This window comes from Solanum lycopersicum, chromosome 1 (assembly GCF_036512215.1).
Source record: "Solanum lycopersicum chromosome 1, SLM_r2.1".
NCBI classification, from domain to species: domain Eukaryota; kingdom Viridiplantae; phylum Streptophyta; class Magnoliopsida; order Solanales; family Solanaceae; genus Solanum; species Solanum lycopersicum.
The window spans coordinates 19520939-19593027 of NC_090800.1; the positions used below are offsets into that span (position 1 = coordinate 19520939).

Below are 72089 nucleotides of genomic sequence, written 5' to 3' on the forward strand. Positions count from 1 at the left end.
ACTCTGATCCCCTAATTCTACGCGTCGGTACATGACACCCGATCCACTAATCTCATTCTTTTATATTCATCAAGCCTTCTTTTATACCAAGGCATCATCATTAACAAAGTGGATTTAAGGTTTAAGATTCACAGCCTCATCTTTCCAATCCATTACAATTACATAATCACCTCATGTAAGCACACAATTAAGCATACAGAAGACTTTACAATAATACACAATACATATAATTTGCTATTAAGAGTTTACTATGAAATAGCATAAACCATAACCTACCTCCACCGAAGGATCGTGATCAAGCAAGCTATTCCTCAAAGCCTCTGCTTTCCTCTTCGCTTCTCTCTGTTTCTCGCTCACTATCCCTCTCTTTCTGTCTCTTTCTTTCTTCTTTTACCCTAATTATCATATAATTCCGAATGATAAAAGTAACCCATTATTTATTTTAAGGTTGTCTCCTTTAACCCCCAAATAATTAAGATATTAAACTTTCCCACTAATTCCATACAGTTTGACATAAATAGTCCAAATCGCCCCTTTTAAACTTTAGCAGAAATCCGACCCAGTCAGGTTTACGCAGCTCGTGACGGCCCGTCGTGCCTGCGACGGTCCTTCCTGCTATTTCCGTCACAAAGTTCAGAGAGTCGAATTCCTTAAAGAGTCTGTGACGGTCCGTCGTGCAAACGACGGTCCGTCCTGCCATTTCGTCGTGAAGTTCAGAGAGTCGATCTCAGTATCCAAATTTTCAGGGTCTAAATGTTTTGGAACGAGACCCCCTCGATGGTTCGTCGTACCCATGACGGTCCGTCGTGGGATCCGTTGACCTAGACAACTATTACCAAAATTAAATTCTACTACTCAACCGACTAAACAGGTCATTACATGGAATTTATGGACCTATTAAATAATGTTTTCCGAGATTACCTAGACTCATTTGAGATTGTATTCATTGACGAAATTTGAATGAAAATGAGCATGAGAGTCACTTGAGGTTGGCCTTGCATGTCCTCAAAGAATACCAACTTTATACCAAATTTAGCAAGTGTAAATTTTGGTTGAGGTCAGTTGCTTTTCTTGCCCATGTTATCTCTGGAGAGTGTGTAGAGGTCTATCTAAAGAAGATAGATGTGGTTAGAAATTTGCCTAGACCTTTGATTTCTACCGATATAAGAAGTTTCTTGGGGGTTGTTAGGTACTATAGAATGTTTGTTGACAGATCTGCATCTAATGTTTCTCCTTTGACAACTTCGACTCAAAAGAAGGTGAAGTTTAAGTGGTCGACAACTTGTGAAAAAGGTTTTGAAAAGTTCAAAGGTAAGCTTACCTCATCTTCGTGTTGACTTTACTTGAGGGTTGTGAAGGATTTGTGGTGCATTGTGATGCTTCCCGAGTAGGCTTGTGATGTATCCTCATGCAACATGAAAATGTGATGTCTTATGCCTGTAGGCAACTCAAAGTTCATAATAAATATTATCCAACTCATGCCCTTGAGTTAGTGATCGCAGTCTTTGTCTTAAAAATATGAATACATTACTTGTATGGTGTTAATGTTGATGTGTTTACTGACCATAAAAGTATTCAATATGTGTTTACACAAAAGGATTTGATGTCTGACAGACAAGATGGTTGAAACTTTAGAAAGATTACGAAATGAGTGTACTTTACCACCCCGACAAGGCCAATATGGTTGCGGATGCCTTGTGTCGTATGAGTATGGGTACTATGTCTCATATGGAAGAAGATAATAAAGAACTAGTGAAATATGTTCATAGGTTGGCTGATTAGGGTGTGCAGTTAGAATAATCTTCAAATTATCGTTTCATAGTCCATCATAACTCCTAGTAATCATTGGTCGTTGAGGTGAAATCTAAGCAACTCTTGATCTTCTATTTATGGAGTTGGGAATAAGTAATTGGTAAACTAAATGAGCCATTCTCCCAAAAGGGTTATGGTAGGAACCAAAGCAGATTATCTGTATAGAATGTTGAAACTTTAAGTAAGAGTTCTAGAAGAAGCCCATGGTTATCGTTATTCTATACCTCCGGGTGCTACAAAAATGTATCATGACCTTAGGGATGTCTATTTGTGGGATGGTTGAAAAAGGGACATTGCGGAGTTATTTTCTAACTCTCCTAATTTCCAACAAGTGAAAGTAGAGCATATAAAACTGAGTGGTTTTACCCAAATCACGGATGTTCCGACTTGAAAGTGGCAAGACATCAATATGGACTTTATTGTTGGGTTCCCTCAAACCCGTAGGCTAAATGATTCAATATGGGTTATTGTGGATAGGTTGAACAAATCTGCCCACTTTATCCCCGTTAAGTCTATATATACAGACGAAGAGTATGAAAGGATCTATATTAATGAGATCATGAGTCTTCATGGGATTCCTTTGCCCATCATTTCAGATAGAGGTGCCCAATTCACTTCTCGTTTTTAGAAAGCTTTTTAAAAGGATTTAGTTAGACATGTGAAACTTAGCACCGCTTTTCATCCTCTGACTGGTGGTCAAGCAAAACGTACCATAGAGACCCTAGAAGATATGTTAGGAGCATGTGTTATTTATCTTAAGGGAATTTGGGATGATCACCTACCATTGATTGAGTTCTCTTACAACAACAATTACCATTCGAACATCTTCATGGCACCTTTTGAGTATATGTATGGTACAAGATGTAGATCTCCGCTTTGATTGTTTGAGGTTGGTGAATCTTCATTCCTTGGTCCCGAGAATATCTACGAGGCTATAGAGAAATTTTGATCATAAGAGTTAGGTTAAAGACAGCCTATAGTCGGCAAAAGTCTTATGCCGATAATAGAAGAAGATATCTTGAGTTCAAAATTGGTGATCATGTCTCTTTGAAGACTTCACCCATGAATGGGGTGATGAGATTCGGTAAAAAGGGGAAGTTAAGCCACGGTATGTTTGTCCTTATGAGGTTTTGCAATGGGTCAGAAAATTTTCCTATGAATTGAAACTAACTAGTGAAGTAGCTTTCGTTCATCCTGTGTTTCATGTTTCTATGCTCATGAAATGCATAGGAGACCCAGTGTTTATTCTCTCTATTGAAGGTTTAGGGGTGGATGAGAACCTGTCTTATGAAGAGGTTTCGGTTGGGATCCTAGATCGCCAAGTCAAGAAGTTGAGGAACAAAGAGGTTGCCTCCGTAAAAGTCCTATGGAGGAAGCATCTTGTTAAGGGTGCAACATGGGAGGCCGAGCCTCACATGAAGTCCCGCTAACCTCATCTTTTTACTCCTTGAGATTAGAAATTCCTCTTAATAAGGAAAATAATGAATAATATCAAATTGACTTGTTTTCTAAATAGGTGCATGTTTTGGTAATAGTTGTACCAAATTAAGTTTCAAAAAATGTGCACTTATATAAACTATGCATGCATGTTGTCTTCTTGATATTTTTTTTGTTGTTTCCTTGAGAAGAATGAATAGTATGGTAACTCTTTGATGTATTTTTGGGCTCATGTGGATGTTGAGAAGGTAGTTCCTCATCATATGTTATGAAATGTTGAGCTCTTATATGTTGTGCACCATGAATTTAGTTGTTATGTGTAATGTTGTAGTATGTATTGAAAGGAGTTGTGAAGTACTCCTATGAGTTGTGAATTATTATGGTTATATGTTGTTTTTGTTGGGATGCTAGTATTGAGTCTATCCTTACCTTCCAAAACATTTTAGTGTCATTTGGGACGAATGTTCCTATGGGGGGGGGGATAATGTAACACTCCAGAAGTTCCATGACTTAGAATAGAGCTTCATCTATTAAATAATGGTAAAATGACGTTTCCTGACTTACATTAATGTAACGAACTTAACTAGAAAAGGTTAGATACAAAACAACAAAGAAAGACCTTGACGTCCTGAAACTAGCTAAATCGAACTAGTAGACGTCCCTATGTTTGGTGAAAGTTTGGGAGTGTCAAATGAAGTCAAAAACTTGTAGCAAGATTTGAATAGGTAAAATATAGTACAAAGGGTCCAAACGTCCAATAACTACTCGCCAAAGACCACTCGAAGGGTCCTTGAGGAGAACCCAAACATTGGCGAGCAAGTTGCCAGAGCTGCTTCGACAACCAATATATGGAAGCCCTTGCGCATTGCGCAACCAATACTAGCTAGGCAATTTTTTTCCTCGCGATGCAAGTCCTCCACTAGAATCACTGCCTTGACGCAAATTTTCAAAAAAAAGAATTGAAATTGGCCCCGCGATACGCAGTCACTTCCCAGATTTGTCCTCGACGTTTTTAAGACAATTTAACTATACAAAATGACCCAATTAAGTGAGGGGTATTTTGGGTAATTTTTGGAATGAGTTTATATTGGTTCTAGCTCAGTTTTAAAGCATTCACACGCACTCCTAATGAGAATTACCAAATCTCTCTCATCTATCTCAAAACTCTTTTTCTATTCAACCAACATTGAAGAACAAGAAAGCTTGAGGAAGAAGACAAAGTCTCTAAGATTTTCACTAAAAATTTGTGGATTAATTCATCAATAAATTATGGTTATTAACTCTTAGTATTCCTTTTCCCAAGATTTCCTTTAAACGACGATTTCTAACAATTCAAATTCCTATGGTTTTTACTCTACAAGTGGGTAGTATAGCTAATTAAGAATGTATTATTGACTAATTGATATGGTATTGTTAGTTTCTGTATGAATCATGTTCTCTCCCTAAATAATGGAATTTGATTATGTTATATCATTCACTTAATGTCATGTAAATTGGGATTGGAACTATTGCTTGAACGACTCATAAATGAACTTTTTACCTTAACCCTAACTATGAATTGGTTTTGTGTGTGAATAGAGTGGTTAGGGTAGGTTATGTTTTTGAGTATTTCACTATATTATTGTATTATTGTTATGAATTGAGTTTAATCTCTTGATGAAGATTCTTGGAAGCAATATGTAAGTCTTCTAAAGTCGTGATTACTATATTATGTTGATGTTGGCCTATAATTTATGTTGTTATGCAATTGAAGGATGCATTATGTTTCTATGAATATATGATTGCCTATGAATATGTTGAATGTGAGATCATGGTAATGGTTTGATAATGCAAGGTTGATTATGCTTCTCTTGTATTCCATACATAATATAACTATGATATGTTAATCTCACTAATAAAGGTTTGTGATGAATAAAAATTCTCATTTTCAACCTGATGAGCTATGACCATGTTTATACAAGGATTTAATCTCCTATAGTCCATAATAAGATTGATTAATAATGATAACGTAAAGACAATTCAAAAATTAACTTTAGCTTAGCACTGAGTGCACTAGATATGAGAGGTGTCCCTTCTCAGGTTGGAAGGTAGGTTCACGATGACTCTACTCATATAGAGGCAGCCATGTAATATGGATCTATGGGTCTCTAATACATCTCCTAGTTCTTGAACTATGTTTCCTCCATAGGAAAACTAGCTAGTGGATCCACCTATAATGTTATTTTAATGTTTAGGTTCTACCTTGACAAGTAGACCACCTTCTTTCAGTGTGGGATTCATGACACCAGATTCCATGTTTATCTCACATGGTCTAATGTCAGTTAAGTCAATTGTTCACTCAAGTACAATAACAAACGTAAGTAAATGGACATCGACTAGAGTGACTTGAAGAGTCTACTTAGTATTGGTAGGGGTATGAGACTCTACCTTGACATAACACAAGTCGACTCTAGGATAAGTCCTAGGAGATTGTTCATATGTAATATACTATCATGAATGTATAATGGTATGTTGCTCTTATATAATGTTTGTTGTTTTGATGAACGTGTTAATGTTCTATATTACTATATGTGATGATGAATACTTATGTATGAGTTGAATGAATCAAAGCATTGCTTATGGTCTCCTATCTTATTTACTTGATTATGTGTGGTTATGGGGCTTCACATGATCATTGCACTTGTAAGCTTGGGATGGGATTATTGGTAAGTGGTGTATGTTATGTTGATATGAACTCATGAAATGTTAATATGACTTTATGATTATATGTCTTTTGTTATGATCATGTTTTTTGTTGTTGTGATCCTTATGTTGTATATGCTCTTTTGTATGTGCATTAAAGGTTTTTAAATGACTTAGGTTGATTTCTAAAGAAATGGTCCTTTCATGCATGTCCCTAAATGCTTGTGCATATACCCATACTTAGTACACGTGACTTAATAACCCATATACTTTATATAACTACAAGTGTAAGGTCCAGCCATTCAAGATTAGGAAAGTCGATTGAAGAAGCTTGGAACCCTTTCTCCATGAATTGGTAGGTCCTCTTGTTCGGGGATGTTATATTTTCATTATTCTAGCCATGAAGATTGTAGTAGTTTAAGAAATATTCTTTTATTACTTTTGTTATTGAATTCTAATTTAGTAACGCATCGATGACATATTGATATTGTATTGGCTAAGTCCAAGATTCGTACTATTTTATATGTTTATTATGTGAGACAATTTTTAGACTATCGTATGAATGTTGCTCATATTTCTAAAGGATAAGTCTGAGTATACTTCACTTATTATATGCAAAAAAAATTAATTTTCCGCTATTTTTTATTAATGATATTTTATAGCGAATGCTAAGGGTTTGTCTCAGTCTTCTTTGAGGACGATGACACCGGCTACGACTGGTGGGTGATCCTTAGTCGTTACACTAAAGATTAAATTTTCACTCTCCGAATTCACTTTTCGATCAATAGAGTGTAATAAAATGGGTCCATGTTGATGGGGAAAGGTTTCTTTTTAAATTTCGTGGTTGACACATCTCTAATTTGGTTAGTTCGGATCATGGGTTGATCTAGGGCTTGTAGGATACTTGTTGGCAATTATAGATTGTTTATTGATTTCCGTATGTATTAATTGTTTGTAGACCAAGAACAAGAAGAAGGAATACATAAGGGGAAAATCAAGTTTCTTAGGGTTTCAAGCTTTTTTTGAGGAAGGTGATGGTTAGTTGTGAATTCATAATTTTGTGATGTATGCTTGTTTATTCTTCATTGTGACACTTAGAAGTGTATGAATGTTGCAGTATTTATTAAACTTGTTGTACATGACATGAGTGAATGATTTAGCAATGAAATCATGATGTAAATGTATGATCTATGATATACTGTTATTGCGATTATGGTGCGTGAACGGGGATTCGATTGCTACATTTTGACAAGCTAACTAGGATCGGTTGCCACATTCTGATATAACATTGAATCGGGTTTCTACGTTCTGGAACAACATGGGATCAGATTGTCACGTTTCAACAAGCTAAATGTTTGGGTTTAGGTTCCATTAGAGGGCGAATGATGTGGTGATAAATGTGAAGTGTATTTTTTAATTTTCATGTTGATAATGTTGTTATATATATGCATGTGATTGTAATATTATTTGATTTGCTTATGTTACACTAGTGAGATAGCCACGTGATCCTACCTATACACTGTGGTTGTGTACTGATTCTGCACTTGCTCATAATTTTGTTGAGTATAGGAAAACTTCAAGCGGCTACTGACAGACCTTGCTTAATAGACTAAAGATTATCGTATTGACTCTAAGATTTAGCTACATCTTCCGGGTATCCATGAAGTTCTTTTTTCGTCTAAGTCTACCACATTTGGACTTAGACCTTCGTTTTAGTCAGACGATTCGTCTATTAGTAAATCTTGTTTAGACTTGGATCAATTGTTAGATTTTATGGTACATTGACTTTCGGATTCTAGGTTTATCTTCCACAATTTTTAATTAGTTCTTTAGAATTCTTGTTAAGGTTTAGGAGAACCTCTTACTCAACTTATTTAACTTGCTTGTTTACTTAAATTCCTTATTTTTAGATTATTTGAATAATTAGATGGTTGTAGTGGTTCTCCCACCTAAAAGTTAGTGTGCGTGCCAATCAGGATTGTCTGGGTCGTGACAAAGTTGGTATTAGAGCCTAGGTTCATTGATCTTGATGTACCGAAATGAGTCTAATAGATTCCAGCGGAATGATATGGGGACACCTTTAATTCTTCTTGTGATATGATGATCAACGACACTGACATTAGTCTGAGTGTCTACGAATCAAAGCAAGTATAGTTACCCAACCAAGGGTTGGGGCATGTCCAAAGGGATAGGTAGGGAAAATAGTAGCTAAACTAGAATTTTTATACTAGTTAGTAGTATTTTAAAAAATTATCTACTCAAAACAAAGTATATTTAATTTGTGACACCGAAGTGTAAAATATAAATAATGTTTTTCACTAGTAAAAACAGTAAAAACAAAGGGGAATCAAGTAAGGGGAAATGTTCTTAGGGTGTGACTGCAATATATGCTGAAGTAAACCGTTGGGTACATGCTTTTGATAGGAAATTAGACAGATAATGATGACTAGGATAAGCTTTAGGTGGAAGTAAATTCCCTCTCAGACAACTTACCCCATATCAAATGGGTTCCTCTGGCACACCCACTCGTCGAATGAAGACCAACCTATGCCTGATGTCTCGGTTAATTGAATAGCTCGAGTAGTTAATCTACGGTTTCCTAATGAACCAATTATTCAGTCGAGGAGAAGTTTAGTCAGTGCCAAGGGTTATTTTATTTCATACCTTAAGGACAGAAAGTTAGTTTCCAAGGGTGCATCTGTCACTTAGTCCGAGATAATGACTCTAGTGTTGAGACATCAGCTATTTAGTCAACTTCACTTGTGAATGAGTTTCCAGAGGTTTTTCTAGATGATCTGCCAGAGTCCTTCTGAGAGAGAAAGAGACTTTGGTATAGATATTCTTTTTGATGCTCGACCTATCTGTATTCCACTATATAGAATGTCCCTGACTGAGTTGAAAGAGTTAAAAGAACAGTTGAAGGATCTTCTTGATAAAGGTTTCATTTAACCCAGTGTCTCACCTTGGGATACTACCATATTATTTGTGAGAAAGAAAGATGATTCTCTTTATTTTTGTATTAATTATCGCCATTTGAATAAGTTTATTATAAAGAATAAGTATCCTCTTCCGAGAATTAATAATATTTTCGATCAACATTTAGGGTGTCACTTGCTTCTCTAAGATAGACCTTAAATCTGGCTATCATTAGTTGAGGGTAGGGGAGAGTTATATTCCAAAGTCACCATTCAAGACCCGCTATGGTCATTATGAGTTTCTGGTTATGTCTTTTTACTTGGCTAATGTTCCTGCAGCGTTCATAAACCTCATTAACAAAGTGTTTAAGTCTTCTCTCTATATTTCTGTTACCATATTTACTAATGACATTCTTATTTATTCGAGGAATAAGGAGGATCATGCTAATCATGTTAGAGCAGTTCACACTATAACAAAAACAAATTTCAGTGACAATAAATATAGAAATCAATAAAAAGGGATAAATTATTTACTAAAATTAGTGCCATTAGAAAAATTGTTATTAAAGACTTTAGAGACATATAGAAAGAGTGTTAATTGTCGCAAAAAATACATATTTTATAAAAATTAATAATTAATTTCCGATAATGTTCATTTTATGTTTAGTGCCGAACTCTCAAAGATAGAGAGTCGTATGCCAAATTTTCCAAGTGTAAATTTTTCTTGGGTATGTGTTTCTTTCTTAGGCCACATTGTTTCTGGAAAAGGAACACTAGTTGACACTTGGAAGATTAAAGTAGTGCAGACTTGGCTCAGACCCACATCTTCAACGGATATTAGGAGTTTCTTGTGATTGATTGGTTATTATTGAAGGTTTGTTGTGGGATTCACATCTATTTTATCCCCGTTGACAAAGTTGACTTAGAAGACAACAAAATTTCTCTAATCAAAAGCTTGTGATAAAAACTTCCAGGAATTTGTATAATTCTATACAATTTTGATGTGTGTAATCATATTAATTTTTTATTTTGAGTTTATACAAAAATAACTAAATTATATAAGTGTACCCGTGAATCATACAAACCTATAAATTATACAAATCCGCAATATTTACAAATGAAGCAACTTAAATTGTAGGTGCAACCCGCAATTATGAGAACAATACATATAAAACGTAATTAAGTTTAATATAATGGTTATTTGCAAGAGTTCCTCATAAAAAAATTTAAACTTAATAAGAATTTGGTGGATTAGTGCTATGATTCCAAATTTAATCCATTTCAATCCAAGTAAGTTGGCTCGTTTATTTATTAACACAATTCGATTTTTTTAACATGCCCATATTCAATTTAACTCATTCATTTGGCTAGGCTTGTTCAAAATCAAACAAAAAATATTAGTTTAGCGATAATGGGTTATTTGTTCAATGGTTTCAGTTACAATTTTGATTTTTTATTATCATGAATTTCTTTTATACGGGTTGATATTTTTTTTCTTAATGAGTTAGAGATAACCCCGATGTGAATTAAAAATTATATTCTCATACGTGTTTGAATGAATCTTTTGAACTCTCAAGATTCTAAAATGTGAATATTTTCTTTTGAACAAGATGCAATATGTGAACTCCTACACATGATTCATTTAGTTTATCATCTTGTTTCTAAGTGACTTTCAATGAACTTCTTTAGATTAAATCATAACAGTTAGACTGATGAATCAATCATTGAGAATCCGATATCGTAATAGTTCTACAACGATTTAGCATGTGTAACTACCAACAAATATAAGCGATACATTTTGAAATCGAACCAAGACAATCAATACACCTCCCTACATTTGATATGCCTGATTGTCATCATTAAAAGATATTAGCAATAAACAATTTTTACCAATAAATAATTTTAAAAAATTGATCATAATTTTTATTTGAATTATCAAAAAAAATAAATTCAATCTACAAACTAGTGAAGTATTAGTAAATGAATTCATATCATAACCAATTTATTTTATTCCCTAATAAAGGGAGTCTATCATTATATTTTAGATTCATTTAACATCTTGGCAGAAGATGAAATAAAATGATGATCTTTTTTCATTTATATGGAACGAGTATTGCGTGATGAATATATTCTTTACACAAAAAAGCTTAATTAATTATTCATAATAGAGTGATTAACTTGAATATATGAGAAAAAGATAAGTAAAATCTAATGTATATAGTCGGATCCAGCTATTAATTAAATTTCATTAATATTTATAATCACGTGAATAAGCTATTATTAAAATCTCATTAACGCTAGTCATGTGACCTCTTATATTATAAGACTACAACTCAGACTCACCTAATTCATATAACTTAAGAATTAAGACTTGTTTTTTTTTAAAAATAAAAATAAAATTTTGAGTAATAACACTTATATACAATCCTTTTATTTGGAAAAAAAATAGTCTATTTGTATAGATGAGAATATATATTGATTAACTTTATAACTTAATATTAATAATTAATATTAATAGATTATTTTAGTACAGGTAAGTGTGAATTGAGGCTAGTTGAATGAGAACAAAATCTATAACAAAAAGTAATTTAGCTACCATTTTTTTTATGCTAGTAACGACATTTTGGCTAATGATTATAGTTTATTTTTTCTTCATTACAAATGGATTATCCTTTTTTATCTCTACTTTTTAGTTTTTCTATTTTTTTTCTTTTTGTCACCATTCTATATATTCTTTTCATATTTAATATTTATCATATCCAATCCCTTATTTCTATGTTTTACACTTTGCCCCCATACAAGAAAATACTCTATATATAGCGTAACTTAGGATACAATATCAAACCAACTGAAAAAGAAAAAAAATGAATGGAGGCGGTGAGAATAATCATGTTTTTCCATGGGAAACTAATGATGGATGGCCGTACCAAAACTTGAATGGCAATCAAATTGGGAGTGGAGTGACATTTGAGGGTGACAAGTTACAAGATCCAAATAGATTTGATACTTATGAACCATTGACAGCTGTTAATGAGGTGATTGAAGCAAGTACTAATGCTGGAAAGAAGTGAAGCCCACCCAACCAAAAAAAGAACGGTAAGGAAATTGTTGAACCAAATTTTTGTGTTGATGGAGCCGGAGATACAGGAGGATTAAATCATGATTTACACATCTGGACGGCGAGACAAAGGACAAAGAAAATTGGAATTTTGTTCGACACTCTTCGTGCTTTGATTCCTAAAATCCCTGCTAAGGTAAAACATAAATTCTCTCAATTACATACCTTATTTTTTTTATCATTTGATGTGTTATCGATCAAAATAAAAATAATTCAATAAAATTTATTATTAGCTGAAACAATTTCTTGACATTTTGCTTTACTGTCTTCCACAACCTTAATTTATAACCATAATCAAGTCATTGAGAATTATTGTAAATATGAACAAGAATTTTTAAAAAAAAATTAAAAATTGAAAAATGATTTTAAAAATTAATTCATTGGTTGGTTCATTATTCTCGTGATTAAACATATCTTGTCGAAGTTAAATTTAAATATCAACAAAAATGAAAGACATATCTTTTAATGTTTTGAAACAAATTAAAAAATGTACACCAATAGAGTCCAGAGTCTACTAGAAATATCCTAGAGAGACTATATCTAGTAGACCCTGGACTCCATTGTAATAAATTTATTTTGTGATATACATATTTTCCTTATTACTAATTTTTAAATATGTACATGTTAATTCTGAAATAGAATAATAAGACGTATTTTGTTTTATAAAAAAAAAAAGGATAAAACAATATAGAACTTCTGATTTTTGTGCATATATAGTTATAAAAAAGAATCTCCACGAATTTCTTTATTTCTTTCTCTTCTAGCAAAAGGATATGAAGCTTTGAGCATCATTTTAATTTCATTATAAATTTGTCAAAAATTGAATTTTCTTAGTTCATATAATTATAAGATATTTGTAACTCATTGAACTAATTAACAAGTATTAATATTTATATTATTTTAATTTCTATAAATTAAACATATACAAAATTATTACACGAGCAGTAGTGTATTTTACTTGTTGTAACCGATAAAACATGCTTATTTTTCAATTTAATTACAACTAACAACACTTTTTATGAATAAGTTGCTTATTATAATTAGTTTCATAAGAAAGATAGATTGGTCAGATACGTATTGGTAGACATTGTTTGAATATTATAGATTCTAAATAATAGCATTTTTTATAACTTTTACTTAGTCAATAAATCTTTTCCACACACTAATAAATGACTTTTACTTCTCCTTAATCAGTGAAAGTTCTGACTTTGCTTCTAAAGTAGAAATTAAATTAATTTTATATATTTTTTAATATATGCAGGCTGGTAAGTCTACAATTGTTGAGAAAGCAGTGAACCACATCCAAAAATTGCAGAATACTTTTGAGAAGCTTGAACATGAAAAACTAAAAAGGCTTCAAGAGCATAATGTAAGGTGTATGAGTTCACAAAAATTTACTAATGCTGGTAACAATTGGGAGAAATATCAGGGTGATCAAGGATCAACACATAATTCTTCCTCTATTGCATCAACAACTCATGGTACCAATCCCCTTATGGTGAATAATAACATTCCAACAGGTTTTGTGACATGGAGTTCACCAAACGTGATAGTTAATGTTTGTGGTGAAAATGCACATATTAGTGTGTGTTGTCCAAAGAAGTCAGGGCTATTCACCTTCATTGGTTATGTTTTGGGGAAACATCAGATTGAGATTCTGTCTGCTCAAGTTTCATGTGATCAATTCAGAAGCATGTTCATGATCCAAGCTCATGTAAGTCCTTTCATTTTCATCAAAATAATATGTTGCTGATTTTGAAGATTTTGAACTAGGATTTTTAGTTAGCATACTCTCTGATTTACTTTACGTCTGTTTGTTTGAGTGATCAGGAACTTGAAGATATGACATGTGTTAAAAAATGATTTAAAATTAAGTTTGTTTGAGAAATAGTTATTTTTTCTTTCATAGTTCTAGCATCTAATTAAGCATTATATTCACATGAAATAAAGGTTAAAAAGTATATCTATCTTCTTTGTTTAAAAAATTCCTTCCCACACCTATTTTCACCTTGAGGTCGAAACTTTCTTTTTTCTACTGCATATAGTATAATCATAGATTATGCTTAGAAATTACTAAAAAATTTTACCTGAGTGGAGTGTCTAACAGAAATAGTCTTTCTACTTTTACAAGATTATATGGATAATCATGTGTATATATTACACTCTTTAGACTACACTTGTAATATTTTACTGAATATATTATTGTTATTGGTATTGCTTCATTTTAAAAATATATTTGATGTCTATCCAGGCTACAGGTGGAACTGGCATAGCTCAAGTCTCTGAAGCATCCAGAGTTGAAGAAATGTACAAGCAAGTTGCGATTGAGATAATGTCGTTTGCAACCCCCAATTGACGTGTATCAATTTCATCAGCCAAATCCAACAAGGGTCATTATATTTAGTTTCACAGTTCATCCGACATAGGATGAACAATTGTTGTCGTGAAGGCCATGATATTTACTTTTGTAGTCCATCTAGTGGAGGATGAATGCTTGCGGTCATATAGGATGTTTTGTTTATATTTGTGTTTCTTTGTTTGTTGCCATATATGCATATTTACTTTTATAGTTCATTAGATTAAGGATGAACGATGTGACCATAAAATCTATTTTATTTGATTTTTTCATTTCATCCAGTTGAGGATGAACATATGTCATCGAGTCAGAGGAATGAAAACTTTGGAATTCGGTCCCATTAAGTTTCTTCCAATTATATTTATAAATAGAAAAAATCTTGCTATTGGCATATGTTTATGTATTTTCCTTAAGGTTGTGTTTGGTATGGATTAATGTTTATCAACACCAAGAACAAACTTCAATTTCAAACTCTCACCTTATTATATATATATATATATATATATATATATATATATATATATATATATATATATATATATATATATATACCCATATTTACTTCGTGGAAGTACTTTTGATTTTCTTCTTAGAATTTAAATATGTCGAGATATAAAACATGAATAATATTTGTAATTATGTTCTTTAATTAAAATTTAAGAAATATCAATAAAATTTATTTGACTTTAGAGAGATCATAATATTTTGAGCCGTTCCTGATGGTCAAATAACACTCTTTAATATATTTCCAAGTTATGTATAAATATTGTTGAGCCAATTTTTTTCTTACCAACTAAATAGCAAAAATAAACAAGAAACTTGAATTAGTCATTTTTACTCCCAACCTTTTCTAAATATGGGTAAAGAACCCCCACCCTACCCAACAAAGAAAAGCTTATGTTTGTCTCTTTTAATTTTAAAAAACGAACCACTCTAAGAATGTTATTTATAATTTGTTATGTAAAGAGAAATTGTCCTTTTACTTTATCGATCTTTAATTGAATTATTGTCATGCCCTGAGCGAACACTTGGTCTAACGTACTTAACTCAACAAAAGACTTAACTCAATAAGAAGTAAGAATCATTATGACAAAATACTTAAAATAAAATGTCTTGGCAAAAATGACACTCTATTCTCAAAAATAGAACATCTGATATGAAAAATGAAGAGAAACTCATTACTTATTATCTGACTGACTATCTGTCTATGAAGCCTCTATAATACTAAGATAAATATTGGAGGGAAAACCATCATCATTCTACAAATAAAAAAAGTACAAAGCAATAGTAGAGTCCCCCGAAATGCAAGGAGGCTTACCACTAACTATGGGTGCAACTAGGTCAACGAGGTACTGGATGATGATCCTGGTAACCTACGTCTGCACCTTGAGGATGAAGGTCAATTGGCATCAGTACATTCATTGTACGTATACGAGTTGAAATTTTAAATAACATAGGCTTGAAAGATTATTAAAGAAACTAAAGAACCATGACTGACTCATTTCAATGTAAAACAATCTAAGCACAAGTGCAATTTAAAGAAAAGTTGTTAGGAAAGATGCTGAAAATTATAAATGTATACAAGGATACAAATAACTCTATGATGTATGTAAAATACAATTAAACTGATGTATATATGTAAATACATTTAACTTTTGTTGGAGTTTCTCTAACCAATAAATATCACTTAATATCTAAAGTAATTATACAACGTTTTGCCTTACGCTTCTAGGGTCGTCCTACACCTTGCATTTGATGTAGAACCTGAACTTCCTAATGGATCTACCTCTCTATGCAAAAAACACTGAAGGAATCATCTAAAAAGTATGACCCTTTTTCTACCCATGGTTGCTATATGGTTTACGGGGGCTAGGAGTTATCTGAACTCTCCTCCATATAGGAGCTCAATAATACTCCCTAAAATATCATTATATTAGATCTTATATTTTTAAAACATACTTGCTTCTGTGATTTGAGATTAGTGCTCAAAACTTAGCTCAAAAGTCAATCTTGGACATTTAAGTTTCCTCTCTTGCTTTACTTAGAGAAATTACTCTTATCTGAAAACTTGCCCAAAAGCTCTTTGGAAATCTCACTTTCCGTTCTTACTTAAATGTGAAAATATTTATAAACTTTCAGGGAATACTTAGTTCGCTTATAAATTTTGAGAATTGAACTCAACTATTTAGTCTTTGCTTAACTTGAAAACTTAAGTCTTAACAAACTTTTAGGGATCCCGTACATTTCTTTGAACGAAAAAAAACTTCAACTTTTACCCTTTGCGCTGACTTGAAACTTGAGCCTTACAAAGAAGTTAAAACATTGTATAAAGACTCTTGAAAACATTAAGAAACTTTACTTTGACTTGCTTCTTAACTTCTAGACTTAACTCTTAACTCCTTTGACTTTAATCATAACTTTCCTTAATTGGATCATGGATTCAAGGCTATGGTTTACGTTCATTAGTGATTTTTAGTTGTTGAGACATAATTTGTAATGATTAGAATCATTGGAAGGTGTAAATGTACCTTAGAAGGTCTTAAAATGATTAACTAGAAAAGCTGGGTGAAAAATGCAGATCCAGGCGCACTTGTGGCGCCGCGCCAGACTCACTTGACTGAGGATTGGTTCCCGCGCACTAGTGGCACACCGTGCCAGGACCTTGTGACTGAAGCCCTTTTTTGGCGCATTGCAGGCGTGACGCGACTTGCATTTTCCATGTGCAACTGATGAATTTTTCAACTAATTTTCTAGTTCCAAATCGTCTATACCTCCATGGTTTCATCCCCAAACCCCTAGGATCATCAATACATTCAATACTCATCATATCTAAACCCAAAATAATGTCGAAGTCCACAAATTAATATCAACGGGTAGTGAATCAATTTAACTAGAAAGGGATCCGACGAGATTTTTAAGACTTCTCTTGTAATCATGAAAGCAATTCTAAAACTCAAGAACTGAAATAAGATTGGTGTGAAGATGAATTAAACCAACACAAAAAGGTCATATACCTTAATAAGGATCACCATCGATAAATTAAACTCGAAATTCTTTACTGTTCTTGCAAAAATCTTGATCTTTCTCCCTTCTTCTTCTTCTCTTAAATCTTCTGCCAAACCCTAAGATTGGGTAAACTTTTCTACTCTGAACTAAACTTATTTTTACCCCTATTAAACCCTTAAAATGAATTAGGAAAAAATTTGGTTAAAAGACTAGTTTTCCCTTCCTTAAATCCAAATTGTACTTTCCTTACCTAAATAACCCAACTTTCATAAGGAATATCTCCCTAATAAGATAAAGAAATCAATCAAACTTGAAGTCATTGGAATAATCTATCCAATGGCTTCCTAACTATATACAAAACAAACTCTAACTCATCCCAAGCAAGAACTTATGGTTGTTTGAAAATTACCAAAAATTTATTTCTTAACGCTGATATATTTCCAGATATTCCCCTTTCTTCCAAAAGTAAAAGATTCTAGTTTCTTAGCTTATTCTAGGCTACTAAGAGTTATACGATGTTAAATTATCCCCCCCCCCCTTGGGAACATTAGTCCTCAAATGAGATTTCTTTCCCTACGCTAAGAGTATTAACATCAAGGTCAACACTCCAACCCAAAAGCAAGTACAACATGCTTACTCGTAGTTTATAAAGTACTTAAGAAGATGATTATTACCTGGATTTGCATTCTCTCTAGATTCAAAGAGATGTGGATGTATCTTCTTCATATCCTCTTCAGCTTTCAAAGTTGCTTCTTCAATAAATTAGTTCCTCAAAAGTACCTTGACTGACACAACCTCCCTTGTTCTCAACTTGCGCATTTGCCGATCTAAAATCTGAACTGGAATCTCTTAATAGGATAAGCTATCCTTTATCCAACATTTTCAGTTGGTACAATCAATGAAGGATCACCTATGCACTTCTTCAACATTTAAACATAAAATACCGGATGGACCACTCTAACTCTTCTGGTAGCTCCAGATCATAAGCTACATTGCCAAATTTTAGATATCCTATAAGGTCCAATATATTGGGGACTAAGTTTCCCCTTCTTATGAAACCTCATAACACTCTTCATAGTAAAAACTTCCAGAAAAACCCAATCATCCACTTCAAAATCCAAGTGCCTCCTCTTAACATTTGTATAGTACTTTTGAGGACTCTGTGTTCCACACTATCTTGAATCACCTTCACTTTATCCAATGCTTGGTGAACTAGATCTTTTCCTATCAAACCTGTTCATAAACTTTGAACCACCAAATATGAGATCTGCATCTTTTCCCATAAAGAGCTTTATACGGAGCCATTTGAATGCTTAAAGAGTAGTTATTGTTGTAAGCAAACTCAATGATAGGTAGGTGGTCATCCCAATTCCCATTGAACTAAATCACACAATTCCTCAACATATATTTTAAGGTGTGGATTGTATACTCTACTTGCCATCTGTCTGAGGATTAAAAGTCATGCTTACGTTCATCTTTGAACCTAAATCTTTCCTGAAAGACTTGGAGAACTGAGTTGTAAATTATGCACCTCTATTTGAAATAATCGACACTAGTACCCCATGAATTCTCACCTCCTAAATGTATAACTTTGCATAATCCTTACCGGAAAGAACTGGGATGCTTTTTTCATTCTATCAACAATTACCCAAATCGAATCATCTACCTTCAAGACCTTTGTAAACCTATGATAAAGTCCATATTAATCATCTCCAACTTCCATTACAGAAGTTATATATTTTGAGCCAACCCTCTAGGCCTTTGGTCTTCTATTTTCACTTATCGACACTTCAGACACTTTGCAACAAACTCAGCAATATCCTTTTTCATACCTTACCACCTGTATACCTCTCTCAAATCGCAATATATCTTAGTAGAACCTAGATGAATGGAATATGTGAGCTATGAGCCTTCTCCATGATCCTCTTTTGAAGCCCATCCACCCTGGGCACAAACAACCTACCTTTTTACTTCAGCACACCATCTCCCCCTTGTTCAAAAGTCAACACTCTTCGATTATGAACATTTGTCTTTAAATCAAGAAAAATGGGGTCTTGGTTTTTCTTTTCCTTCACCTCTGAAACTAGTGATGATTCTGCTCCATTAGTGACCACTATTCTCGGTTCTGTGGAATTTATAAGCCTTACTCCAAGGAATGAAAGTTTGTGCATATCTTTTGGATAACCCTCTATTTTATTCCTTAACATGGGTGGTACTTTCCATAGATAATCTACTTAAAGCATTAGTAACTACATCATCCTAACCTAGGTATTAAAAAATACTCATGTCCTAATCTTTGAATAATTCGAACCACCTTATCTTTATGATATTTATCTCTTTTTTGGTGAACACATATTGTAGCATCTTGTGATTAGTTAATATATCAACATTAACACCGTATAAATAGTGAAAACATATCTTCAAGGTGAATACCACAACCGCCAACTCCAAGTCGTGGGATAGGTAATTCATCTCGTGACCCTTCACATTACTAAAGGAATATGCTTTAACTATGCCATTCTATATTAGTACACACCCCAACAAACTCTAGATGCATTACAATACACCACAAAACCTTGAGTACCCTCTGGTAATGTCAAAGTTGGGTCATTATTAAACCTTATTTTCAATTCCTGAAAACTTTTCTCACAGGCTTAAGACCATTGAAATTTAACTATCTTCTAAGTTAAATTAGTCAAGGAAGATGAAAACCCCTTAATAAACCTTCTATAATAGCGAGTCAAACCCAAGAAACTGCTAATATAGGCAGGAGACGCTGGTCTAAACAAACTCTGAACTGCTTGTATCTTTTGGGAATCAACTATAGTTCGATCCCTGAAAACTATGTGGCTCAACAATGCTCCAAACTTGAGACAAAAGTCACACTTGGAGAACTTGGCATACAACTCTTTATCTTTCAAAGTCCGAAGGACTATTTTGTGTTGACTAGCATGATCTTCTTCATTCCTTGAATAGATTTTTATATTATAAATGAAGATTATACAAAAAACATATCTAAATAAAGCTTGACGACTCTGCTCATAAGATAACAAAAACTCATAATGCCCATATATAGTTTTAAAAGTTGTCTTTGGCATGTCCTATTCCATAACTTAAAACTGATGGTAGCCAGATCTGAGATCGATTTTTGAAAACAGGTGAGACACTGAAGTTGATCTAGAAGATCATATATCCTCGTGAGAGGATACTCATTCTTAATGGAAAATTTATTCAATTGGCGCTAGTCTATACACATCCTAAAGGAACCATTTTTCTTTTGTATAAATTATACTAGAGTGTCCCAAGGTTAGACACTTGCTCGAATAAAAGCTTTATCTAATAGATCTTTCAGCTATTCTTTCAACTTTTTTAACTCTGATGGTTCCATTCTATATGGAGGATCGAGATAGGATGAGTATCTTATTTGATATCAATGTCGAAGTCTATTTTTTTCTCACGAGAGACATTGTATAGATCATCAAGAAAAACTTTTGAGAACTCCTTTACTATAAAAACTGCATGAAGGGAAGATACATCAGCACTTGAGTCATTAACTCATACTAAGTGATAGAGACATACCTTTGAAACTAACTTTCTCGCCTTAAGGTACGAAATGAAATGATCCTTAGGCACTGTTGAACTACTACTACAGTTTATGACTAGCTCATTAGGAATCTGAAACTTGGCAACTCAATTTCAATAGTCTATTGAGGCATAACAGGCATGAAGTCAGTCCATACCTAGAATGACATCTAAATTTACCTTGTCTAACTCAACTAGGTAAGCCATGGTGTATTTGTGATTGATAGAATAAGACTACCACAATAGACTCTTTCCATTAGAATAGACACTCCAACATGTGTATAAACACAGAAAGATTCACAATGTTTCTCAGAAAGAATCTCAAACTTATTTGCAACATAAGGACTTATAAAAGATAAACTTGCTCCTTGGTCTAACAAATAATAAGCATCAAAATTTAAAACTTTGATCATACTTGTGACAACAACTGAAGAGTTATATTGATCTTGGCGGCTAGTGATTGCATAGAGGTGGTTTGTCCCTCTGCCATACCACAAGTAGCTCTTCTAGGTGCAGCCCTGTCTGGTGGAGCAACTGATGAAGATTGCACTATGTTGCCCCCATTACCATTTCCATATCTATTCTTTGTACTGTCTCGCATGAAATGCCCATTCTGACCATACTTGAAACAGCCAGCAGAGCGATCACGACAACTACTTGAATGGTTTCTACCACACTTGGCACATGCAAGAGGCTTACTACCCCCTTGTGCCATGGTACACTGAGAAAAAGTAGGTTTAAATATGAAACATTGATTGTTGTACTCACCCTTGTTAAGGTGCAGGTGCACTAGAAAATGATAGAGCCCGTCCCTTCTCTTCCTACTAGAACAATTACTGGTTGGCATTGATCTTCTGCTGCCCTGATTCATTCAAGTATAAGATTTCTTATTACTATACTCCTCTCTGTTCCTCAGCTTCTCCTCTTCAACATGTTGCGCATAGACCATCAACCTAGATATGTCTATATCTCTTATCAGCATTACAACTCAGCCCCTTTTGTTTTAAGCACGCCCAGAGACAGCAATAACAAACTCATCTTGCTCCTCATGTTGTTAACCATTTTAGGAACATAGCGGTAAAACTTAGTGAACTTCAACCCATATTTATTCCACTCAAGGGGCTTCAAGGTAAGGAACTCTTGTACCTTTGCCTCTTTTTGTTCTCAAGGAAAGAAACGCCGAAGAAAGTTTCTTCAAAGAAAGTCCAACTCAAACGTGGTGCATTCTTATCTCTACCCTCCTTCCCTTGGTCGAACCACATCATAGACACATTCTTTAGTTGATATGCATCTATCTCAAGCTCTTCGGTATCTATGAGATGCATCACATCAAAAACATTCTTCAGCTTCTCAACAAAATTCTCCGAATCCTCAATAGTGCTCAGACTGGTAAAGCTAGGAGGATTCATTCTTAGAAACTCGCAAATCCTCGAGGTATCAGACTCCACTAGTCGAGATCCTTTATGTTTCCCGACTTCGTTAGTCATTTCTTGGCTTTACATGTGGATATCCCTCACGGAACTTAGCATTGGTGACTTTTCCTTCAGGTTGCACGTTTGGTGCATTAGGTACTTATGGTTCCTAAACAATCCATCTGGCTGGATGCCCTCTTGATGCTTTTTGTGGAGACATGATGATCTGAAATACGCATAACCATGAATAAGAGAGAAAATTTTTAGAGATAAACTCTAACGCACGAATAGGAATATGAAAAAATTGAGAAATTCCTAAATGTTGCATTGTTCTAATAATAAATGGGTCGCGCTTCACACGGAGGACTAAGACTCTAAAGACACATATTCATAGACTCCCTAGGCCTTTTGAAATATATGATCGAATACAAAATTTGTCACGCCCTGAACCTACACCCTGGACATGACTGACACCCAATGACCATTACTAACATATGCATAAAAATCACCAATGCATGAGAAAAGGGAAATATTAGTCAAAATCATGGTTTCTATCAATTTAATATAACATGCACACATTGTAAGCATTATAAGTGACCTCAACATAATATTAACCCAACATGTACGAAACCCAAGCAATAGTTGTGCAATGCAAAGAATGCAACCCCTTAATACTATTCCAAGATAACTATCATCTTAAGGCACCGATTTCATACTTACCACATAACCTTATATTTCATCATGACATGCTTTATTCATAAAGATCACTCATAGATTATAAACATAACACATAATTAAATTATTCATACCAAGAATAATGCTAGGATCATCCCTTAGGATCCCACAAGTGCAATGTGTAAGAGAAGTTACATACCCTCCCTCACTCTATGTAGAAACCTTTAAGAAAGGCGTAATAAGAGTTCACACATTTACTTTATTCATTTAATTTTACATTAGGGAAAGAATTTGTAATAACTGACATCAGACCATGGGAGCTACTTGGAATCTGGTGTTTTATTCCCATACTAAAAATATAGGGTTAACGTTTTCTGAAGGTGTAACCGTTCGTACATAGCTATCTAGATGAAACCACTAAGGTAGAGTCCTATGTGGGCACATAATTAAGGGACAAGTAGGTTGTTACTAGAAACCATAACTGGATAAACATGAGGGTTTCCATGTCATTATAAAACAAATAACTTGGTAATAAGGACTTACCAAACATAAGGAAAACCATGTGGGGAGACGGACTTACTAAGCATGAGACCCCTATCTCACTTAGGTTTCCTTACGGTGCTAAGAAGTTATTCCTTTAATAATCATCTCTATTAATCATAAAAGTTCACATTAGTCTCTACTAGACCTCTATGTTATCATTTTATCATATTAGCTCATAGGTAATCATAAGTGAGAACATTCCTTTAACCTAGAAATCACTAAAGGTGAGTAAACCTTTCACTTAACACCTTATTATAATCAGGAGAAATACATTTTGACCTTATTGCGAACCTAGCGTAACATACATTCATACTTCACGCTAATTCAAAAATATTGGGTTAAGGATGAGGAAATCTTGCCATCAACACCACAACAACACATTAGCTATCACACCATTACTGTCCAAGTAATTCATCCTACATAATTGAATTCAAGAAAGAACCAATATTCATACCTTCTTGCCCTTGCATGGGACTCCATACTTCCATCAACTAAGGATATATAATCAATAGACAAAAATGGTAATGCAAGAAGAAATTACATAATTAACATCAATGTAATCAATAAACATATTCATCATATTCACAATCCACCATATCAATTCAAGGTTTTCATAAAATTAGGGAAATACATGGGTGCATGGGAAACTTGAGTGAATAAAAATAATTAACCATCAATTTATACTTAACAACATTAATTGAACATAATTCATCACATTGATTTGTTAATTTAGTTTTTCAAAGAGGACCCACGTGTAGAGAGAAACCCTAGTTTGGGGAGGTTTAAAAATCTCCGTGAGATTGCCTCTTGGGAAAGGAATCCCAAGAGTGAAACAAACTGTACCTTGGTGAGCCTTTATCCACGAGATTCTTTTAAGAAACTTGGAGATTTTTGTCGTTCTCTTGAACTTCAATAGAGGATGAAGTAGAAAGAGGGTGTAGAGATGTAGAGAGAAGTGGGAAAATTGGGTTTAAATTTGTGTTTGAGTTATGAAGTGGGAAATGGGTGATAAACGACTTAAAACTTATATATAGTCAACCCCAAAAATAACCAAACTACCCTTCATTAGGTTGGACTTCCAAAAATGAAGTCCAACTTGACTTTGGCTGTGAAAGCCCACCCACCTTTACGCCCCACTTCACAAGCCATGAAGTTATTATCGGCCCGTGGTGGTGGTCGTGGAGAATGAGGCAGTAGCTCCCCAAACATGTCATCCTAAAAATTTTCTAAATGAACTTCACGACCCTTCTCTCCTTTCGTGAACATGCACCACGACTTGTCAAGTTGCTAGTGGTGCTCTAGGTAGTAGCTCCCCCAAAACCACCCTTTTTTTAAAACGTCTAAGGCAAGACCACGACCAAGACTCTCCTTCCATTAAGTGCACCACGAGTCGTGGAGTGTAATCCACTATGGTATGACTCTCTCATGGACAAGACATCCTCACATTCCCCCAACTTGGCCATGGTCATGACCACGAGCCGTTGTCATGCTCGTGAAGGTTGAGTCAATAGCCTCCCTTTTTGGGGCAGCCTTGGCCTTTGGCTTTGGCTTGCTCCTCAAGGTTGGAAATCCTCCCTTGCCCCTAAATCCTTTAACCCTCTCTTAGGCACCTATGTCCACCCTCATCTTCTCTTCATGTACAACCCTTTAGACATTTTTTTCTAAACATCCTACCACCACTTGTTACCACACTAGATTAGGTTATTAGTTCACCGGACGTCGTGGTCGTCCATTGACGGTTTGACTATCATCTTCTAAAGTAAATTAATTACACATGTTTAGGTCCATAAGCATCATTATTATTAACTGAGTCTCTAGTCTAGGTCATTGGATTTCAAGGGTGTAACATTATCCCCCCTTAGGAACATTTGTCTTCGAATGACACCTAAATCTTTTTATAGGGTGAGAAGGAGACTCAATACTAGCAGTCCAACCAATAGCAACATAATATCTTAATGAGTCACAAATCATAGGATTACTTCTCAACCTCATTCAACACATAATTATGGCATTACGCATAGAAACTCAATTCCCATTACCACATATTACATCTCTACATTTCATATCACATAATGAGGAACTACCTTCTCAATATCAACATGAGCTCAACATTAACATCAAGAGTTACCATGGATTTTTTTTCAAGCACCATCAAACATACTCACTACAATTCTCATGAACACAAATATATATATTACATATAAGTTCAAATTTAATATGACAACATTTTTCATGAAAACTCATTTTAACATGAACCTTTACAAAGATATGCACATACTTAGAAATAAGCCAACTTCACATTATTCAAAATGTTATTTTAAGAGGAATAACTAACCTGAACTTTGACTAGGAGTAAGATGAAAGAGATGACGGTAGCAGGACTTCATGTCGGCCTCGGTTTCCCAGGATTCACCCTCAACTGATGGTTTCTCCAGAACATTTACAGAGGCCACCTCCTTGTTCCTCAACATTTTGACTTGACAATCTAGCATTTCAACCGGAAATTCTTCATAAAAAGGTTCTCATCCACCCGCAACCCTTCAATAGGAGAATTGACACCGGGTCAGCTATATAGTTCTTAAGCATAGAGACATGAAATACCGGGTGAACCGGCGCTAATTCACTTGGTAATGTCTACTCATAAGAAACATTCCCCACCAGTTTCAAAGTATTATAAGGACCCACATATTGGGGACTAAAACTTTCAACTTTTTACCAAATATCATCACCACTTTAATTGGTCAAATCTTCAAGTAGACCCAATTACATTTTTCAAACTCAAGGTCTCTTCTCATGTTCTGGGCATAAGATATTTGCCGACTATAGGATGTTTTAAACATATTCCTTATCTTTCCAACTTTTTCCAAAGGCTTATATATTATGTTGGGACCAAGGAGTGAAGACTCACAAACCTCAAACCACCAAAGACCTACATATCCTACCATAAAGTACTTTAAATGGTGTCATAAAAGTGCTCGAATGGTAGATACTATTGTAGAAGGACTCAATCAACTGTAGGTGATCATCCCAATTACCCTTGAAATCAATAACACAAACTCATAATATATCTTCTAGGGTTTGTATGGTTTGTTCCACTTGATCATTTGTTTAAGGATGAAAGGTAGTTCTAAGTTTCATTTGAGTACCTAGACCTTTAGAAAAGACCTCCAAAAATGAAAAGTGAATTGGGCACCTCTATCCGAGATGATTGGCAAAGGGATCCCATGCAAACTCACAATCTCATTAAGGTAATACAACCCTAAAATGGTCTATATGGTAATCCTCACTCTTAGAATATACCATGATATCATCAATGAAGACAATTACAAAAGAATCATGGTAATTTTGGAGTACTCTATTTAGAAGGACCATAAAAGCCACCGGGGAATTAGTTAGACCAAAAGAGATAATTAGGAACTCATAATGACGATACCTTGTTCAGAAAGTCATTTTAGGTGTACCCACTCTTCTAACTCTCATTTGGTGATACCCAGTCCTCAAATCAATTTTTGAAAAGTAGCTTTCCCCTAGAAGTTGATCAAATAAATCATCGATCCTAGGGAGAGGATACTTGTTATTTATGGTAACCTTGTTTAGTTGACAGTAATCAATGCACATCCTAAGGGTTCCATCATTCTTTTTCATAAACAACACTGGAGCGCCGCATTGAGAAATACTAGGTTGTATGAAACCTTTTTGTAGTAAATCCTTGAGTTAAAGTTTTAGTTCCTTTAACTCGGCCGGAGCCATCCATTAAGGAGGGATCAAGATGTGTTTTATGTCCGGCAATAACTCAATACCGAAATCTATTTCTCATTCGGGAGAAATTTTGGGTAAGTCATCGTGAAATACTTCTGTAAAATCCTTCATTACGTCAACTAAATCTAATGGAGGAGCCTCAGATTCAAGATCCTTAAATCTCACTACATGATAGAGACATCCCTTAGAAATCATCTTACAAGATTTTAGACGCGAAATGATTTGACTTCTATAGATATAGTTTTCCTCCTTTCATTTTAAGACAGGTTCATTAGGAACTTGGAACTTTATTTACCCTTGTTCTACAATCAATAGAAGAGAAGTAAAAATGTAACCAACCCATCCCTAATATGACATCAAAGTCCAACATATTGAGTTTTACAAAATCGGCCAATTTAACTCTATTGGGAAATAATATGGGACAACTCCTATAGACTCTTTTCGCAACGATGGAGTCACCCACCGATGTAATGACTGAAAAACGTTCAACTAAAACATCGCTAAACACATAAAACTTCATGGACATTAAAGGAGTTAAAAAAGATAAAGTTGCACCAGGATCTAGTAACGCATAGAAATTAATGGAAAATACTTGTAACATTCCATTGACAACATTGGAGAATCCTCTTGATCCCCTCTAGAGCAGAGAGCTTAAATGTGATTCTTCTTAGGAGCATCGGTATTGGGAGCACTTGCTTGTTCTTGAGCATTTTCCCTTTCTTGAGCCTTCATTAAAGGAAAATAGCTCTTCATGTTTCCACTCTTACCACAACCATAGCAATTACCCGTGCTAACTAGACACTTGCCTTCATGTTTTCTACCACACTTAGCACAAATAGGTTTCTAAACATATGGACCACTACTTTTTCCCTCTTGATGCATGGGTTTAGACCCTTTACTTTTGTTTAACTTTATGATGTTAGAAGGTCATTGGTTGGAAAACCTCTTCTAGAACCTTGTCTTATCTTGAACCTCAAATTTAGTCATGGAAATTTTTTTTATCTTCGGCCTTTGTCTTCTTCAACTCTCTACCAACTTGATTAAGCTTTTGCCCTCCAATTTGTTCTGCATGAACCATACAAAGAAAGATGACCATGCAAGGAATCAACATACCCCACCTACATTACTTTACCAAAAGATCAGATATGCCCACAACAAATTTGTTCATCTTAGACCTAGAATCCTCCGCCATAGTAGTAAAATAATTTGATTGTTGAGTGAACTCTAGTCTATACTCCTTCACACTCATAACCCCTTGGCGAAAGTTGATAAATTCTTTATTTTTCCTCTCCCCTAGTTCCAGAGGATAGAAACCTCAAGGAAAGTCATTTTGAGCCCTCTAAGTAATCCGACCTTCTCTAACCGACCTCTCATCTTTTCATTGTTCATACAAAACTTGAGACAAATTTTTTAATTGATAGGCGGCTATTTCCACCTTTTTGTGAGAATTCACTCTCATGGCATCAAGAACCTTGAATACCTCATCTACAAATACTTTTGGGTTTCCTTCCACCTTGGAGCCAAAGAAAGTAAGGGGATTCATTCTTGTAAAATTCCTTATCCTAGATGTGGTGGTGCTAGAATTGGGGTTCACTTGTACCCTAGAATCCTTAGAAACTTGAGTAGACAACACTTGAGTCAAGTTATGAATGACCGCTCTTATCTTAACAGCCCCTTCTTCAATAGGAACTTGACGGTTTTGAGAAGCAGTAGGGGGAACTGTTTCACTCACATTCTCCTCTTCGTCCCTTCAAGCGTTGTTCCTTTTTGTATTCCTTGCCTATAATCACAAGAAAAAATATTAAAAGAAAGGACACATAGAGTTTAGACTCTTGAGGAACGACATAGAAATACCAAGAAGATGAGAATTTCGTAAGAATCACATAGTCTCTCATTCATAAGTCTGGCGTGCTTCACAATTATTAACAAGACTTTACTTGACGTGGTTTAGTGAGACATCGATCCAAAGATTGCTCATTCTCATGCTCTGATACCAAGTTTGTAACGACCGTGGAGCACCCCCTAGACATAACCTACATCTTTGTCCTCGAAAAGACCTTAGACCATCCCTTAGCATACATCAATGCATATCATAAGTAGAGAAAAATGCGGAAAATTTAAAAACTTTTACATATTAAGTATACTTAGACTTCTCAATTATCATATATATATATATATATATATATATATATATATATATATGCATATGAAATTTAGATAGACTTCTCACTTATGCAACATAGTCAATTCATATGAAGTAGTTTATTATTTGTCTCAGGTATAAACCATCTATCATAGAAGCATATGAATTTGGGTGTAGCCCTTACACTAGTACAATATGTCACATATAGGCTTACAACAAAGTCTCAATTATAAGGAAAGGAACAATTGTCTTAGACATATCGAATACTAATAAACCTAGAAAGGTGGCACCATTCTCGGACTTGAGGACTCACCAACAACTTGGGAAAAGGTCCAAGTCTTCCCTGGAAATGGCCTAAAAGCTCTTCAATGGCCGGAGCCTGCATTGTTGGGGGAGTGGAGGAAGAAAATATGGGTTAGTACATCACATGAACTAAGTATCGCTCCTATGCGTAAAAATCATCAATGAATAATAAAAGGGATATTTTAGTAAAAATCATGTTTTCTATAAATTTAAACCAACATGAATAAATAGTAAGGATTATAAGTCAACTCAACATAATATTAACCCAAAATGTAAGAAATCCAAGCAATACTTGTACAATGCAAAAAATACAACCCCACAATCCTAGTCCAAGCTAATTATCACATTAAGCTACTTACTTGATACTTACCACATAACCTCATATTTCATCATGATATGTTTTATTCATAAATATCGCTCATAGCTTATCAACATAACACATAATGGACTTATTCATACAAGAACACTATTAGGACCATCCCTTAGGATCCCACAAGTGCAATGTGTAAGAGAAGTGTCATACCCTCCCTCATGCTATCTAGAATCCTTTAAGAAAATTGTATTAAGAGTTCACGAATTTCCTTTATTCATTTACTTTTACATTAGGGAAAGAAGTTGCAATAACCGACATTAGACAATATGAGCTACATGAATCTGGTGTTCTACTCCCACACCAAAAATAGAGGTTTAAAATTTGCCTATGGTGTAACATTTTGTACTTAGCTATCCAGGTAGATGTACTAAGCTAGAGTCCTATGTGGGCACAAAAGTTAAGGGTCAAGGAGATTGTTATTAGAACCCTAAATTTCTAAACATGGGGGTTTACATCTTATGAGGCAACACATAACTTGGGAATCTGGACTTGCTAAATTTGAGGAAACCCATGTGGGGAGCAAGACATACTAAGCGTGAGACCCCCATCTCATTTATATGTCCTTTCGGTGCTAATAAATTATTCCCTTTAGTTATCATCTTTATTCATCATATGAGGTCACATTAGTCTCTACTAGACCTGTATGTAATTATTTTATCATAATATCTCATAGGTAATCATAAGTGAGAACAATCCTTTACCTTTAGAAACCTCTAACAAGCCAGTAAAATTTTTCACTTTACACCTTATAATCATGAGAAATACATTTTAATCATATAACCAACCTATCATATCATACATTCGTACTTCATAGCTAATTCAGGAGTATAAGGTTAAGAATGAGGAAACTTTAGCATCAACACCCCAATAACACATTATTTACCAAACCATTACTATCCAAGTAATTTATCCTACATAATTGAGTTCAAGAATGAACCAATATCCATACCTTCTTGCCGTTGCATGGGACTCCATACTTCCATCAACCAATTATGCATAATCAATACACAAACAAGGTAATGCAAGAATCAATTACATAATTAAACATCAATGTAGTCAATAAACATATTCATCATCTTCACAATTTACTATATCAAATAAAAGTTTTCCTGAAATCAGGAAAATACATGGGTCCATGGGAATCTTGAGTTAATAACAAAATTTAACCATAAATGTATACTTAAAAAACATTAATTGACCATAATTCATCATAATTATTCATTAATTTTGTTCAAAGAAGACCTTTGTACAGAGACAAAACCCTAGTTTGGAGAAGTTATAAAATCTCCTTGAGAGGACCTCCTGGGAAAGAAATCTCAAAAGTGAATGAAACCATACCTTGGTGGCACTTTATCCACGAGATTTGTGTAAGAAACTTGGATATTTGAGTCTTCTTCTTGAGCTTCAATGTGCCTTCAATGGAGCAGGAAGTAGAGAGAATGTAGAAAAAAGTGGGAGAATTTGGGTTTTAATTTATGTTTAATTTTTAAGTAGGAAATGGGTGATAAATGACTTAAAACTAATATATAGTCAACAATCAAAATACCCATCATTAAGTTGTCATGCTCGTGAAGGGTGAGGTAGTAGCCTTCCTTTTTGGGGCAGCCTTGGCCTTTGGCTTTAGCTTGCCCCTCAAGGTTGGCACTCCTCCCTTGGCCATAAGTCCTTTAACCCTCTCTTAGGCACCTATGTTCACCCTCATAATTTCTTGATGGATAACACTTTAGAAATTTCTTTTGTAAATATCCTAACACCACTAGTATCACACTATTTTAGGTCATTAGTTCATGGAACATCATGGTTGTCCCTTGACGTTTTGGCTCATAATCTAAGTCATTGGATTTTTGTGGTGTAACAATCTAGGCATTCTTCATTTCCTTTAAGGTTGTGTTCTTTCGTTCCACAATTCCATTTGATTGTGGCGCATATGGTGCGGTAGTTTGATGAATAATACCATATTCTAAAAATTATACACAAAAGAAGATTCGTATTCTCTACCCCAACACTCCGAATCATTTTTTTATTTAGATTCAATTGATTTTGAACTTTATATTTGTATTGCTTAAATATGTCAATTTCTTTGTCCTTTTGAGAAAATATCATAAAATAATCAAGTAATCATCAATAAAACTTATAAAATAATTTTTTCCACCACAAGATGGTATTGCCTTCATGCCGCATATATCAAGAGGACCAAATAGAGAATGAAATGCATAAAAAATAGGGGAAGGAAGTCTAAGAGAGTGAATTAAGTCTTAACGTTTTGAATTCCTGTCAACATACACATAAGGATATTTAACAAACTTAAATTTAACAAAAAATTCACATTTGGATTTATCACATTTGAAGTCAGACAATATTTATAAAATATTAAATTTTCGCAAAGCTTTGTAATTTATATATGCTTAACGGGCATGATAAATCATTTAACTCCACTAAGTAAACGAAAGCAGAATTTTTATTAATACAGTCAACAACCATTATATTTAGTTTGAAGAGGCTCTCACGGAGGTGGACCTTTCCTAAGAACATTTCGTTCTTAATTGTTACAGCTTTATCACTAACTAGGACGTACTTAAACCTATTCTTAATGAGCAGTGCAACAAAAAGTGAATTCTTCGTTATAGTAGGAATGTGCAGAACGTTATTCAAAGTCAACATATTGTCTGTTGTCATTTTCAGCATCACTTTCTAGTCAATGCAATCCTTGTTCTTTATGTGTATCCCATGAAAAAATATTTATCAAACTCAGTAGGAGTATACGTCACAAATACTGCTTTTGCAAAGAAAATATGGCAAAAGACACCTGAGTCAAGAAACCACTTCTTGGGATTTCTAACTAAGTTGCATTCCGAGATCATTGCACATAGGTCGTATGCATCTTCCATCGCTTGCATGGTGTTTTCTTCACATTTGCATTTGTCATTCTGATTTCTTAGAGTAGGTGTCACGACCCAAATCGGGCCGCGACTGGCACCCATATTTACCCTCTTATGTGAGCGAACCAACAAATCTAAACCTTAACATTTCAATATAATATCAACAGAAAGTAATGCGGAAGACTTAACTCATCAATAAAATCAATAACTATTATTATCCCCAAAATCTGGAAGTCATCACCACAAGAACATCTATGATCAAATTACTAAACTAAGAGTATTCTAAAAGCTAAAAATACATAAGAAGCTAGTCCATGCCGGAAGTTCAAGACATCAAGACTTGAAGAAGAAGATCCAGTCCAAGCTAGAAGCATTAGCTCACCCTGAATTTCCGATGTAGTAAGACTGGCTTGAATTACTATTGAGTCGAAGACGATGGCACGTTTGCTGCACTCCACAAATAACAAAGAAGAAAACATAAAAGTAGGGGGTCAGTACAAACACGGGTACTGAGTAGATATCATCGGCCAACTCAAAATAGAAAACAGTATATATTAAGCAATATCATAAAATCAAACTAATATCCTTAGCATGCAGCATTTACAGTTACCATAACCCTTGGTTACAACACCAAGCACATCAATGAGGACTCACGCCTCCTCATCATACTCATTTGGGAATTCAGTTCATTAGATTGAATATATTAACATTTTTCAAGATTCATTATCTTTATTCCCCTCGTGTCGGTACGTGACACTCCACTCCTCAATATACTATCCTGGTGTCGGAACGTGACACTCCGATCTTCATTCTATCCTGGTGTCGGAACGTGACTCCCGATCCATATATTCTATCCTGGTACCGGAACGTGGCACCCGATCCATATACTATCCTGGTGTCGGAACGTGACACTCCGATCCTCATATACTATCCTGGTACCGGAACGTGGCACCCGATCCATATTCTATCCTGGTGTCGGAACGTGACACTCCGATCCTCATATACTATCCTGGTACCGGAACGTGGCACCCGATCCATATTCTATCCTGGTGTCGGAACTTGACACTCCGATCCTCATATCTCACTATTGTCGTTCATCAAGCCTTCTTTTACACCAAGGCATCATCATTAACAAAGTAGATTAGGGTTTCTTTTCAAGATTTGGGATTCAATAGCTTCATCATGCTTATTTATTCATAATTACATAATCACATCATTTATGCAAGCATACAATTAAGCATATAGAAGGGTTTACAATACTACTAACACATATCATTCGCTATTAAGAGTTTACTACGAATAGCATGAAAATAACGATAACCTACCTCCACCGAAGATTAGTGATCAAGCAAGCAAATTTTCTCCAAAGCTTTGTGTTTCCCCTTCTCGATCGACCCTCTCTCTCTCTCTCTTCTTGTTCTTTCTGTTTTATTTATTCAAACCCTCTTTCTTTTACCCTAATTAGCATATAATTAAGAATAAAAGATGGCAATAATAACTCACTAATTAACTTAAGGTTACCTCTTTTAACCCCCAAGTAATTAGACTTATTAACATTAACCCACTAACTTTAAAATTAAAGCAGGAATAGTAAAAAACGTCCCTTAAAACGTATCAAGAAATCCGACCCAGACTGGGATTACGCAGTCTATGACAGCCCGTCGCGCCTGCGATGGTCCGTCCTGCTGCTCCGTCACAGACTGCAGAGACTCAATTTCTCTGAAGGGTCTGTGACGGTCCGTCTCACCTGTGACGGTCCGTCCTGCCATTCCGTTACGAAGTTCAGAGAGTCAATTTTCAGTACCCAATTTCAGATTTTCTAAGTGTTTTGAAACGAGACCCCTCGACAGCCCGTCGTGCCCATGACGGTCCGTCGTAGGATCCGTCGTTTCTGCCAGTTTTTCCAGAATTGAAGTTTACTGCTCAAAACGACTAAACAGGTCGTTACAGTAGGACAGTCAGAAGAATTATGACAAGCCTACCACTGTTGCAATAGTTGCCCTTGAATTTCTTCCTTGCATGTTCTACTTCTGTCCGTTGGGCTTTTTTCTGTTATTGTCTTTGGTAGGAGATTCTTCACCAATATTAATACCCAATACTTTTTAATTCCGATGAGATTTGTTTTTGATGATTTTGTTATCTTTCTCGTTCTTGAGTCGAATCATAAGATCTTCAATCTTCATTTCGTTCCATTTGTGCTTTAGATAATTGTTTTAGTCATTCCACTAATGAGGTAACTTCTTGATCATTGCAGCCACCTAAAAAGCTTTATTTACTATCATATCCTACACAATCACATTACGAAAAATAATTTGAAGAGTCTGGACTTGTTTTCCAACAGTTTTACTATCTCACATTTTATAGTCTAAACTTTGTGATCACAAAATTTTTAAACATGCATGTTCTATCCTATATTTCTTTTCAAGTGCATTCCACAATTCATTCAGAGTTGTCATTACACGATAGACATTATATAAGTCATCTTCTAAAGCTTTAAAATGCAGCTCTTACATAGGAAGTGTATTTGTTTCCATGCTTCAATAACCATGAATTTTTCTTTGTCTTTCATATGAGCAGCGCGCATTGGAGCTTCTTCATTTGTTAATTTTTGCAGACCAGAAATGATAATCAAGAAAAATACACGTTGATGCCATCCTTTGGAATTCACACCAGAGAATTTTACCAATTTTTTTTACTAGTGGTACAACAGTTTGGGTTGGTGCAACAACAACCAACGAAGTGGTAGCATTCTTAGTTGCAATTTATAATAAACAAAAATTGATACAATTGATTCACTAAACATTTACTTAAATTGCAAACTTAATGTATCAGACCATGAGATTTTCTGTCTCCACCAGAAACATATATTAACAATAAATAATATAATCTCCTTAATATTCTTATGTAGTCTGTATTATGAACAATATTAGTGATAAAAAAACCCCTTTATGGAAACACTGAGTTACAAAGTTCAAACCATAATGTGAAGATTAAAAATTAATTAAAAAAATTAAAATCTTCAAAACTTACCAGAATTTGTATTAATAGAATGGTAGAAGAAGATCAATCCCACTGAATGCACAATGTCGTCATAAGGAAATTATCCCCCTCTAGTATTTGAGGCTAAATTTGTAATATGTCTTCCCAGAATAGGATGATCTAAATCACAAGATTATTGATACTCAAAACTCTGGTTTCAAAGAGTCACTCAATGGTAGAAAAGTATACGAATAAAATTTATGCAGAAGAAGAAAAAATCAGAAATTTTCATAAACAAAAAGTCCGAAGAATCAGTTTTATCTATATCCAAGAAGCACTAGTTCTAAAAGGTCGCTATCTTTCAAAATCCACATGATAATTCATGAAAGTTTGCAACCTTTCAAATGATCATGGCTATTCTTAAAAGGTTGCAACCTTTTAGAACAATAATCTCCAAAAATGACAAATCGAAATTAAAACGGAAAAGTGCTTTAAATAAAATGGGTTGCGCAGATTCATATATATATATATATATATATATATATATATATATATATATATATATATATATATATATATATATATGAAAGCTAGTGCGGAATTAAAAGCATAGGAAATGTTAGGTCTCCTTGTAGACATCTGAGACACATGCATAACTTGGGTCATAGCCCACACTTCATTAAAAAGGAATTATCAAGTCTAATACAATATCTTTTGTAACGAAAAGCTAAACATGACAATGTCCTCGAATCATGTGAAGACATACCAAAACTTTCTTGAGTGGATGCAAATCCCAAGCCTCACTTGAAGAAACTCCTCACTTCTCACCTACATCTTTACAAATAAAATAACATATGGAATTAGTACGTTGAATGCACTAACTATGGTGACTTGAAATAAAACTCTGCTAAAATAGACGTTTGATTATAACATGCTTTGTATACTCTTTTGAAGAAAACCTCATACAAGTATAAAAATTACTTTCAAGTAAACATACACATATAAGCCATACTTAGAAACCATATAAGCATATAAACCTCCTACCAGAGTTTATCCTACGACTTACTTAAGTAACACAAGAAGAGACCGCTCATACATCCTCATCAAGAACACCTAAGCAATCCTCAAGACTACCTAAAGTAGATTATTCCCTTTCCATCACTTAGACTCTCTAACGAATGTTACTCTAACACTCAATTGAGTAAGACATGAAGAGACCACCCATACACCCTCTCGTAGCCTACCTTAGCAATCCTCAAAGCTACCCTAATAGTGATCCTTTGATTCAACATACATTACTTAAGTCATCATCCCACATTAAGGCAATTAAGACACAATTAAGCATTTAGAGGACTTCACATATGGTGTTCAAAGACCTAGGGAACCCCCATCCAAGTATCTTCAAAGCCTACTGTTGCCATGAATAGATAGTGCCATATTCTACAACCTACACTTTCTAGAACATCTCCAAAACTAGAATGATTCCAACATGATGAGAATATGCATTAACCTACATAGATCACACTAGCTACGCATGGAATCCAGAGTATATCCTATTCTGATAGAGGGTGTTCCACTTGCCAAGGGTAGAATTCGAACACATCACATGTAGACACATGGTTAAGGAATATCAAGTGTTTCTTTGCACTATAGTCTCATCTTAATTAGATTTACTAACAAAAGAATATTCACTCGGTGCTATCCGTGTTCTCAGAGAGTAAGTTCAATCACATGGAGGCATATGAAAAGGCTCCATATTTTAGTCTTACCAAATCATAATACTCTTACCAAAGATGGGTCCACTAGGGCTGCCACTTAATGGTCAATAAGGATAGCTCAATGAATTCCTTAGAGATGGTTTCATGTCGTTCCAAAAAAACATATCCCTAAGTTTATCAATAACACGACAAGGTATCATTACTGCTTTCAACTTCAAGGATGTCATAACCTTTTGTCTATATTGAAGTTTCCATATTATTGAACTTCTTTACATGTTCGGGGCATATATTAGTTATACTTAGACGGGTATCATCTTTGGTCTACCGATCCTAGACATTAACATAACATTCGTTCATGCACATACATGACAAAGGTGCTTAAGCCTTCTATGTCGAGAGTTCACAGCCACATACGTTCATTTATCAAGTAGAGGGACATAGGTCTACCAATCAAGACACATCATCATTACCTTATCACATATTCAATAACATTCAAGTATCATGTAGGAACCACTAAGTCTACCTAGAAAGACACAATAGAAACACATATAGAGACATCGCCCTAATCTATCATGATCACATATAACCAGTTAGGAGAAATCATGACATCACATCACACATACACATCTACCACAATGTACCTTCACATTTAGAACCTTTACTAGCTATAACAATGATAACATCACAATTCACATAACAATGCTGACAAGGTCATGATCATAACAATTATAACAAATAAAACACTACCACCATAAGTGGAATATACAATTCAATATCAATGCTACAAAATATGAAGAGATTAGGTCAACTTGCTACCTTTTCATCATCAGCATCACCATCCTTAGCCCTTTAAATCATTTCACTTCACAAAAGCTCTTACAAATAACCATATACCCAATACTAATCCAACAACTAAACCATACCAATGATTCAACAACATAAAATATGAATATCATCAAATTAAGGCATCCTATAAACAATTCTATCAGAATCGATTCATAAGTCAATATCCCAATACAATCTATACAGGAATTCAATACAATTAAGACATGATCAAATTATCCACATTAGAGCCAAAATTAGAATTTTGTGTAATTTATGTGTTCATAGAGATTTTGATCTTAAAACATTCAATTAACATAAATTATATCATAAATCATTTATTTAAATCATTTCATGCAAAAACCTATGGCTAGAAGTAAAATTAGGAAATTCTATGTTTTGAACTTCTTTGAAAAGCATTTGAAATTGGCTCCTTGATTGGAACAATAGTCAAGGATGAAACACCATACCTCAATTGAAAAAAATCCCATGAAATTCGGAGAAGAAAACACTTGAAAATTCACCTTCTAGCTTGAGCTTGAGTTTGGCCTCCAATGGATGTTTGAGAGAATTTGGAAGAGAATACGGTTTTGAATTTTTGATTTTTTATTGGGTATTAGGGGTTTGACTTGGGAAAAGGGTTAAATATGACTTAAATCCATTTATAACAGACTCCCAAAGTACCGAGAATATTCTCACATTAATTGGACCTTTTTAAACAAGTCAAACTCAACTTTTATTTTCGAAATTATCGCCGGAGAGCAAATCCTTGATGCGAAGTTGTTCCAACATGATTTTTTAAATCAATTTTGAGAAAGTGGATTCAGCGTTGTGTCCCGTGACGTGGACCAAAATTTGGTTCTTGTTGAACCAAGTCCGTGATGCAGACTGGTTCCACCCATGTACATTTTGTCGCTGCCTTGGGCAGATTACTGGCTCAAGGTTGGGTCCTCCTCAAGGACCCCTAGGGTGGTCCTTGGGGATTTGGTACCGGACGTTTCAATCCTAAATAATTTTTTTTTGATGTTAGGGTCCTCTCCTATGAATTTGGATACCAAACAACACATAAAACATGCAAAGGCACACTAGAACACACAAAGACAAACATTCAAACCTCTACGACGTTCCTTGATGTTTCACTTCCAAACTCTTCAAAATGACTCCTAATACAATAATTCATCATATTAAGACATTATAAACTCATGACACACATGTTAGACTCTAGTTTAACCTAGCTCATTTTAGCAGTGTTACAATGACTTAGAATATAACTTTCTTTTGTTATAATAGTATTCTAATATTTATGATCAACTACTTTTTAGGTTACTAAATATTTATTTTAAGCTATTATGAAGGTATTCTTTTTTCTTACAAAAAAGATCAAATTTCAAATATCAACATGAAATTTAAATGTTTTATATATGTATAATTCAAAACCAAATTCCAAAAACAATATTTATTGATTTTTGAGTCAAATTATTAATGTAAAATTCGATTAAATTATGAATTATAATTTAATATTATTTAATATAGATAGAATTTAATAATAATTAATAAATGCATTTCATATCTAGAATTGAAATTAATTAAACATAGAAAGTGAAGTAATTCCTTGATTTTACGTGTAAGTAATCTTTTTATTATTAAGTTACATTTTAATTAGAGAAACTTTTACATATAGCAAACACAAAATTTATATTTGTATGCTATAATAAAGTTTGCATAATTGCGTTTCATAGTAACATAAATATTTATAATTCCCTATACATATACAAAAAAACAAATTGCATAACTCGCTATACATATATAATGAAACTAATTATATAATTCTCTATACAAATAAAAAAGAAAGCAGTTATGTATAAATTAATTGTATAATTTGTGTATGTATGAAACGAGAAAGAGAGAATGACAAAAGAAAATTGGGCAGTGAAATATTTGTATTGTATAATTATAAGTGTATAGGACCAAGATATATGGATTTGAAAGTGTATATACAATTTTCTCTCGCTTTATACAAACAAAAATGCAATTTATACATTTCATTTCTGTTTGTATAAGTGATAGAGGCGAGGGTGGCGACCGAGATCTAGGAGTGTGGCGAGCGAAATATGGGAGAGGGGAGAGAGGGGAGAGAGGGGAACGAAAAAATATGTATATATTAAAATAAATTCTCGCTATATACAAAAAGAAAAACATTTTATACACTTGTGTTTGTATAAAAGTGAGAGGAAGCGAGCGCGAGATAGAGAGAGAGCGGGAGTGTAGCGAGCAAGAGTTTGAGGGAGAGAGGTGACTAACAAAAGCTTTGCTACAGGGCACAATTAAATCAAAGTGTGATTATATTATTTAATTTGATTCATTAGTTTATCATTATATAATTTATCCTTTTATTTACGAAATTTAAATAGCCAACCAAACAAAATACAGTAAACAAATGAAACAAAAAAGACCTATATAACGCCTATAATTTATTTTATGATAAAACAAAGTCAAGTCTCAGTTATAATGTGTGAATATTTTTTTTATTATACTTTTTTAATATGCATGTTTGCAACTTTTATTTTTCTTTTCAAATTTTAAATTATCTTTGTTACTTCAAAGATAAATTTTATTTTATTTTATAGTAATTTTCGTAGCCTATTAGATATATAAATAGAATTCGCCCCTCTTAAATAAAATAAAAATAGATGATTGAAAATGTTACAAAAAAACAAATGAATTTTCAATTAACTATTTTCAGGATTAGTATATATATTTACCTAAGATTATATATTATTCATATGTAGTAAATCGTATTTAGTGAGTATAAAATAATTTTAAATGATATGTATTGAATATTTGTGGAAAACACTACTAATAGAGTATTGATATTGATTATCAAAAATGAAAAATAAGAAAGTAATATGTCATTGATATACTATAACTATTACTTGCTTAAAGATCATGACATTTTAGAATATTATGATATACCACATTAATAGCTAATCAAATAAAATAAATACATAGATTTAGTTGTCTTATGCATGAACTTCTGGTAAATAATTTTTCTAGTACCGAGTCTTTGTCCAATGATATTGGTTGCATCAACAATAAAATAAACGAAAAAGGGTCAAAAATACCCTTAAAGTTTTGGAAATGATACAAAATTATCCTTCATCCATCTATTGGCTCCAAAATACCCTTCTCACCCACCTGTTGGGTCCAAAATACCCTTGTCATTCACCTTTTGGTTCAAAATTGACCACTTATTTAACGGTTTTATATTTAAACTATTTAAATATTTTTTTAAATACGTGGGGCTTAACTATTTGTTATAATTTAACTTATTAATATAATTTATAAATCAATCCACTACCACCCATTACTAATAAAACCCCTCTAAATTAATAAATCTGTCACATTATTAATGCAACAATAGATTAGCTACTACCAATTGAGTGTTTTTAAAAATTTGAGGCGAAAATATCTATAAAAGTAAATTATCATACATTCAAGTATCTAAATAAAATTACCGATAAACTTAAAAGTCAGAGTATGTTTATCTTAATTATTCTTACATCTCAATTATGTGATGTTACTTCATAGGTAACTTTTTTTTAAAATAATATATTAAAGGTTGTAAAACAAATAATAAATATTTTAAAAATTATATTTTAAAAAAATGCATGAATTAATTCGAGATGTATTACTTCTTTACCTTTAATCATAAATTTCTCATTCAATCTTTTAAAAAAATGTCCTCCTAAATAAGCGGCTCAACCTAAATTTAATTGGGCTTCGATTCGGACTCGAATAATTTTGAATGTTATTTTCAGGAATCTATTATTTCGTCGTGTTTTAGTAGTGTTTATGATGATTTTGATATTATAATTGAATTATTAATTGGGTGAGATTTAGTTAGTAATTAGTGGATAGTGGGTTGATTTATAAATTATATTAATAAATTAAATTATAACCAATAGTTGAACGTCAAGTATTTTAAAAAATATTTAAAGAGTTTAAGTTTAAAACAATTAAAAAAGTGGTCAATTTTGAATTAAAAGGTGGATGACAATGGTATTGTAGCCAATAGGTGGATGAAAAGAGCATTTTGGAGCCAATAGGTGGATGAAGGATAATTTTGTACCATTTTAAATACTTCGAGGATATTTTAGGCCCTTTTCCGTAAAATAAATAATAATTTTTATATGATACTATTGTTATCAAATGAATGTTACAATTCAAATATGTGTATAATAACTTTGACCATATCTCAAGAATAAAACTAAAAAATTTAATTGAAATTTCAAATCTAGCGAATTCACAACTCATAGTCCTGCAAAAAATAAAAATAAAAACACTCAAAATCATTAAAATAAAAATTATTAATATATATAGAAAAAAGAATCAACAAAAATTATCAATTTTCAATAATTATTGATAAAAATATTAATGCTTAAAAAGTTTCTATAGATATGCATACACAAATTTCATGAGAGTGTTAATTCTAAATATGAAGTTCATTATAGTGATTTTTCTATCAACAGGTATAAGTCAAAATAATTTATGCATAGATAACCATAATAAAGTTATATTTTTATTTTTATGTTGACATTTTACTTAAAAAAACACAAACAAAAGAAAAAAATTACTAACTTATTTTAGATGCATTAATTAAAATTTGCAAAAATTTAGATCTAAATCATATTAATGACTTAAGTTGATGATATACCATATTAACTATTCACTCTTGCTATTATATATTCGTCATTTTCTCCAAAAGATGATTAAAAGGGTATATTTAAATATTTTTTCATATATATATATATATATATATATTATTTTCGAAGTACTTAATATGAATATTTTATCATAATATTAATTTAGATAGTATTTTTCACGTATTCAAGAAAAAATATCAATTCAATTATACAATTAGATATGCAGATTATTGTAACGACCCGTTTAGTAGTTTTGAGCAACAGACTTCAATGCTGGGAAAACTGGCAGAAGCGACGGACCCCACGACAGAACGTCATGGGCACGACGGACCGTCGAGGGGGTCTCGTCCCAAAATACTTAGAAAATCTGAAATTGGGTACTGAAAATCAACTCTCTGAACTTTGTGACGGAATGGCAGGACGGACCGTCACAGGTGTGACGGACCGTCGTGATCCAACGTTTCAAAACACTTAGAAAATCTGAAATTGGGTACTGAAAATCAACTCTCTGAACTTTGTGACGGAATGGCAGGACGGACCGTCACAGACCCTTGGTGGAAATCTGGGTCTCTGAACTCTGCGACGACCTGCAGGACGGACCGTCGCAGGCACGACGGCCCGTCACAGGTTGCGCAAATCCCAGGCAGAGTCGGATTTCTGGTGAAGTTTTAAGGGACGTTTTTGGACTATTCTTTCCTTAATTATAGATTTCGTGGGTTTATATTAATAACTCAAATTCTTGAGGGTTAAAAGAGGTAACCCTAAGTTAATTAGTGGGGTATTATTGCCACCTTTTATTCTTAATTATATACTAATTAGGGTAAAAGAAAGAGGGTTGAATAAGAAAAATAGAAAGAACAAAGAGAGACAGAAAAAGAGAGAGAAACGAACGAGAAAGAGGAGAAACGAGAAGAAGAATAAAGCTTTGGGAACTTGCTTGCTTGATTTCTAATCTTCGGTGGAGGTAGGTTATGGTTTTCATGCTTTCATAGTAAAACTCTTAATAGAGAATGATATGTATTGGTAGTATTGTAAACCCTACTATATGCTTAATTGTATGTTTGCATGAATATGATTATGTGATTGTGATAAGATAAGCATGATGAAAATATTGAATTCCAAATCTTGAAAAGAAACTTTAATATACATTATTAATGATGATGCCTTGGTATAGAAGAAGGCTTGATGAATTAAAGTAATGGGATTGAGGATGCCTGGGTATAGAGAAGGCTTGATGATTTACAGAATGATATTAGTGGATCGGAGTGTCACGTTCCGACACATAGATTTAGTGGATCGGAGTGTCACGTACCGACACATGTAGGGGATCGGAGTGTCACATTCCGACACATGTAGGGGATCGGAGTGTCACGTTCCGATATATGTAGGGGATCGGAGTGTCACGTTCCGACACATGTAGGGGATCGGAGTGTCACGTTCCGACACATGTAGGGGATCGGAGTGTCACGTTCCGACACATGTAGGGGATCGGAGTGTCACGTTCCGACACATAGAATTAGGGGATCGGAGTGTCACGTACCGACATATAGTGGTAGGGGATCGGAGTGTCACGAACCAACACAAGAGGAGGAAAGATAATGAATCTTGAAAGATGTTAATATACTCAATCTAACGAACATGATTCTCAAATAAGTATAGTATTGGGGCTTGAGTTCTCATGTGTGAATTTGATGGTACTTATTGATGATTATAGTACTTGTTGTTGTTACATGTTGAGTTTTATTGTTGATTTATGATAATACTTGATATATAATGTTCCCTATTTTGAGTTGGCCGATGATATCTACTCAGTACACGTGTTTTGTACTGACCCCTACTTTTATTGTTTTCTTCTTGTTTAACTGTGGAATGCAGCAAACGTGCTGTCATCTTCGACTCAACAGTAATTCAAGCCAGTCTTCGTCATACCGGATCTTCAGGGTGAGCTAACGCTTCTAGCTTGGACTGGATCTCCTCCGTCATGTCTTGATGCCTTGAATCTCCGGCACGGACTAGCTTCTTGTGTATTTATAGCTTTTAGAATACTCTTAGTTTAGTCATTGATTGTAGATGTTCTTGTGGTGATGACTTCCAGATTCTAGGGATAATGATAAGTTTTTGAGTTATAGAAGTTGATTATTGATTTTACTAATGAGTTTAAGTCTTCCGCATTATTTTCTGTTGTTATTACATTGAAATGTTAAGGTTAGATTGGTTGGTTCGCTCACATAGGAGGGTAAGTGTGGGTGCCAGTCGCGGCCCGGTTTTGGGTCGTGACAAACTTGGTATCAGAGCATTAGGTTCGTTGGTCTCATCACACAAGAACAGGTCTAGTAGAGTCTTAAGGAACGGTAGGGGGACGCCTTTACTTTTCCTTGAGAGGATATAAGACTTTAGGAAAAATTTCACTCTTTCATTCTTTCTTTCGTGCTACTACTTGAGTCCAATTGGTATCTAGGCGATACGAATTGGTATCTGACCATCTTCACTCTCTTTCGTAGATGGTTAGAACTAGAGCAGCGACTACGCCAACATCAACACCGGCCAGACAAGAAACAACTGAGCCAGCCACTGGGGCTGTGGCTCGAGGAAGAACAACGGCAAGAGGCCGTGGTAGAGGTCGTGGGAGGACGTCCTCTACGGGAAGAGGACGAGCACCTAGCCCATCTGATACTAGGGCAGTGACTCCTCCACCGACTGAGGAGGTAATAAGAGAAGGGGAGGATGGGGAAACTGAACAAGTGCAGAATGAGGGATTGCCACCCTAATCTACCCCAGAGATGATCAATCAGGTTCTGGCTTATCGTAGCGGGTTGTCTGATCAGGGCCAGACACCCCCAGTGTTCTCTGCACCAGTACCTCAGGCTCCGGAGATACAACATGCGGCTACTATGGCCCCCCGCATGGATGTTCCATTGGAAATAGGCACGTTTCCACGTCTGACTACTGGGCCTATAATGACAAGTGATCAGCATGAACTTTTCAATAAGTTCTTGAAATTGAAACCTCCAGTCTTCAAGGGTGCGGAATCTGAGGATGCTTACGATTTTCTGGTTGACTGTCATGAGCTACGACACAAGATGGGTATAGTCAAACGGTTTGGTGTTGAGTTCGTGAGTTATCAGTTTCAAGGGAACGCCAAAATGTGGTGGCGGTCACATATTGAGTGTAAACCAATAGAGGCACCACCTATGACTTGGGCCTCGTTCTCTAGCTTGTTTATGGAGAAGTATATCCCCCGGACTTTGAGGGATAGGAAAAGGGATGAGTTCCTGAGCCTAGAGCAAGGTAGGATGTTGGTTAATGCTTATGAGGCTAAGTTCCGTGCACTATCCAGATACGCCACTCAACTCTGTTTCAGTCCTCAAGAGCGGATTCGCCGGTTTGTGAAGGGGTTGAGGTCAGAATTGCGGATTTCGGCCTTACAGGTAGCGGCAACGGCAAAATCCTTCCAAGAAGTGGTAGACTTTGTGATAGAAGTTGAAGGAGTGAAGCCAGACGACTTCACCAGAACATCGACATCAAAAAGGCTTCGAAAGGGAGGTGAGTTTAATGGTTCTTACACTAGAGGACATGGTTCGGGAAGTTACTCAGTCCGACCAATTCAGTCTTCACTACAGACTGTGGTTGGGGGACCACCTCAGACCGGTCAACACTTCTTCGAGGGGCCTATGATTTACTCCAAAGAATGTTATGGATGTGGGGGGATTGGACATATTAGGAAAAATTGTCCCAGACAAAGTTATAGACCCCCAATAGCTAGAGGTAGAGGTGGTCATGGTAGAGGCCGTTACTCTGGAGGACGTGGTGGTCGAGGTAATGGTGGTCACCAAAACGGTAGAGGTAATGGGCAAACTGGGGCCACTACATCACAACATGGTAGGGGCAATGGAAAGACAAACGATAGGGCCCATTGTTACGCTTTCCCTGGGCGGTCTGAAGCGGAGGCATCTGATGCTGTCATCACAGGTAATCTTCTGGTTTGTGATTGCATGGCTTCCGTATTGTTTGATCCTGGATCCACGTTTTCTTATGTATCTTCCTCATTTGATAATGGTCTAAATTTACATTGTGAATTACTTGATATGCCTATTCGTGTTTCTACTCCGGTGGGTGAGTCTGTGGTAGTTGAAAAGGTGTATAGGTCTTGTCTGGTAAACTTTGTGGGGAGCAACACCTATGTAGATTTGGTTATCTTAGAAATGGACGATTTTGATGTGATTCTGGGTATGACTTGGCTTTCTCCGCAATTTGCAATCTTGGATTGTAATGCTAAAACGGTGACGTTAGCCAAACCTGGGACAGACTCGTTAGTGTGGGAGGGTGACTACACTTCCAATCCGGTCCACATCGTCTCCTTTCTTCGTGCTAAGAAAATGATTAGTAAAGGGTGTTTAGCTTTCTTGGCACATCTCAAGGATGACACTACCCAAGTACCTTCGATTGAGTCGGTTTCGGTAGTTCGTGAGTTTCTGGATGTGTTCCCTGCGGATCTTCCTGGTATGCCACCGGACAGGGATATTGACTTCTGTATTGATCTTGAACCCGGTACTCGCCCCATTTCTATACCCCCTTATAGAATGGCTCCCGCGGAGTTAAGAGAGTTAAAAGCACAACTTCAAGAGTTATTGAACAAAGGCTTCATTAGACCAAGTGCATCTCCTTGGGGTGCTCCGGTTTTGTTTGTAAAGAAGAAGGATGGGAGTTTTCGGATGTGCATAGACTACAGACAACTGAATAAAGTAACTATTAAGAACAAGTACCCTCTTCCCCGCATTGATGACTTGTTCGACCAGTTACAAGGTGCTTGTGTCTTCTCTAAGATTGATTTGAGATCCGGTTATCATCAATTGAAAATACGGGCAACGGATGTGCCAAAGACTGCTTTTCGAACGAGGTATGGGCATTACGAATTTGTAGTGATGTCTTTTGGTCTAACGAATGCCCCTGCTGCGTTCATGAGCTTGATGAACGGGATTTTTAAACCATATTTGGACCTTTTCGTGATCTTATTGACGATATACTAGTATACTCAAAGAGCAAGAAGGAACATGAAGAGCATTTGAGAATGGTATTGAAAATGTTGAGGGAGAAAAAGCTTTATGCCAAGTTCTCTAAGTGTGAGTTTTGGCTAGATGCGGTGTCCTTCTTGGGGCACGTGGTTTCTAAGGATGGAGTGATGGTGGATCCTTCTAAGATTGAGACAGTGAAGAATTGGGTGAGACCTACTAATGTGTCAGAAATAAGGAGCTCTGTAGAGTTAGCTAGCTACTACCGTCGATTTGTCAAGGGATTCTCTTCTATTGCTTCCCAATTGACGAACTTGACTAAGAAGAATGTTCCATTTGTATGGTCAGATGAGTGTGAGGAAAGCTTTCAGAAGCTCAAGACTTTGTTGACTACCGCACCTATCCTTACCTTACTAGTAGAGGGTAAGAACTTCATTGTTTTTTGTGATGCATCCTATTCAGGCTTGGGTGCAGTACTAATGCAAGAGAGGAGTGTGATTGCTTATGCTTCAAGACAATTAAAAGTGCATGAACGTAACTATCCAACTCATGATTTGGAATTGGCTGCGGTAGTGTTTGCATTAAAGCAATGGAGACACTATTTATATGGGGTTAAGTGTGAGGTCTACACGGATCATCGTAGCCTTCAGTATGTCTTTACTCAGAAAGATTTGAACTTGAGACAGAGAAGGTGGATGGAACTACTGAAGGACTACGACATCACCATTTTGTATCATCCGGGGAAGGCGAATGTTGTGGCGGATGCTTTAAGTAGAAAAGCGGGAAGCATGGGAAGTCTAGCTCACTTACAAGCCTCTAGACGCCCATTAGCTAGAGAGGTTCAGACTCTAGCTAACGACTTGATGAGATTAGAAGTAAATGAGAAGGGAGGATTGTTGGCTTGTGTGGAGTCAAGATCTTCTTTTCTTGACAAAATTAAGGGAAAACAGTTTGATGATGAGAAACTAAGAAGAATTCAAGATAAAGTATTGCGAGGGGAGGCTAAGGAAGCACAAATCGATGAAGAAGGTGTTTTGAGAATCAAGGGAAGGGTATGTGTACCCCGCGTCGATGATTTGATCAACACTATTCTGACAGAGGCTCATAGTTCAAGGTATTCTATACATCCGGGTGCAACCAAGATGTATCGTGACCTAAAGCAACACTTTTGGTGGAGTAGAATGAAGCGTGATATTGTTGACTTTATTTCCAAGTGTCCGAACTGTCAACAAATAAAATATGAACACCAAAGGCCCGGAGGAACACTTCAGAGAATGCCCATTCCGGAATGGAAGTGGGAATGAATTGCGATGGATTTTGTGGTTTGTCTTCCGAAGACAATGGGTAAGTATGACTCCATTTGGGTGATTGTCGATAGGTTAACTAAATCTGCTCATTTTATCCTGGTCAAGGTGACTTAAAATGCGGAAAAGTTAGCCAAACTTTACATCTCGGAAGTGGTGCGATTGCATGGAGTCCCACTATCCATCATATCAGATAGAGGTACGCAGTTTACTTCTAAGTTTTGGAAAACATTGCATGCGGAATTGGGTACTAGGTTGGACCTTAGTACTGCGTTCCATCCTCAGACCGATGGTCAGTCTAAAAGGACGATTCAAGTGTTGGAGGATATGCTTCGTGCGTGTGTGATAGAGTTTGGTGGTCACTGGGATAGCTTCCTAACCTTAGCGGAGTTTTCATACAACAATAGCTATCACTCAAGTATTGATATGGCCCCATTTGAAGCATTGTATGGGAGGAGATGTAGGTCTCCCATTGGTTGGTTTGATGCATTCGAGGTTAGACCTTGGGGTACTGACCTTTTGAGGGATTCGATGGAAAAAGTGAAGTCTATTCAAGAAAAGCTCCTAGCGGCGCAAAGTAGACAAAAAGAATATGCAGATCGAAAGGTTAGAGACTTAGAGTTCATGGAAGGTGAACAAGTCTTGTCGAAAGTTTTGCCCATGAAAGGGGTGATGCGGTTTGGAAAAAGGGGTAAACTAAGTCCAAGGTACATTGGACCATTTGAAGTACTCAAGCGAGTAGGGGAGGTGGCTTATGAGTTAGCCTTGCCCCTAGGGCTGTCCGGAGTACACCCGGTATTCCATGTGTCTATGTTGAAAAGATATCATGGGGATGGAAATTACATTATCCGTTGGGATTCAGTGTTGCTTGATGAGAACTTGTCTTATGAGGAGGAGCCTGTTGCTATTTTAGATAGAGAAGTTCGCAAGTTGAGGTCAAGAGAGATTGCGTCCATCAAGGTACAATGGAAGAATCGACCGGTTGAAGAAGCCACTTGGGAGAAGGAGGCGGATATGCGAGAAAAATACCCACATCTGTTTACAGATTCAGGTACTCCTTTTCGCCCTTGTTTTCCTTCTTTTGATCGTTCGGGGACGAACGATGGGTAAATTGGTATCTAATGTAACGACCCGTTTAGTCGTTTTGAGCAACTGACTTCAATGCTGGAAAAACTGGCAGAAGCGACGGACCCCACGACGGAACGTCATGGGCACGACGGACCGTCGAGGGGGTCTCGTCCCAAAATACTTAGAAAATCTGAAATTGGGTACTGAAAATCAACTCTCTGAACTTTGTGACGGAATGGCAGGACGGACCGTCACAGGTGTGACGGACCGTCGTGATCCAACGTTTCAAAACACTTAGAAAATCTGAAATTGGGTACTGAAAATCAACTCTCTGAACTTTGTGACGGAATGGCAGGACGGACCGTCACAGACCCTTGGTGGAAATCTGGGTCTCTGAACTCTGCGACGACCTGCAGGACGGACCGTCGCAGGCACGACGGCCCGTCACAGGTTGCGCAAATCCCAGGCAGAGTCGGATTTCTGGTGAAGTTTTAAGGGACGTTTTTGGACTATTCTTTCCTTAATTATAGATTTCATGGGTTTATATTAATAACTCAAATTCTTGAGGGTTAAAAGAGGTAACCCTAAGTTAATTAGTGGGGTATTATTGCCACCTTTTATTCTTAATTATATACTAATTAGGGTAAAAGAAAGAGGATTGAATAAGAAAAATAGAAAGAACAAAGAGAGACAGAAAAAGAGAGAGAAACGAACGAGAAAGAGGAGAAACGAGAAGAAGAACAAAGCTTTGGGAACTTGCTTGCTTGATTTCTAATCTTCGGTGGAGGTAGGTTATGGTTTTCATGCTTTCATAGTAAAACTCTTAATAAACAATGATATGTATTGGTAGTATTGTAAACCCTACTATATGCTTAATTGTATGTTTGCATGAAAATGATTATGTGATTGTGATAAGATAAGAATGATGAAAATATTGAATCCCAAATCTTGAAAAGAAACTTTAATATACATTATTAATGATGATTCCTTTGTATAGAAGAAGGCTTGATGAATTAAAGTAATGGGATTGAGGATGCCTGGGTATAGAGAAGGCTTGATGATTTACACAATGATATTAGTGGATCGGAGTGTCACGTTCCGACACATAGATTTAGTGGATCGGAGTGTCACGTACCGACACATGTAGGGGATCAGAGTGTCACGTTCCGACACATGTAGGGGATCGGAGTGTCACGTTCCGATACATGTAGGGGATCGGAGTGTCACGTTCCGACACATGTAGGGGATCGGAGTGTCACGTTCCGACACATGTAGGGGATCGGAGTGTCACGTTCCGATACATGTAGGGGATCGGAGTGTCACGTTCCGACACATAGAATTAGGGGATCAGAGTGTCACGTACCGACATATAGTGGTAGGGGATCGGAGTGTCACGAACCGACACAAGAGGAGGAAAGATAATGAATCTTGAAAGATGTTAATATACTCAATCTAACGAACATGATTCCCAAATGAGTATGGTATTGGGGCTTGAGTCCTCATGTGTGAATTTGATGGTACTTATTGATGATTATAGTACTTGTTGTTGTTACATGTTGAGTTTTATAGTTGATTTATGATAATACTTGATATATACTATTCCCTATTTTGAGTTGGCCGATGATATCTACTCAGTACCCGTGTTTTGTACTGACCCCTACTTTTATTATTTTCTTCTTGCTTAATTGTGGAATGCAGCAAACATGCCGTCATCTTCGACTCAACAGTAATTCAAGCCAGTCTTCGTCACACCGGATCTTCAGGGTGAGCTAACGCTTTTAGCTTGGACTGGATCTCCTCCGTCATGTCTTGATGCCTTGAATCTCCGGCACGGACTAGCTTCTTGTGTATTTATAGCTTTTAGAATACTCTTAGTTTAGTCATTGATTGTAGATGTTCTTGTGGTGATGACTTCCAGATTCTGGGGATAATGATAAGTTTTTGAGTTATAGAAGTTGATTATTGATTTTACTAATGAGTTTAAGTCTTCCGCATTATTTTCTGTTGTTATTGCATTGAAATGTTAAGGTTAGATTGGTTGGTTCGCTCACATAGGAGGGTAAGTGTGGGTGCCAGTCGCGGCCCGGTTTTGGGTCGTGACAATTATACATTTAAATCAAGTGTTAACTAAAGAAATATACATGCATAGACAATTAATTTAAGAAGAATAGGCTTAAGTCATCTACGGCCCCCTAAAGTTGTTTTCATAATTTATTGAGACACCTCAGCAATGATTTGTACCTATTGAACACCTAAACTATTCAAAACACGTGTCTATTAAGCATAAAATGCTGATATAGCAAAATAAGTGCATCTTACTGCATGGAAACGAGTTAACAGATCTAATTTTTTTTTTATTAATAATAATCTTCTACCTTTTTTTCCTTATAATGACACTTGGCATTGCATTAATCAAAATAATTAAAAAAAAGTATTTTGCCTTATAATATCCAAAAAGAAAACAAACCCACCACATCCCCTTCCCTGTAAGCTATACCAGCATATGTCTTCTTCTTTAGCCCATTTCCATTGTTGTAAACTCTATTTTGGTTTTTGGTTTTTTATTTTTTTGTCTCTTCATAAAAAAACTAAATCTGCTAAGTGTTATATCGAACTTGCAAGAATGTAATAACTAATCGGACATCAGAGTTTTAAAGGCTACTCCTGTTCATTTCTATTTCCGACTTCGATCAAGAAACATCACCACACATTAAGTTGTAACATAATTTCAGAAAATTTAATGTAATTCTTTGAAATCCTCAGGATTTCTCTTGGCAATCAATTTTAAAACAATTTATCAAAGTTAATTTATTTTTCACAAAAATCATAATATTCACTCCATTAATATATAATAATGGGTAACAAGTAATTAAGAAGAAGAAGAAAGCACATATAACTAAATAATTGGGGAGTGATTTGTTTTTTTGTTTCTTTTTCATTGTCGCAAGAGGTGTCGACCGACATTAGGGGAGGAAGAAGAAAGACGGGTGGTTCCTGTGGAGGAAGGAATGGTTTTTCCTTTTCTTTTTTAATCGTTTTTTAAAAATATTTAAAAGTTGGAATGAACAAAAATGGAAATTCAATAAATTGGGTCCATGTGTCACGTGTTGGATTATTATTGGTTATTTTTGAAGACAATGTGCGTGAACTACACACACAATATTTTAAAAGCTTTATTATCATTTTGTGTTCAATAAGTACATATCCATTAATATTAGAGTGTCCAATAGGTACTTGTCATAGTTGAGATGTCTAAGTGAATTATACGGAGAATTTGAGGGGGCCGCAGATGACTTAAGCCAACAGAATGTTAAGTTACTTCTATTAATTCAGAATGTACGATAATCACATAAACATAAACAATCTACTTTCATTGCATCTTCAAACATGTAGTTCAATAACAGAATAATCATGTGAAGTCATTGACCACAATTAACATTGATTTTGTGGGAAGATGTAAATGACTATACAAAAATCTTGATATAATATCACATATTATACAAATAAAATAGATATAAGAGAACATTTATAAAGTTCCATAGTTCCGACAACATACAAATACGAAAATGAAATAATTGTTAAAATCCAATATCTAACATCAAGAAATCTTCGAGCACATTGAAATATTTTGTCAACTTTTATAAATAAAAAAATACAAAAACTGTAACACTGAACCGTCGTTTACGGAGAGGAAAAAAATTCACAAAAATATAGAAATTGTCCCTCTACAGCGGGATAGGTGCCGCTGGAGCGGCGGCACTGCAGTGACAACTTACTGATAGCTTTCAAATATGCTTCTTGAAAAGAAAAATAAACGATCATATGCAATATATTTACCCAACAATGAGTCGGGGTTGATTCCACAAAGAATATGAATAAATATTATCAATAGCAAATATTTAACTTGATAGTCTTCATAAAAAATGGGAGATTTTAAATTGAAATAAAACGAGCTTTGAGCTAAGGATTTTTTATATAAATTAATAAAAATAACTAGGAATGTGTTTTCCATAAGCTCATAACGCGGTAATCCTAGTAATAATAATTATTTCCTAATGTAGTACATGCAAAGTGATAAGTTAGGTATATATAATTCCTTAGCCCGACAAATAGAGAATTTCACCCTGCAATCTTAGTCCGGCTACGTGTGTATAATTTACTAACCCTTACCACTATATCACATTAGACATCATAATCGATGTATCACTTAGTTATTACTTCGCATCAATCGACTCTAGCCTATTAGAAAATATCCCACTAAATCTATGTTGATAATTCTTTTCTTATTAACTACCTCCTTGGTCCGACAAGTAGCAGCAAGGTGAGTTCTAACGCGTACACTCGTCAAAAAGACTTCTAAGCAAAAGAATTATCAATACATGCAATAACCTATTTGAGAATTACTTAATTATTGTTCATACTTTTTTAATCGCTCATTTGTTTCCACAAATCTAGTTGTGGAGTTTAGTTATGTATACATATATATATATGTGTGTGTGTGTATATATATATATATATATATATATATATATATATATATATATATATATATATATGTATATATATATATATATATATATATATATATATATATAACTTTAATCCATTAAGCTGCTTGCTTGATTTCCTTCTTTAACCTTTCATCTTTAATTCGTTTTAACTTCAAACTTTTTCATTTTTCTTCCAAATTAATCCTACAAATAAAATAAGCAATTTAACACAATTCGTTAAATTTATGCTCAAAATGGATAAATATAAATAACCAATGTGAGATAAATTATGATAAAAATGTGTATTTTTGTCTCACATCACTTACCTCATTCAAAGGGGATTGGCAACGTGAATCCAAATTTTTAGAAATCCTTATATTTTTATATTTACAAAAATAACATATAGGTCGTAAATTACCCTAGGAACCCCAGAAAAGTTAATTCAACTTTGGGAAAGAAGTAGAAGAAGCTTTCTAGCATGGGGATGACGGAAACTTGCGAGATCTTGGCCAATTTCACCATAGTGAATTCGTAAAAGGTGGAAACAGATCATACTTCGTTCAAATTGCATGGAGCCAAGGTAGGTGAGATTTTATACATCGATTAGCTGTAAGTATATGCTTATCGTGTAAAATATGAAAATAATGATGAGAGATAGGCATGGACCTTCGTGCACCGAGTGAATTTTGCAAAAATATTTGATGATAAAACATATTTACGGTTAGTGATTAATGTAGAGATATTGATTATTGGTCAAGTGTTCTTGGTTGTTTTCTTGAGTAAAATTCCTTTGTTGAACAAGGGTACCCGGTAGAAGGGGATGAAATTCGGCCTTGCTAGATTTAAGCTATCGAATTAAACCGTTGTTGAGTGTTTAGTAATTTAGGTCATAAAAACACTAAGAACAAACCCTAATGAACAACTAGCACTGAAATTGACGTCTAGTGTCATAGGAATCGAGGGGAAAGAGAGTAGGTTATGTGTGTGATTTAATGTCGATGTGATATATGTTTGTAATTGATTCTTTATAATGCACGTAGTATGTGAATGTTGCATTATTGATCACCCTAATAGTAATTGAGGATGATTGAACTATAGAATGTCATGAACCACCTCACGTTGTATGATCTTGATGATGTACTTTTGATTGTGATTGTGGTGTGTGATTGGGGATCACATTGTCACATTTCAGCAAGCTAACTTGGATCAGATTGCCACGTTCCGACATAAAAGGCATGTTATATTCCTGTATTCTAATGTGTTTATACTTGTGATGATTTCTTTCTCATCTAATGATGACTTAGTGTGGGTGGAACCATGCGTACGTGTGAGTGTGGGGTGACGTGTAGATACCTTATGCACTGTATGTGTCAAAAAAAAAGAGAGATCGTTGAGGTGCTATTTGGGTAAGTACCAAAGTAGAATGGGAAAGGGTTAGATATTGAAGCAATGAGAAAGTATGTGGCTAGGGTATAGATAAGATGACGATAATTTAAGTATATGACTAGATAGATTAGTAGAAAAGGGTGCTAGCCATACGTAGGATTAGCTAACCTAGTTAGCAATATTTAGGCTATTATTTAATAAAGCAAGAAGTGTTAGCAGTTGCGAAAGGAAATCGTTAGTAGTAAGAGAACTTGTATGAAAGGGGTAAGGGTAGAGAAATAAGTGGTACATGCATGATCCTATTGCTCTTTTCTTATATTATGAGGTGCAAAGGCGAACCCACGATTTGAAGGTTTTGGGTGCACCAATTTGAACGTAGCTCAAATATAAGGTCTAAGCTAAACTTAAAATAAAAATAAGCTTAAGTGAGATTCAAACCCTGGTCTAAAGGGTGATATCTCTACCTTCTACCAATTACACAAGAGCACTTCTGTATTTTTTTATGGGTGCATTTTTAACAATACCTTAATTTCTACCAGTTTTTAAAAATATATATACATATGATTTTTTCAGAAGTTACCGGTTGCACGTGCAATCCATAGTATAGTTTAGGTTCGCCATGGATGAGGTGGGCATCGGGTTGACCGACGATGCCTACCTGTACATGTGGTGTACCGATACTACTATAGCGATATATTTTCGACATTGTCTGGATACATGATTGGTGATGTTTAATTAGGTGAAGACGAAGAATTTCTCCAGCAACTTCGACTCGTCCTTTCACATGGTGGGAGTTATGTCTTATTAAATTATTGTACATTGTTATTCATGATAGCTCTTGTACATGTTAGACTAGATTCCTGAGGTTGTTAAATTATTTTATAGAGAGCGTATTTTTAAAGAAAAAAGTGTTATTTATCTAATATCCTTAACCTTGTTGTCCCTCTTCTTTAATTTTTCGCATGTTTTTCTCTATCAGGATATGATGGTTCTCCTAATAAGGTGTTAAAGTGGGTGTCCGCACGGCTCGATGTGTTGGATCATATTTTTATCACAGCCTAGGTTACCACTCTTACTGTACAAGAGCTAAATGTGAACTAGACTTTTGTGGATAGATATGTTGACATTTACATTAAATCTAAATGAGGGTACGAAACATTTTAAGAAGTTGTTCCACTAATTTACTCCTTTCGTGCCAAACGTCGCTTGTGATATGAGTTGAGTCCAATTAGTATCTCTCGATTCCAATTGATATCTTGACAATGTGGACTGACTTGACATGATCAAAGAACTCCAATAATTCAATTGGATCTGGAAGGTTCCAATTAATATCTAACCCTATGGGATATAAAGAGCGTGGATGACTAGTATGTGAGTATACGTGGAATATTTTAAATATGTGTTTCTGGTTGCCTGGAAAAATAATTTCAAACAAGTGACTTGTGGTTTAAATTCGATAATATTTTGCATTGTTGTTTGGATCATTCTATATTGTACCTTGACCAATGAATGAATTAATTATGTATGTGAGTATATTATTGGAGGGCCTAAATTTCAAACCAAATTGTTGGAGTTGTGCGAGTTGTGATGTCTGGGTGTATCCTGGGGATGTGAATACTGTGGTGTCAAGCTATCTTTCTGCTTTAGAATCCTATCTTGCGTATCCTAGATGAATGAATTTAGGAGCCCGAAGATATGGGGCAAAAGGTAACTCAGAAAAAGATTGGAAACTAAAAAAGTACTCATAAATTTCAAGTCAAGGTTATAGTTCCAGCTTAGCCATTGCAATGGGAATTGCCCCTATAACAGGATTATCCCGCTAAAGCGCGACAGAGAGGAATAAAACCTCACCAAGAATTTTTTGTCCTTCCTAGTTTTTAGATAATAACTCGGAATGGATCCGCATCAATCCCTGTGACTCCTAAACTAGTGTTCAACAATAGTAATAACTAAAATAGATAAAGAATTTTGATACAGTCTGCTTTAGACAGCCAAAATTAGCAAATGTGTGCTATAAAAATTTAGTACTATCAAAGGGTAAAAATACAACTAGTTGTTCAAAAAGTAAATATCCATAAGTAAAAAAGAAAAGAAAACCAATCAGGGACTCTCCTGTTGGATGGTGTACACGTCAGAGTTTATGTCCTCGGGTCACTCCAAGCTTGCCCAAGCCTCGTTCAACACTGGAAACTGTGAGAAGTCCCTCAGTTCGAGCTGGGCAATCTCCTTGGTCGGGGTAACGCAAGTGAATATGTCCTTAATAGTTTTCCTCATTCGGGCCATCCAGTGATCCCTCTTCACGCCTTATCTCCTTTCGTGGCGCAGCTGATAGTGGAGAAACTCTACCTTGAGGGCAGTGCTAAGAGGGAACAGTTGGAAGTCAGCATATACACTCCCCATCTTATTTCGTACTATTTCCAGGTCTATCTCAAGCGATTCACTTAGGAGGGGGTCCTAATCATCCGAACTTGTGTCCGCCCTGCTACTGCTAGCCCTTCTCGTCCTCCTCCTCTTACTCCTAAAACAGCAACTGCTCGAAACAACAAAGGGTGAATAGGGGGATCCAAAGGTAATACTTCGTCAATATCGAACAAAGGCACTCCGGTCCGCTTCCATAAGGTAGTGATAATGGAAAAACGCCTTCGTGTTGTCCCGGTAAAACATCTTCTACTGACAAATAATTTGTTCCCCCACATTTAGATGAATGCCATGTATAACACACGCACCCACCAACCCCCAAGGATAAGTGACATTAGTGTGGTTGCTCGACCGATGAATTCTCCTAGATAAAGGATGTAGCCACCTCTTAAAATCAGGTGACCAGTCAACACTAGTAAGACCCTCAGTGCAGGATCCATAATAGTGTCCCACGGCAATTTCAGAACCATCTCCCTAGGTTGGCCTCATACTCCAAGTTTGGGACCTCTGGAACCTCCAACGCCTCATTAAAGCAGGTTATCCCAATGTACATTAAGGAGAATAAAATAGAACACCATCAACCAGGTAAAGAGGGAATCTTGGGGAGCCTTAGTAAGAGGGAGCTACACAAACTCGACCAACCATGTATAGAATGAAGGATCTTTCTCCTCCATCTTATGCAACACCAGCGCCCTCTCGCAACAAAACCCCGTGATCTGGTACTCATGAGGCTTCTCTCGGGTAGCGGCATAATAAAATTAGATAGAAGGTGTAGTATCGTCATTGTGACTTGACATTTTGAGAGAGCTTGCAAAAAATAAGGTAAGTTAGGATAGTATAGACAAGATAGGGACGCCTAGACAGAAAGAGAATTATTTTGCGAAAAGAAGGCCAATCTACTGGCCTAAGACATCCTGCTGCAGCGGCAATCATCCCGCTACAATGGGATGATGCAGGCTGCTACAACGACCTTTATCTAGGACGAACTTCAAATGCAAAGAAGGCGTCTTTTCGTCCCAAAATCCTAGTTTTATCAGTTTTTTAGCATATCAAAGTCTATAAACTATCCTAGAACAATAATTAACTAACATGTCAACAAAATAACTACTAAAAATTGTGTCTAAATAAGTGTTCATGGCAAGATAACTTTTCAACTTCCCCCACTCGTTTACTATCGATTTACCATATTTTTGCAGAATATCCTTACGCCTTGAACAATGTTTAAAGCTTAAGGACGTAAGGGAAGTAACCATGCTGCGAATTTTGAATGCATATAGAAACCTAATTCACTTTTCAAAATAACTACCCAAAATTGACTCGAATTTATTAAGTTAATCATGCATGCAACCATTGTGATCAAGCAACGAAATAATAGTAATAAAAAACGAGAGAATTACATGAGAGTTGATGATTCAGAGGTGAGTGATCAGAAGGCCTTTTGAGAGAGACTTTGAATAAGGGAGAAATGAAAAAATGTGAGAAAAATTCCCTTTTCTGTCTTTACTGCTTGTGATCTCTCGCTACAGCGGCATGGCTGCCTCTCCGATAGGCAAGGCTTGGAAATTTTTTGACTTAGTTAATTCTACCCTAGTGTGGAAGCCTAGTAATCCTTCTGTGTAATGCATTTTAACCCTCCATTCTATCATGTGTCAACGCTTTCGGGTTTCGAATCATTAGAGTTCACAAACATTCGTCGTGATAGTCGTTTCATTATTTGGGAGCTTTCCGAAGTGAGAGTGTGTGAAGACCGAGTTCTAGTAGTTCGAGGATGAACAAGTGGTAAATTGGTATTTATTATAACAACGCAAACCGTCGTTGATGCAGATATCCACAAAAAATATGGACACTGTCGCGCTTTAGTGGGATAGGTATCGCTGGTGCAGCGGCACTACAATGGCAACTTACTCCGCTGCGGCGAAATTTGCAAGGAAGAATCTGATTTCAAGAAATTCTAATTTTTGAGTCTTTTAAAAAATAACATATAGATTGTAAATTACCCTACAAACACTAGAAAAGTTATTTCAAGTTTGAGAAAGAAGGAGAAAAAACATTCAAGCGTGGGGATGGTGGAAACTTGCATGATCTTTGAAAAATTCAGTAGCAAATCCAGAAAAGCTGGAAAGAGATCATACTTTGTACGGATTTCTTTGCACCCAGGTAGGTTAGGTTTTTACATAGAGTGGTTGTAATTTGTGCTTTTGTCATAATATATGAAATTAATAATGAGATATATGTGTGAACCTTCGTGCACCAAGTGAATTTCATGAGAATTTTTTATGATACAACGTAGTTGGATTTAGTGCTTGATGTAGAGATATTGATTATCGGTCAACTGTTCTTGGTTGTTTTCTTGAGTATAATTCCTTTGTTAAACAAGGGTACCCAATAGAAGTGAATAAAATTAGACCTATGGTTTATTTATCCTATCGAAGTAAACCATTGCTAAATATTTAGTATGTTAGGTCTTAAAAGCCCTAAGGACGAACCGTAATTAAGAAATAGTGCTTAACTTGACCTCTCGTATGAGAGAAATCGAAGGGGAAGACAATAGGTGATGGTTTTGATTTCATGTTGGTGTTATATATGTTTGAAATTACTTCTTTATAATGCATGTATGTATGTGAATGTGTAATTAGTAATCACACATTCGTAGTAGTTGGAGCTTTGTCTTATTTAATTATTGTACATTGTTATTCGTAGTAGGTCTTCTACCAATTAGAATAGATCCATAGGGTTGTTAAATAATTTTACAAAGAGTATATTTTAAAAGAAAAAAATGTTATTTATTTAATGTACTTAACCTCGTTGTCCGTTTTCTGTCATATTCCGCATGTGTTTTTCTATTAGATATGAGGGTTCTCCTACTTAGGTGTTAGAGTGGTTCCCACACGGTCTACTGGGTTGACTTATGACAGAAATATAGAATTCACCAATAGATAGAAGAACCTTAAATTAGAAACATAATTATATATTTTTTTTAAAAACAAATGACCCCAATTATTGCTACCCATCTGAAACATAATAATTAAGTTATAACCATGGAGTTCGATTTTTTATTGTTCTTTTTTTGCAATTTAAATTTTTTATTTATTAGCAAGTTATATGAGTTCTATACAGGAAATTGAGTTTGATTAAACTGTTTTAAATAGATAACTTTGAAGTTAAACTGCTAAACAAAATGCAAGAAAGTTAAAATTGATTTCACAGCTGAAAATATTATCTCAAAACCTATTTAAGTTTTAGTTATTATTTTTAAATCTTAATATTTGAATTATTTTAAATAACGTGTATGTGTGTTTATGGCATATTAGTTGGTTAATAATTTAAATACTGTGTGTATGTGTCAATATTTTATTCAAGTATTTATTTATTATTGATTATTTAAGATTTATGAATTTAAACAAATAATTAAATATTGATATGTGTCAATATTTATTTAAATAATTATTTATTATTTAAAATTAAAATTTTAAATTCTTAAAAATTGTGGTGATGACATGTGCCATTTATTTCTTCTACTTTTATATATAGATTGATTTTAAATTAATGCATAATTAGTAAAACATTTTGTGTCTAGTAAAATTATGTATTTCAATTATTAATAATTCATGTCTCTTCATCTTACTTGTAACTTTTAGTATTAAATATTATTCATAACTTTTGTATATTTTATTTTTCATAAATCTTTTATATATTTAACTAATGTGAAAAATTAAGAAAATATAATGACATAATAAAATAATTGAGTTTTTTTAACGAAATCATAGTTTGAATAGAAAATCAGCACTTCTAAAAAATTTAGAGAAAATTAAAACATATTGTAGTGACCGGATTTCGTTGTTATAGAAATGCCAACGTGCGAAAAATTGAGGCTGGAAAACTTATAGTACTATCAAGTTTTTCTCAACCTTGTTCAGATTTGAAGGAAATTGGAGTCATCAAAGTGTAGGGAAATGTGATAACAATCGGGTGAAGTAAATATGAATTCGACTACATGAATGGATAGAAAACTCGTTTAGAAATTCGTACGACTTTACAAAATTAAATTTAGATAAGTAAATATCGGAAATCGATCTTAGAGTTAAGGGAGTCTTCTAAGCATAGTTGATTAAGAGTGTGCTATAAAAAGGGGGAATTGAAATTTTCCTAAAAAGGTTCTGTCTCGATTTGCACCGTTGTAGCGGGAGTGTGCCGCTGCAACGATGCCTCTACAACGGGATGGGTGTTGTTGTGGCGGACGACACAGAAATTAACAATCATAGTTTTCAATGAGGGATCATTTTTTCGAAAGTGCTGTTGTTGTGGGAGCCTATGTCCATGAACTAACGCCGCTACAGTCGGATGGGTGTCGTTGTAGCAGGATGAGCCTGAGTTAGATCGTTAACTAAACTTTAATGGCCTTATTTGATACTTTTTGACTTTTAGCGGTAGAGAACGACCATTGGGCTATTCAACCTCGTTCATAATCATTCTTGAGTCTAAATGTAAGCTTTTAACTTTCATAATTCACTATTTGTCACACCCTTTTTTCGCACGGCGGCGTAAGAGTTTTTCCAATTTAAGTGACGTTATTGATTAGGGGATTATTTTATTTATTTTTTAGAGTCGCCACTTGGAATTGAGTTACGGTGTTCCAAGTCACCTTATTTACATCCCTAATCAAAAGGAAGTTGACTCATTATTTTATGGTCTGCGAAATAAAAAATCGGGTAAGAAATTCTGTTGAACAAAGGGAAGGTATTAGGCACCCCTCGATCCCGTGGTTCTAGCACGGTCGCTTTATGGACATTCATTACTTAAACTAATTTATGAATATTGTATTATTAAGAGAAATGTATTTACCCTCATTCTTTGATTTATATTAACATATATAAAACCATCCAATTTTAGAAGCATGTCAAGTTTTTATACATTATTATATTTTATTATTCTTTCAACATTTTGCTTATTTCTTAATTTCTCTTTTTTTTTTATATTTATGTTTTATTTTAACATTGATTTTCTTCTCTTTTTTTTTTTACCCTTTTTAATATTTTTTTTATGATAATAATAAAATATTTCACATATTTTTAACACTATACTTTTTGTATCTTTTCATTTTTAAAGTATTTTTTTTTACTTTTTGGTGTACATTTTTTACATTCTTTTTATTATATATTTATTTTTTATTTTTTATTATTCTTTTACTAATTCGAACATTCCTTCTTCACTACTTTTCTTTTCTTTTCTTATTCGCGTATTCTACCTCTTTTCCTTATTCCATTTTTATTGTTACTATTTTATTTTTATTTTTATTTTTTTTATCTTTTTTCTTTCAATTTATTATCCTCTCCTAACAAGTTTATTATTATTATTTTTTTATAGAATCTAAAAATAATAATGTAAGACAACACACATAATATAATATAAAATATAATTTAATACATTTCTAAACACAACCAAACAAAAAATCATTTAAATTAGTAAGACATGAAAATAAAAATTTGGATAACTATACATATTATCATTAGAATTATAATAACTACACATATTATCATTAAAAACTAAACATGAAAAAAATAAATAAGAATAGACTTAGACAATAATTTTACTTAGGCATGAAATAAACTATGAATTATTTAATATGAAATAAACTACGGTTTGTTATAGCAATTTCACACAAAATAAAACTATATAAAGGATCTAAACATAAAGTTGATATTAAATATTTGAACAAACTTCATATAAAACATGACGATTTAACCGCATGTGAAATTTGACAACTTTATTATATTGTAATAAATGTTTGTATAACATGATATTAAATTATTTAAAAAAAGTTAAATGGTACCTATTGCGAAAATTCCACCAAAAGAAAACAATTCGAATAAGGAACCGCGAAAGTAGACCTCAACTTCAACTTTTGTTTTTGAGTCAAAGCAGAATATGTGAATATATTTAACTGATTTTTGTTTGTGAAAGATTCTTTTCTTTTTGTTTGTATATTTTCTTTTCACCCTCTTTCTTTCTTTTCTTTTCTCTCCTTCTCCTTTTTTTTTAACCTTTCATTGATTTCTTTTTTTTTCTGTCAATTGGGAAAAAAGAGGTATATAGTAGTAGTAGTATGTGTGTCGTGTGGTGTGGGTCGTGGGGGAAGTGGGGAAAATGGGAGTGGTTTCCTTTTTTTTTTAATTATTTATTATAACACACACACACACACACACACACATATATATATATATATATATATATATATATATATATATATATATATATATATATAAATGATAATTATATTAATTATTAATTTTTTTGAGTAAATAAATAAATAAAAGCTAAATGGATAATTAAAACAAAAATATATAATTAAGAAATATTAGTTTATTTAAATAATATATGTAATATATATATATATATATATATATATATATATATATATATATATATATATATATATATATATATATATATATATATATATATATATATATATCCTTTTTTTTAACAATCAAAATAAACTTTTCTAAATAAAATTATATTTATGTTGTTTATTTTTATATCTTTTAAATAAAATTAATGAAAATAATAAAAAGTCCAAATATATTTAATTTAGATTGATAAAATTATTTATGCTTTAAATATATGTGTTAAAATTACATTCGGTCAAAAATTACGTGTCTACAGTTTGCCCCTCTTTGATTGGAAACACGAAGAGTTTTTCAGACAAATAAGTAGACAAAGTGACAAGTTTTGACCGAACTCTTATTTGAAAGACTAAAATTTGTGCGACCGAGTCCTTGTTTGGACATCCTACATATCCCGGGTGATAAGGGAATCAGGCCACTTGTAGTTCGAGGAGATAAAGTGAGGAGTTGGAAGTTAAGTAAGGTTCCATTGAGGCTCCAGATCGCGGCTCTTATTCTTACATAAAAATTGAAAACTATTAGTCAAAAGAAAAACAAATGTACAAACTTCCATCCACGCAGATTTTCTTGAATCTTCACTTGAATTTTGACTTTAAGATATCACCTTGATTTTTGAGTGAATATCTTAACTTAGAATTGGAATGGAGGCTGAACTTGCCACTTAGACGGAACTTTTGACATTCTTCAAAATGACAACTTGAAAAATGCTCTTGAATGAATGCGTGTTTTCTAGATTAAAAGTTGACTAGTAAAAGACGTGTGGAAGTCAGGCTGCTACATGCATTGAAGAAGCTAATTCTAACCATCATGGAATTGATTATTCTAAAAAATTTGAAACTTTGTTCTTCAATTTCAAATCCCGGTCTCGCTTGAGAAAACCTGAGAACCACCACAAACAAAAAAATAAATAAAATTTTTGCTCCAGTTTTCACTGGGAAATTTTTGTGAGTTATTAGCAAATATAAATATAAAACATAAACTTCGGCTAGGAAGTGTTTATTTCAGGAGAAAATAAAACTAAAAATCTAGACTAGGAAGTGTTAATCCTATGATAAAGTAATCTAATCCCATTATTCAGGAGGGTCCTGCTAGTCCCATTATCCAGGAGGGTCCTGCTAGTCCCATTATTCAGGAGGGTCCTGCTAATCCCATTATCCAGGGGGTCCTGCTAATCCCATTATTCAGGAGGGTCCTGCTAGTCCCATTATCCAGGAGGGTCCTGCTAGTCCCATTATCCAGGAGGGTCCTGCTAGTCCCATTATCCAGGAGGGTCCTGCTATTCCCATTATCCAGGAGGGTCCTGCTAGTCCCATTATCCAGGAGGGTCCTGCTAATCCCATTATATAGAAGGGTCCTGCTAATCCCATTATATAAGAGGGTCCTGCTAGTCCCATTATCCAGGAGGGTCCTGCTAATCCCATTATCCAGGAGGGTTCTGCTATTCCTATTATCCAGGAGGGTCCTGCTATTGAAGCTCGTGCAAAGTGCTAACTATCTGAAGGCCTCGCACCGGCGCTAGTTGAACCTTCTTCGGTCTCTTTCAGCACTAGTCCCATTATCCAGGAGGGTCCTGCTAATCCCATTATTCAGGAGGGTCCTGCTACTAAAATTTCAACAAACTAATAATACCAACGAAACATTGTGAATGTTATCTTCAGTATTTGGAAGTTCCTTCAAGGAGAAAAGAAAAATAATAATAATAATAATAATAATAATAATAAATAAAATAAATATTCCAATATTCAAGTAATTGCTATTTTGATATATATTAGCCAACTTTCATATAATATTCCACGAGTCTTTAATGTAGGGTTTTCATTTCGCTCATTGCAAACTAGGTTGAACGTCTAGGTTCCTCGAATCCTTAATCTTGAAACAACTTGTGTCCCTGCTTCAACAAAGAAAATTTGTGAGTTTGAAAAGGTGGCGGTTGGTTTGTGGTTCCATCTTTCGACAAGGGCAGCTCAGACACTTATGACGCTTTGATTGTTTCCAACGGTCAATACTTCTTATTGATTGATAGTACTTTCATCTGAATTTGCTTACTTTGGGAGCTAAATCCAATGTCTTTATCTCACAACACTCATTGTTTAACCTTCATAGGATCAGAGAATTTTCGAATTCAACACTTGAAGACAGATTAACTTAGTAGCCTGATGCTTTGTCTAGTACCGATGAGAGACTTGGTAGCGAGTCTTGAAATTCCTTCACAATTGTTTTTTTTTTGTGAAAGACCCGACTCAAATACATACAAAAAAAGTGACGGAAAAAGTATAAGAAAATTACGAACAATATGAGAATAAAAGAAAAGATTCGATGAAGACTCTTTTTTTTGTAAGAAGAAGAAAGAAAAACTTATCCGAGTGTGGAGCCGAGTCTACTGATCATGCCATGCAATTTGAATTGATCTCCAGACTTGGCTATCCAATCTATTCATAAACCATTATTGATTATTCAATCTTTGATGTGGAATCCCGACACTTAATGAAGCCATAAATAATTTGGAACCTTTATACACTTTGTGATATTCACGAAGGTCCTTGCCGCTAAAACTCAATCATGTTAATTGCTCCTGCTCACGTCTGCCTTATGGTGCATGTCAGAATTTTCACCAATAAGACTCTCCAATATTCAACTCCTTTTCGCCTTACGGTGCCCACTTAGGGTTTTCACCAATAAGACTCTCTCATTTTTATTTTTTTTACTCACATTTGTCTTATGGCGCCGATTCAGAATTTCTTACCTACCCTTAACCAACTTACTTTCGACATATCAAGGGTTGATGCAAAGACTTATTTTTTTTACTTTAGATGATGGGGTTGATTTTGAGCTTTGAGATGAGAGGCCGAATAAATACACAAACGACTTTTGCCCCAGTATACTACAATATGAATTTTTGGATTTGTATTTGGTTGAACCGAACGCAATATTAGGGCTGCCTACGTATCTTACCGAAACAAGAATCAAGTCAAACGTAGTTCAGGCAATTTGTTTTGTTTTTGTTTTTTTTGTCAAGGACACAGCATAACCAAGAGATCCCATTGAATCAACCCTTGAAGTATCAAGCCCAAACGTAAGGGTTTCTAATGTCGAAACTCAATCATATGTAATATCTTTTCACAGCATCAGCATTGACGACCGTTTCTGTCACTTTGCCTTCTATATCTGCTAAGTAAAGAGCACCATTGGGTAATACCCTTTTAACAACGAATGGTCCTCTCCAATTTGGAGAAAATTTGCCTTTGGTTTCAGCATGATGTGGCAAAATGCGTCTCAACACTAATTGACCCTCTTCAAAATGTCTGGGACGCACCTTTTTGTTGTATGCCCGTGCCATTCTTCTCTGATATAATTGTCCATGACATACTGATGTCAGACGCTTCTCATCAATCAAACTTAATTGCTCTAACCGAGTTTTGATCCATTCATCATCGTCAATTTCAGCCTCCACAACGATTTCTAAAGACGGGATCTCAATCTCTGCAGGTATAACTGCCTCAGTCCTGTACACTAGTGAATATGGGGTAGCGCCCACTAACGTACGGACTGTAGTGCGATAACCCAACAAAGCAAAAGGCAACTTTTCATGCCATTGTCGAGAACTTTGCACCATATTACGAAGTATCTTTTTTATATTTTTGTTAGCAGCTTCCACAGCCCCGTTTGCCTTTCGGCGATATGGAGTCGAATTTCGATGCTCACTCTTAAATCGGTGGCATACCTCTTTCATAAAGTGGCTGTTGAGATTTGCGGCGTTGTCACTTATAATCACCTTTGGAATACCAAACCGATAGATGATGTTGAAATGGATGAAATCCACCACGACCTTCTTGGTCACTGACTTGAAAGTTACTGCTTCCACCCACTTTGTAAAATAATCTATAGCCACTAAGATAAACCTGTGACCATTCGATGCTTTTGGTTCTATCGGTCCAATCACATCTATTCCCCATGCCACGAAAGGCCATGGAGCAGACATTGCATGCAACTCAGAAGGGGGAGAATGTATTAAATCACCATGTATTTGACATTCATGACATTTACGAATAAATCGTATGGAATCCCGCTCCATGGTGAGCCAATAATACCCTGCTCGAAGTATCTTCTTGGCTAGAACATATCCATTCATATGAGGTCCACAAACTCCTGAGTGTACTTCAATCAAGATTGTGGAAGCCTCTTGAGCATTTACACAACTTAGAAGACCTAAATCGGGTGTCTTCTTGTACAGTATGCCTCCGCTTAAGAAAAAACCCCTTGCTAGTCGTCGAATAGTCCTTTTTTGATTACTAGTTACATCTGACGGACATTCTCCAGACTAAAGATAAGTTTTGATATCATGAAACCAATGCTTACCATCAAATTCCTCCTCAATCATGTTGCAATAGGCATGTTGATCACGAATTTGTATGTATAAAGGGTCGATATGGGCGTCATCAGGGTGTTCGAGCATCGAAGATAAAGTGGCCAATGCATCTGCAATATCATTGTGCATTCTGGGAATGTGTCTAAACTTTATTGACACGAATCGTTGACAAAGACCTTGTAAACAGTGTTGATATGGTATGAGCTTTGGGTCTCGAGTTTCCCATTCTCCTTGAATTTAATGAACCAGTAAGTCTAAGTGTCCTAACACTAACAATTCTTGGATGCCCATGTCAACAGCTAACCTCAGACCCAAAATGCACGCTTCGTACTCAGACATATTATTAGTACAATAGAATCTAGGTTGGGCATATATGGGGTAATATTCCCCTGATTCAGACATAAGAACAGCTCCTATTCCAACTCCTTTCCTGTTAGAGGCACCATCAAAGAATAACTTCCAACCTTGATCGTTATCGTGAATAACTTCATCGATACAAGATATCTCTTCATCTGGAAAATAGGTTTTAAGCGGTTCATATTCTTCATCAATAGGGTTCTCTGCCAAATGATCTGCCAATGCTTGAGCTTTCATTGCGGTCCGCGTTATATAGATAATGTCAAACTCTGTGAGCAATATTTGCCATTTCGCAAGCCTGCCTATGGGCATGGGCTTTTGAAAAATATATTTCAACGGATCCATACGAGAGATGAGATAAGTAGTGTAAGACGAAAGATAATGTTTCAACTTCTGTGCTACCCAAGTTAGGGCACAACACGTTCTTTCAAGAAGGGTATACTTTGCTTCGTAAACGGTAAATTTCTTGCTGAGGTAATAAATGACCCGCTCTTTCTTCCCAGTGTCATCATGCTGACCCAGTATGCAGCCAAAAGAATTATCAAGTACTGACATATACAATATCAAAGGTCTTCCCGGCTCGGGAGGAACCAACACAAGGGGATTTGATAGGTAACTCTTAATTTTTTCAAAAGCTTGTCGACATTCTTCGGTCCACTCGACTGTGGCATTCTTTTTCAACAACTTAAAGATAGGCTCACAAGTTGTTGTGAGTTGAGCAATGAATCAGCTGATGTAGTTTAACCTTCCTAGAAGGCTCATAACCTCAGTTTTGTTCTTTGGGGGTGGCAATTCTTGGATTGCTTTAATCTTTGAAGGATCCAACTCGATACCTCTTCGACTGACTATAAACCCCAAAAGCTTCCCCGATGGTACTCCAAATACACATTTTGCAGGATTAAGCTTGAGATTGTATCTGCGGAGCCTTTCGAAGAATCTCCTTAAGTCTTTCACATGATCTGACTGTTTTTTAGATTTAATGATAACATCATCCACATAAACTTCGATTTCTCTATGAATCATATCGTGAAACATGGTTGTCATTGCTCTCATATAAGTAGCCCCTGCATTTTTTAATCCAAAAGGCATAACACGATAACAATATGTACCCCATGGAGTGATAAAAGATGTTTTTTCTGCATCTTCATCATCCATAATAATCTGATGGTAGCCCGCATAACAATCCACAAAAGATGCAACCTCATGTTTAGCACAATTATCCAATAAAATATGGATGTTAGGCAAAGGAAAATCATCTTTTGGACTTGCCTTATTCAAATCACGATAATCAACACACATTCGAACTTTGCCGTCTTTCATAGGGACAGGTACGATATTGGCTAACCAAGAAGGATATTGAGCGACTTGAATGACTTTAGCCTCAAGTTGTTTTGTGATCTCCTCTTTAATTATCACACTCATGTCGGTTTTCAGTTTTCTCAACTTCTGCTTTATCGGAGGAAAATTGGGATCAATTGGCAACTTGTGAACAACCATGTCCATGCTTAAACCAGGCATGTCATCATAAGATGACACAAAAATATCTTTGTAATCAAACAAGGCCTGGATTATATCGTCCTTTTGATGTTGAACATGTACACTTATCTTAGTCTCTTTAATAATTTCCTGATCCCCAGATTTATCGTCTCAGTTTCATTCATGTTTGGATTTGACTTATTTTCAAAATGATTGAAATCCCTCCTTACTTCTTCAAATACTCTGTCTTCATCATATTCAATTTCTTGACTTATTATTTCAATATTAGGTCGAAGATTAGATTGGATATTAAGATCTGGCGAAAAATTCTGCATGCATGTCATATCACTAGAATCAGCATAGAAAGAACTGTATAAAAGAAAACGAACAAATATATTAGACTGAAATAAAGATGCAATTACATCCTATTGAAAAGGGAGATAGAATGTTTGAAATAAACAACAAGATAAAATCTGAATTACAATCCTTGAATGAATCGGATGATAAAAGAAAAAACAAGACAGACTACCAAGACTCGTCTTTAACGGGGAGAGGGGTGGCCACCCAATTGTTTAGATTGACATCAGGACCAAT

General features: G+C 34.9%; 2 protein-coding genes and 1 pseudogene across 2 annotated transcripts; 1 reads left to right on the forward strand and 2 right to left on the reverse strand.

The window, feature by feature from the left end:
- Positions 1 to 11710: 11710 nt before the first annotated feature.
- On the forward strand, positions 11711 to 14320 carry LOC109119534 (transcription factor bHLH95-like). Its single transcript, XM_069293156.1, has 4 exons — positions 11711 to 11894; positions 11982 to 12100; positions 13226 to 13678; positions 14216 to 14320. The coding sequence occupies exons 1-4, from the start codon at positions 11711 to 11713 to the stop codon at positions 14318 to 14320; spliced, it is 861 nt and encodes a 286-aa protein (XP_069149257.1).
- Positions 14321 to 21317: 6997 nt separating this feature from the next.
- LOC104645978 (uncharacterized) lies at positions 21318 to 22395 on the reverse strand. The gene is made up of 3 exons (XM_010318926.1): positions 22055 to 22395; positions 21746 to 21770; positions 21318 to 21629 (listed from the first exon to the last, which is right to left on the reverse strand). Exons 1-3 carry the CDS (start codon positions 22393 to 22395, stop codon positions 21318 to 21320), a joined length of 678 nt encoding a protein of 225 aa, XP_010317228.1.
- A 47504-nt stretch (positions 22396 to 69899) lies between these two features.
- The window catches only part of LOC138341649 (uncharacterized), a 4703-nt pseudogene continuing 2513 nt past the window's right edge, over positions 69900 to 72089 (reverse strand).

Bases quoted from the DNA above. Each gene is read 5' to 3' on its own strand.
- LOC109119534 (XM_069293156.1), top strand. From the start codon at position 11,711: ATGAATGGAGGCGGTGAGAATAATCATGTTTTTCCATGGGAAACTAAT. The intron at 12,101-13,225 runs GTAAAACATAAA...TAATATATGCAG, and splicing joins TTCCTAAAATCCCTGCTAAG to GCTGGTAAGTCTACAATTGT. The intron at 13,679-14,215 runs GTAAGTCCTTTC...ATGTCTATCCAG, and splicing joins TGTTCATGATCCAAGCTCAT to GCTACAGGTGGAACTGGCAT.
- LOC104645978 (XM_010318926.1), bottom strand. From the start codon at position 22,395: ATGACTAACGAAGTCGGGAAACATAAAGGATCTCGACTAGTGGAGTCT. The intron at 21,771-22,054 runs GTACAAGAGTTC...TGAATGAATCAG, and splicing joins GAGAACAAAAAGAGGCAAAG to GGCAGCAGAAGATCAATGCC. The intron at 21,630-21,745 runs GTAATTGTTCTA...ACTTTTTCTCAG, and splicing joins CAGAAGATCAATGCCAACCA to TGTACCATGGCACAAGGGGG.